The 70,625-nt window shown below is 41.3% G+C and overlaps 6 protein-coding genes across 12 annotated transcripts in view; 4 read left to right on the top strand and 2 right to left on the bottom strand.

Moving 5' to 3' along the window:
* The window catches only part of LOC306782150 (inosine-5'-monophosphate dehydrogenase 1a-like), a gene marked incomplete at its 3' end in the record, with an annotated part of 6,019 nt that extends 3,642 nt beyond the window's left edge, over positions 1-2,377 (top strand). The window contains exons 8-16 of one of the 2 annotated variants that reach the window (XM_079275359.1): positions 1-151; positions 401-491; positions 617-712; positions 863-1,006; positions 1,249-1,390; positions 1,501-1,644; positions 1,729-1,812; positions 2,113-2,129; positions 2,274-2,377. The exon at positions 1-151 is cut by the window's left edge and continues 49 nt beyond it. In XM_079275359.1, the coding sequence (XP_079131485.1) occupies positions 1-151; positions 401-491; positions 617-712; positions 863-1,006; positions 1,249-1,390; positions 1,501-1,644; positions 1,729-1,812; positions 2,113-2,129; positions 2,274-2,377 (973 nt within the window). The remainder of the gene's footprint in view (positions 152-400; positions 492-616; positions 713-862; positions 1,007-1,248; positions 1,391-1,500; positions 1,645-1,728; positions 1,813-2,112; positions 2,130-2,273) is intronic. The other variant, XM_079275360.1, reaches the window with a different exon arrangement.
* A 2,081-nt stretch (positions 2,378-4,458) lies between these two features.
* On the bottom strand, positions 4,459-8,529 carry prrt4a (proline rich transmembrane protein 4a; the record flags this gene model as incomplete). Its single annotated transcript, XM_079277915.1, has 2 exons — positions 4,459-6,557; positions 8,403-8,529. 2 exons carry the CDS (start codon positions 8,527-8,529, stop codon positions 4,459-4,461), a joined length of 2,226 nt encoding a protein of 741 aa, XP_079134041.1.
* A 14,449-nt stretch (positions 8,530-22,978) lies between these two features.
* On the top strand, positions 22,979-26,570 carry LOC306796544 (uncharacterized protein). 3 transcript variants are annotated; one of them, XR_013773061.1, is made up of 8 exons: positions 22,979-23,259; positions 23,454-23,594; positions 24,021-24,078; positions 24,200-24,390; positions 24,500-24,595; positions 24,936-25,024; positions 25,193-25,235; positions 26,275-26,570. XR_013773061.1 is itself a non-coding variant. In XM_079295538.1 (8 exons), the coding sequence occupies exons 4-8, from the start codon at positions 24,245-24,247 to the stop codon at positions 26,548-26,550; spliced, it is 588 nt and encodes a 195-aa protein (XP_079151664.1). In that variant the 5' UTR covers positions 22,979-23,259; positions 23,454-23,594; positions 24,021-24,078; positions 24,200-24,244; the 3' UTR covers positions 26,551-26,570. The 3 variants fall into 3 exon arrangements, 2 of the variants coding, with proteins under 2 accessions (XP_079151664.1, XP_079151665.1); XM_079295538.1 differs by having other exon boundaries at positions 24,200-24,328; XM_079295539.1 differs by having other exon boundaries at positions 22,979-23,594; positions 24,200-24,328.
* Positions 26,571-27,995: 1,425 nt separating this feature from the next.
* Positions 27,996-32,407, top strand: LOC306780025 (transmembrane protein 53). 2 transcript variants are annotated; one of them, XM_079272193.1, is made up of 4 exons: positions 27,996-28,202; positions 28,847-29,171; positions 30,191-30,437; positions 30,570-32,407. In XM_079272193.1, exons 2-4 carry the CDS (start codon positions 28,914-28,916, stop codon positions 30,929-30,931), a joined length of 867 nt encoding a protein of 288 aa, XP_079128319.1. In that variant the 5' UTR covers positions 27,996-28,202; positions 28,847-28,913; the 3' UTR covers positions 30,932-32,407. The 2 variants fall into 2 exon arrangements, with proteins under 2 accessions (XP_079128319.1, XP_079128318.1); XM_079272192.1 differs by having other exon boundaries at positions 27,996-28,281.
* Positions 32,408-33,148: 741 nt separating this feature from the next.
* rbm28 (RNA binding motif protein 28) lies at positions 33,149-40,087 on the top strand. 3 transcript variants are annotated; one of them, XM_079266881.1, is made up of 20 exons: positions 33,149-33,489; positions 33,652-34,007; positions 34,115-34,190; positions 34,276-34,368; positions 34,469-34,540; positions 34,680-34,782; positions 34,881-34,972; positions 35,009-35,155; positions 35,247-35,313; positions 35,448-35,557; positions 35,648-35,721; positions 35,841-35,976; positions 36,237-36,301; positions 36,444-36,602; positions 36,832-36,981; positions 37,094-37,168; positions 37,278-37,371; positions 37,624-37,762; positions 38,007-38,121; positions 39,330-40,087. In XM_079266881.1, the coding sequence occupies exons 1-20, from the start codon at positions 33,357-33,359 to the stop codon at positions 39,465-39,467; spliced, it is 2,394 nt and encodes a 797-aa protein (XP_079123007.1). In that variant the 5' UTR covers positions 33,149-33,356; the 3' UTR covers positions 39,468-40,087. The 3 variants fall into 3 exon arrangements, with proteins under 3 accessions (XP_079123007.1, XP_079123008.1, XP_079123006.1); XM_079266882.1 differs by having other exon boundaries at positions 33,652-33,804; positions 33,898-34,007; positions 34,881-35,155; positions 39,330-40,084; XM_079266880.1 differs by having other exon boundaries at positions 34,881-35,155.
* Positions 40,088-40,591: 504 nt separating this feature from the next.
* On the bottom strand, positions 40,592-41,177 carry LOC306789288 (leptin-like; the record flags this gene model as incomplete). The annotated part of the gene is made up of 2 exons (XM_079285158.1): positions 40,592-40,927; positions 41,028-41,177. 2 exons carry the CDS (start codon positions 41,175-41,177, stop codon positions 40,592-40,594), a joined length of 486 nt encoding a protein of 161 aa, XP_079141284.1.
* Between the last annotated feature and the right edge of the window lie 29,448 nt (positions 41,178-70,625).

The raw sequence follows: 70,625 nt of genomic DNA, 5'->3' as shown, positions 1-70,625 counted from the left end.
GAGGACTGACTTGAAGAAGAACAGAGATTATCCTCTGGCCTCCAAGGACTCCCGCAAACAGCTGCTGTGTGGAGCTGCAATCGGTACAAGGGAGGACGACAAGTACAGACTGGACCTACTCATGCAGGCTGGGGTGGACGTGGTAGTCCTGGTAGGTTTTAAATGGGGTCGGATTCAGCTTTTGGTTCATTTGTGATTTGATTCTGATGGCATATCCCATGCCAGTCAGAAAAGCTTGTTGATACAGATGGGATGAATGTAGTAGCTTTGGGGTTTCTTGATGATTTTGTTAAACGTGAACTGCTCTAATTTACCGATTGATTCTTTTTTTGATTTTCTTTTTTTAATCAGAGATACAGTAGGTGCTTCATCTCTCATTGAAACTGTTTGATTTTAACAGGATTCCTCCCAAGGAAACTCAGTGTATGAAATCAATATGATAAACTACATCAAACAGAAATATCCTGAACTACAGGTAGTTGGAGGAAATGGTAAGCTCTGCTCGTCTCTTTCTGCATTTGTGCCGTGTAAACACCCTGTAACCTTTTATTTGTGTAAACCTTCATACCTCTGTCTCCCACTCTGAGCTCTTATCTGTTTGTCTGTCCCCCTCTAGTGGTGACAGCTACTCAGGCCAAAAACCTCGTGGATGCTGGTGTGGATGCCCTGAGGGTGGGCATGGGGTGTGGCTCTATCTGTATCACACAGGAAGGTATGTTGAAAAGTGCAGTACTGTAAATAACAGTTGGTTTAAGATACAAACGTGTGTAGTCAAAATAGCCAACAAAACTGAAAACTTAGATTACGTGTGATAAACCTGAAATGGTTTTGTAATACACAATATTATTCTCTCGTTTCACAGTGATGGCATGTGGACGGCCCCAAGGTACATCGGTGTACAAGGTTGCAGAGTATGCCCGGCGTTTTGGAGTGCCAGTTATTGCTGATGGGGGCATTCAGACTGTTGGACATGTGGTGAAGGCTCTGTCCCTGGGAGCATCAACGGGTAGAGAAATGTTGATTCCTCCCGTGTACTACTGTTTCCTCAAGTCTTACATCATTGTGAATTACATTTGGATCACCCAGTGGACATTCGGTGTAATATTTTGAGTCAGAAGGTCTGAAGGTGCTGTCACTGTTAGTTCTTTAACCAAAAGACAGCAGTGCACTCTTTTTGTCTTTGCCTGTTGTCCTTGGCAATATGCATAACCGCATCCGATATTTTTGTCCTCATATTTCTGCCCTCAGTGATGATGGGGTCATTGCTCGCGGCAACCACTGAAGCTCCAGGAGAGTATTTCTTTTCAGATGGCGTCCATCTGAAAAAGTACAGAGGAATGGGCTCCTTGGATGCCATGGAGAAAGATAACAGTCAGAAACGTTACTTCAGGTGAGGGAGTGGGGTTACAGAGGTCCTTGGGAAAATATATACCGTACTCAAAGGATGTCACAATGACCTCTTTATCTCTTACTCTGCTTATATTCTGTTTGTGTATCCAGTGAGGGCGATAAGCTGAAGGTGGCTCAAGGCGTCTCAGGATCAGTGCAAGATAAAGGCTCCATTCACAAGTTTGTTCCCTACCTCATTGCTGGTATCCAACATGGCTGTCAGGACATAGGAGCCAAGAGTTTATCCATTTTACGGTAAGTGTGAAATGGTGTGTGTGGTGTGTGCAAGTTTGTATTGTGTAAGGGCCTTTAGATATGAGCTGCATGTCTTTGCACCAGGTCGATGATGTACTCTGGAGAGCTGAAGTTTGAGAAGAGAACCATGTCTGCTCAGATCGAGGGAGGAGTCCACGGCCTCCACTCGTACGTCTGACCTCTGACCCCTGATTCCCGGTTTCTGACTTTTCCCCCTCTGCAACCCTTCTTATTCTATGTGTCTCTTCACTGTATTCCTCCTTCTACTGTTTGAATATTTCAGTGGCAGTGGTAGTTCGGTGAAGTCTGTCATCTTGTGTTTCCTCTCTGAATATTATACTTTACGATAGTAAAGGTACAAATGATGCGTGTCGGCTTCACTTGTATTCAGAAACCTTTGTCAGAAACCTTAATTGGAATTTGTCTGACTTCTCTCTTCCTCTTTTCTTACCCATGCTGTCACATTAGATATTCTTTTGTGCCATGTAAGTACATCAATGTGGTTATCACACCTCCATCTTCTTTTGTCATTCATTCATCGCTGTCCAATATTGCTTATATAGCATGGAAATGTTACCTAAACACATGCAGGCGACTCTAACACTCTTCTTTTTCTGTTTCATGCTTAGTTACGAAAAACGACTTTACTGAGGCAGAAGGAAGAGGAAACACTCGAACAGGACCAAATGTCCCGACCCCAGCAGCTATGAGCAGATGCACCGGGCACATGTAATCAAACTACAAACAGGAAGCTGTTGTTGCTGGACAACATACACACTCTAAAACCTGAGACTGCTTTTCTGTGTTCTCCCAAATTTTTCTTGTCTATCCCGTCTCTGACCCCTTCAAAGGTGGACAAAACAACACACTTGAACTTGAATTAAAAGCTCAAACTCCACATGCAGTTACGTCCACATTTGAACTCTTTATTTGTCTTTCTTCCACTGTGGCCAAGGTGCAGTGGAGGTCATGTAATTACCTGATCCCTTTCAACCAGCAAACTGATGTAGCTTCTTTAGGACAAGCTTATCATTGCTGATCTGACGGGAGGCCCAGCTCCTGGTTGGCCTCTGAATTTGCACCTTGATACAGGCGAGTAGGCAAAACAACACAGCTTGCAGAGGTGCAGTATTAGTTTCACCACACAATGTATGTGTAGCGCAGCGTGCATACACTTTTAGACAACATTATACAGTCAGATATATTTACAGAATAAAAGACACATAATTCTGGCAATAATTGTTTACCATTTAATTTCAGAAAAAGAGTAAAGTAAACAGTAAAGTTACACAGCCACATTACAAGCTCTGCTTAATTCACATATTTTAATCAAGGAGGGTTAGGAGGGATCATGTGTAATCTCTTTCTGGATTTTCGTCCGCTCACCTTATTTGATGTAGAAAATACTCGCTAACAAAATGTTTGAGTGACAAGACAGAAGACTATACACACTTTACATTTTTGATTATCTGATTATAATTCCAAACACTGCTCATTCTATATTCATACTGCAAATAAGTCTGAGTCACATTGGCTTGACATGTTGTGATCTTCGATAATTTCATTTAGCAAAAACGCAGTATTAATTACATGGCTATTGACTGTACATAATACATAATAAAGGTAGTTATTCTCTTTTTTCAGGTTAAAAACATTAATTTGTGAGTCAATGAAATAGAGCGATAAAGTCGGTGCAGAAGGGTTGTAACAAAACAGTTGCCCAGGATAGATTAATTTCTTCATGGGGTTGTAGACAACAAATTATTATATTATATAAATATTTTCTTTCATCACCCACCGGTTTCAAGATGATGTCTATGTTAATAGCATTGCACGAATAAAGATAATTTTGACAACGGCGTTTTGATATTGTTTTATAAATTCTGTCAAGTCTCCAGAAGTCTGTATGAAGAATATTTTCAGTTTTTTTAGCTCCACTAGAGGGCGAAATATATTTAAAATGTAACCACTTCAATTTTCACAAGTATAAGATTATTGCACCTTTGACTGTAGTACGACTAACATTTCAAAGATTCCTCTCAAATGGTTGATTTAGGAGGCAGTACAAAAAAAGAAGGCTAAACGAATCCTGTGTATTCATGAAATGTCCTTGAATTTCCAAGTTTATTATACCACACTGAAATCATTTATGATAATCCTGTGAGGAAAGCATTTCATGCCAAAATGTCTTGTTCCCATGATGAAGTATGTTTGCCAACTTTGTACACAACCTAATGGCCAGCAAGGAGCTGATGTCGGCATGTCGGCAAAAAATGATGCTTCACCAAAAAGAGCTCCTTTTGGTAAATTCAATTTGGATTTGTATTGTTATTGTTTAACACTGTAGATTAAACTGTGTCCGTACAATCCCAATGGGGAAGAGTCCTTCTGAGCACGTCAAACTTTTTCCACTGTTGAAAACACAACAGCACATCAACTGTGTAGAAATAAACTTTGTTTGTCACTGTTAAATAAGGCCCTCCATTAGCTGTAAATCCCTTTACATTTCTCTCTGCAGCTTCAAATATCATAAAGCTCAAGATGTCAGTTGTACAAATATTAAAACTGAGATGAGCTGTGATGAAGACAGCCTTTAACATCAAGTTTTCAACATACATAATATCAACAGTACAGTATTTATAGAAAATAAGTTAGGTCTACATATTGTATCAATAATGTTAATTCCTTTCATTAGTTCAGGTAATTATTTTGATGTGTATAACTTTTATGATCTGATGTCATCTAACCTGTTATGAGTGCTATTTCTGTCCAAAGTCATGTGCATTTCAATCCTAACTGAACTTTTATAACTTTCTACAATTCAATGGTGTCACTGCAAACACTCAGAGTGTCAATTTGTCTGCACACGTTGACAAACTCTGCCTGCACAGCCAGATCCCATTCCAGCTGTTTGCTCTCACTCAGGTGTTTCGTACCTGCCAGCCGGCCAGATCCGCGACTGTCCTGGGAGGCTAAGCTCAGGGTTCTGTAACGCCGGTGGTATGACAGGTGTATTGCTTGGGGGAGGCTGCTCTGAGCAAAGTTTTGACCTCTGTTGGCCCAGGAATGTGAGCGCAGCTTTCCTGAGTCCTTGGGATTGCTGCACAGGCCATGTGTTGAACCACATACGCTCTCTTTCCAATCCCATTGCTCTGGTGGCACTGGTGGCTTGCTGTGAGATGTCAAAGAGCTATGTGGCTGGGAAGGTCTTGAACTGGACAGAGCGTTGTCTTGCTCCATGTCACCACAAGAAGAGGTTCGGTACAGGGCAATTTCCATAGAACTAGGCCCTTGCAGTGATGCACCCTGGCTAGGGGAGCTCAAAGAGAGGCTGGAAGAAGCATTTAAGAGTCTTGGCAAACCAAAGATACTATGAGAGAATAGGGATTCACTGAACAGAGCCTGGTCAATGCTGCGGGACAGGTCTATGGGAGACGGGGGCCGCAGGTCCCCAGTTGAGTCAGTATCCATTCCTAGGCTATCCAGTGACAATATCTGAGACTCAACTGCATTTTTAGGCTTGTGCGGTGGGCTTGGGGGTGTAGGCAGAGGTAGTACAGTGCTCTGGGTTTGGCTGAACTTGGGGACAAGCCCATTCCCAGGAGGATCCACCATTGAGAAAAGAGGAAGAGTTTCTGTCTGTCCCTTCATTATGACATCACAGACCACCAGCTGTTCTTGCTTACCCTGGGACCAAGAACAGTGAGAGGAGAGGACAGGATAATCTGCACCTCCCTGAGAGGTGAACCCTCGTAAAGGGGAACTACAGGAGAGTCGGGACCAAGATCCTGGCCGGGGATTAGTTATGGTCTTGATAGAGGAGTTGTTTTGACAGAATATAGGGTGTGAACCAATGAGAGACAAACCTAGACACACCCCAATCTCACAGAGCCTGCAGCCTACCTGGTATCCCCACCAGGGCCAGGGCTGGAACCCATAGCCATCAACCCCACCCAAACCAAGGGCATGCAGGATCCCATAAAACTGGAGGCCTCCACACCCTAACAAGCACAACGAAGCCCCTACTCCAGCTCCTGCTGCCCTACCCCAGTCCTCCACTTTGGCAAAGGGGCAACGTGCAGTTGGCATCACTGCAGGAGATCCTCCACTCTCTCCATTGTCATTCAGCCGGTAGATGTGTTTAGTGTTGAATTGCATCAAACAGTAGAAGATGAGGTAGGAGCATGAGAGAAAGATGGTGAGACATACAAACACCCCCTGAGGGAATAGCAGGATCACTGAGGGGAGGCTGTGGAAGAGCTGGAGCATGCCAACACACCCTAGAGAGACCCCAGAATACAGCATGGACATACACAGTAACAGGCAGGGTTTGGGCAAGGCTGAGAAGATGGTGGAATTAGCAAGTGGGAATGAAAGATACATGCGTGAGCGTAAGGAAAGAAGGATGAAGGAAAGGGAGAAGGCTGAAATCAAGCAGGGAAAGGGCAGTTCAGAGAGCAGCAGAGAGCCCAGAGGGGGAAGACGATCTTGATGATTGTAAGCATCGTAGAGCAAACAGAAAGCTTGGATCCCTGCAAACGCTAGAAGGAACAAGTGCAGCAGGGTGAAGTAGGGGCTACCCGGGGGACACCGCAGGGGCAGGCCTAACAGGCAGACCACAGAGATTAGGCCAAATACAGTAAAGACAGACCCCAGGCCATAGACGTGTGCTTCCCATGCAAATCCCCATGTGGCGAGGGCAGAGTTCCAGTCCGAATACAGAGGGACGAAAAGGGCAGAGCTGAGAGTCAGATCGGGGCGCAGGGACTCGTTGGGGGTAAAGTCATCTGGGTAGCTGGGAGTCCAGGACTGGTTTGATGTTTTGCAGGGTGTGGCAGGTGTGTCTGTGTTACCATCAAGCAACAGTGTGCCACTGGTTTTTGGGAGATGCGGGTCATCATCCTTGGAGTCATCTAAAAAAGCAAGTACGATGAATTGAAACATGACCAACTCATTTGTTGTGTCAACAGAGATTTTAAATGCAGACACAACTGAACGTTTTAAGTGTGAAAGTGGAGAGAGTATGCTGACGCACTAAAACAAGATGATGAACATGCTAAACTTATCCTGTGGAACATCAACACCAGCTTAGTAATTAGCATGTTAGCATGCTGATGATGATTGTAATAATGGTGACATTAATTTACAGAGTAAGCCATCATAATATGTTTCAATGAATACAGGCCAAAGTGATTATATGCACAGTATTTCTGTCCAAAAAGAGAGAAGGGGAGTATCTGCCATGTGTGAAGTTAATCCATAATAAAACAGAGCAGGCTTGGGCATCTCTAACTGGGTCACAGAGAGAGTGGGAGAATGAGGAAGTAGTGTAGAGAGAAAGATGTGTGTTGATTAGCCAGTATTGACCTCATTGATGCTCTCATTCTGTGTGGCTATTATTAAGCGTGGTCAAGAGGTGTTGGGGTGTCATTAATGTTGCATCCTTTCTCTAACAACATGCAGAGATATTCAAATTTCACATCTGACTATGATTGTGTAACCAATAAATAATGTAAGCATCTCATTCTCTTGGTCAAACAATGTTTAGAGGAAGCTGTATGCGACCAGATTCAGGGAACCTACTGGTTATAACTGCAAGACTGGTAAAATATTCAGTATTTTGTGTATAGGTTTATGGTTTGTGTGTGTAGAGTTTCAGAAATTGTGTTTTAGCAATTTCAAACCTGCAATTGCATAGGCAGCTTGAGGAAGAGTAAGTTCTCACATGGTAATGTCAAAGCCCTCCTCCCTCTATGTTTGTGGACACAACACATCATTTACTTTGACAAGTGAGTGCCATCATGTGTGTGTGTGTGTGTAGAGTAAATACTGTATGTGCACCACATTATCCAGTAACCTTTGGGTGTGGGTAATGTACTCTGACGAAATGAAATGTTTCGACATCAACAAGACAGTGGAGGACTGAGAATCTGTGATACAGTGATTGAGAAGGAGAGGGGAGAGAGGGTTTGGGAAGAGGTAGAGAGATTTTTGAGGAGGGTGAAAGTTTGGGGGAGTGAAGGGATGCAAAGCCTTCTGTGAGTGTAATGTGTCTGCCAGCAGAATACCTATCAGAGACACTGCAGTCACACATATATACTTGGAGTCTTGTAGATTTTATTTTAGGTATTTAATGAGGGCAACACTATAAATCCTACTATTAACTATAGGCCATAAGCGACAGGTGTTAACATGTGATTGGTGTCAAGTTTACTTAATGATGGATGCTCCAAATAAATTAAATTTCATTCAAGCCTTACCTTTATCTGCCTCCATGCGTACAGCTCCTCTGTGTAAAATATCCCCTGTAATATCAATTAATCCATCTCCGGCCTCTTTCAGTGGGACTGTCCCCTCCTGTGCCCCTTCCTGCATGACAAGAGAACGGCCTGTGGTCCGTCCCCAAATGGCTACTGGTGGAGTGGGCCGCTCAGGGCCGGGCCCGGGTCCAGCAGACAGCGGTGAAGTGGAGTCCGGAACAGATGGAAGTGAGCCAGCCCGAAGATAAGGAAACTGTCCATCAGTCGTCTCCTTCTGAAAGGCTGGGAAAGTTGTCTGATTCTCTCCTGTTTGTGTAGAATGCAATATGGATCGAGTATTTGTCTCAGCTGGCTGATACTTTAATGTTTGTTCCTGGGTGGCTCGAGGTGGTGCTCCTCCTGATGAAGACCTTGTTGGTTGTGTGCTCTCCTTGGAGGGCTCATCTTCTGTATCTGAAGGTCTGGATATGATAAGTCCCTTCTCATTAGAATACAAACGAGATGTCTCTGTGCTCTCCTGTAAATCAATGTATTCACCAATCACACCACTATCGGAATCCTCAGATGACGATAGGGGCCAACTCACAGGCAGACCTGGGAAGACAACATTCTCAGTCCCAAACATGGGATTCCCCGGTGCTAAACCAGATCCATGTGGTCTCTGTGGCGGCTGTGTGAGACGCCGTACTGCTGTGTCGGTGTCTGGCTGTTGTGCATCCTTGACATTTTCTCCAGCGAAGGCTATGACATGAAGTGATGGAGGCAAGGAGAGGGGGAGAAGAAGATACAGATTCCACAGAGAGTGCATGGCGAGGGTCTGCAAACTCCACCGCAAAGTCACATGCTGAAGGTTTTGACGGTTATCGTCCGGTCACAAGCTTGACAGATCTTTTAGCTCAGGTCTCTGGGGGATCTCATGCTTAACACACCGAGGGGGAGGGGGGGGAGAAAGGTAAATCTAATTCAAGACACAATCTGTGCAACCAATCACAAAAACTTGTGCATTGCTAGGATATTTGGAATAAAAAACTTGAATTTCTGCATATAGGGCGAGTGCTAAAATGCAAATATATGAAAGCGTTCAAAACCTCATACCCTTTCACCTATAAACTCCCAAAACATACACACAGTACACACGTCAGGGTGCAAATGTTCATTCATTATAACAGCACATTACTGTAAAAGACATTCAGTACACAACTGCTTTCTTCTAGATGTTTCCAGTTTAGCTTTCTTACCTCATCATTAGCCCACTCTGCTGCAGCCTCTTTACACATGTATGCTCCTTAGCGTCGCTGCATGCCTGCAGTCTCTGTCTCTCTGCGTGGCGCTCTGTGTCCTTTCATACTCACTGTGCTGTGCTCCTCTTCTCTCCATCAGTCGACACATGGGTCAGACCCCACCTCCTGGAGACAACCCCCGCTGTCCCACTCTCTGCTGCTGCACTGATCTGACAGTCAGATTGACTGTTTGCACGATCCCGTTCTCCTAAATATGAGGCATCATCCACACCACACACAGCATCATCATCTCTGACTGCTGTTTCTGTTCATCGCATCCCTCTGGTGAGAGAAGAGAAGAGAAGAGAAGAGAAGAGAAGAGAAGAGAAGAGAAGAGAAGAGAAGAGAAGAGAAGAGAAGAGAAGAGAAGAGAAGGACGGTGAAGGACAGAAAAAAGGAAAAAGTCATAAATATGTCATAGGGGCCAAAACATGCTGGTCAACCATCGGGCAGGCAGTGCCCTGAACTGACCTCACCAGTGCTACAGATCAATACCCGCTATTGACTTTAATTTACAACTGATGCTGTACCCTTCCTATTAAAGTGGCCATCACTCAATTTGTGTCACGAACATGAGTTAAATGAAGCAGGAAATTCTCTTTGAATGGCAGACATGCATAATGCATGATAGTGGTTACTTGTGTGCCTATGTACTGTAAACACAGTGCTTCTGAACCAAGAGGATGCACATTTAAACAGAGAATTGCTTCCCTAAATTCTGTAATTACCACTCGTGACCTTGTTGCCATGCCATTATTGTGGGAAGAGCTTTTGACTCGAATGATCTCTCTCTCTCTCTCTGATGATGCCACGTTACTCACGTTCTTTATTTTCCTGTTCATGTGTGTAGTTTTAACCCAGTGGGGGAAATCCAGTAGCCTCATGGCCTAATTTAATTCCCAAGGGCGGTCCTAAAATAGACAATGACCCACATACCTTTGGATGCATTTAGAGTCAGAGAGTTTAAAAGCATAGTCACACATCTGTGGCGTCTCTTTGAGGCTGGGGTAGGGAAATGAGAAGTCCTCCACTGACCATTGCTGAACTAGCAGTACACATGGTTTTTCAAGTCAGGATTATTGTTGCGTGCATTCTGCCAAAAACACATTGATTCTACTGCAATCCAAAAAATGTTTATAACTACGGATCAAACTACACCTCAAACAGATCTGCCAAATATATATTTACCACAAAACACAAAGACTAAAAGGCTGATTCTTAATGCCAGAATGGAGCCAATAATAAAGAGAGCTGTTCAGATAGATAGATAGATACTTTATTAATCCCGCAAGGGGAAATTTGTTCGCTACAGCAGCATTATGATCCAAAGTTTCATTTTGCCTCTGCAAAAAGTTCTGCTTGCAGGATGAAAACGCCTCTACTCACAACAGTGGGATTCAGATTAAAAAGAATTGAAAGGCAGTGAGGGCTTTGCTAGATCATTTAGATAGAAAGTCAGTGATGAAGATAGGAACTTCCCAAGGTGTGTGATCAACCCGCTGTCTGATGAGGACACAGGAAAGCACCAACCCAGCCGTAACTAAAGGGACTGGATAGGAACAATGACAGGCCAAACATATGAGCTCAGTGAGGGACATGGCCAAATTATTGCCGCCTCACACTTGCTATCCTAATTCATTGGACAACTGGTTTCTGTTTAGACAAGTCATACAACAAGACAAAGTCCGCAGAGATTAGGGTCCAGCTGGGAATGTGGACAGTCAGGACAAGACACGGGAACAAAGCTAACAAGCAAATAAGAAGAGGATAAAAACAAGTCATGGATAAAATAAAGTTAGATGTTGTGTATGTCCATGTGAGCAGAGAAAACCCTCTATTTGATTTGACCGTTACGCTTTGTCCCTTTTATCTTTTGCTGGACTGATGCTTTAGATCTTGACTGATTTCATTATTTAATCACAGTGTGTTACACTTCCTCTTTAATATTTCTAATCTTTGTGCATTTGTAAATGTTATTCCAAATGTACAGATTTTATAGACGTTTATTCTTTTTCAGGGTTAAGAGGTTAAATAACACAAAGACAAAATCACAACCACAGTCACAAATACACATTAATAATGATTGTGGATATAATTTGGAAGAAGGAAAATCAAATGAATATTGGGAAATTAAAGCTAATGCAACACTGAAAGAAACTAGAAAAAGCATTTCCTGCTGAAAATGCATTGGAATGCTGAAAACTGAAATGAATCGCAAAAACATTGCTGAAAATAGATATCCAATTCAAAAACAAATTGCAAAAAGCTGAATAATTCAAAAAGTTTAAAGATTACAAATATGAAAAGTCATATCACACCTCTCCTGAAAGAGCTGAACATTTTGATATTTGAACAGTTTCTGTGGCTTAAAAAAATTCATCAGTGGTGATATTTGTATTAGTATAAGTTGTAGTAGAAGTATTATTCGTAGAAGTATTAGTAGCATTAGAATAACTACTACTAGTAGTAGTAGTGATATTTGTAGTAGTAGTAGAAGTTGTAGTTGTAGTAGAAGTATTATTAGTAGTCGATGTTGGCGCTATTTATTTGATATTGTATTTTGTTATTTCATTTATAAGTAGTATTGTTTAATTATTGTAGATGTTTCATATGTTAAGATTATTTTTCTCTTTAATAGTAATTTGTTTGTTTCTATTATTTTTTGGGTAATTACTGTGGGCACCTGTTGCTATTTAAACAAGTAGAAAGGTAGGACCAGCATGCACCGGGGTGGGCGTATAGTTTTTACCAGCTACACAGGACAGGAGAGACAGCACGACAGGAGTTTGTTAATTAGTTTGTTTTCTTGTTTTATTTGCTTTATTTAATAAATACACCAAAATTGAATCCTGCTTGGACATTTGACTCTCTTCTGGCTGCGTAAAGATACCGACCACGGTGCATCAGTGGCGTTTGATTATTATTTGTTTAAGTTTGATTTAGCCGACAAATGGCCACTACATAAAGTAAAAACTACGCCCTAGGACTAAAGTAAAAGCTTAGCTCTTGGACTCAAAGGACCGATCCCACCACAGCCACAACGGGTTGGATCGTTTTTGGATTTCGTATGGATGATCAAAGAGGATTGTTTCATTCATCACTCTTGGATTCAATATCAGCGGGACAACTGCTTTGGACCGGATCAACACAGCGCTGAAACATCTCAAAAGAAACGGGTACGTGATACGACTGCCGTATAGGAAGACGGTGAAACGAGTGGAGTTTAAAAGTCTGTATTCACAGTGATGTACGTGCTTCTGGATGTTTAAGCCTGACTGCGTTGAATCGCTACAAATGGACATTGCGCAACACCCGCGCACCACTATCGGCGGCTTTCATTCATTAAAAAACCCGACTTCAGTGTGTGTGTGTGGTGAATTGGAGGAGCGGCCTGTAAGCGCCTTTGCTGTTTTTTGCTGCACTTTACCTGCATTCACGTCCGACGGATTTGATTGATGTGTGACAAGCAGTTTGGAAGAAGTGTTCAAAATGTCTGACGTTCAGGCGACGGATGTTGAAAGGCCGTCAGCAAGAAAAGACATTAAAATGACTTCTAAAGGCTTGGAGTTCTACACGGAAATGTACCAGCAAAAGAGGACCACAAAATGCAAACAAGCCAAAAAGTGTTTGAGAAACATAAGTGATTTAATGACTTCCAATAAAAATGTAAATTCAGTGAATGCTGAGCTTTTTACATTCATCAAGTGTTACCAAGATGCAAATGACATGCATACATCTTTTGTGAGCTTACCTTTACCTCAAGTTGAAGTTACAAGGCCAAATCTGTACTTCAAAGAAAAAATGACAATGTTCTATGACTTCACTGAAAAGGTAAAAGGCTGGCTGTCTGAAATGGGTTACCCATATGTGCAGCCATATAAAGATTCTCTCGACCACCAAAGTGTTGCAGATGAAATAAACCCTGAAGATAGTGCTTCTAATGTGTTAAGTGTAAAGATGAACTCTGTAAAGACACATTCCCAGCTATCACGGATTTCATCAACATCATCTGCACGCATTAGAGCTGAGGCTGACAAGGCAGCTCTGATGGAGCGCGTTGCTGCTCTAAAAAGGAAACATCTAATCGAAGCTCAGGAGGAAAAGTTGGAGAGGGAAAAAGAAAAGTTGAAGAAAGAAAAGGAACAATTGGAACTTGAAACGGAATTGGCAGCTACAAGTGCAAAGCTTCATGTCTTGGAAATAAATTCATCCCAGCGTGGCTCAAAATGTTCAGACGGAATGAACTCTTATGTTGAAAGGAACAAGTTCAAAGAAGCAAGACTATTAAATCCCCATGCCTACACCTTTGTTCCTGTTGAAAAGGATGTTATTTCTGTGTCTGATCCTATAATGCAACCACAGGTTGTTAGGCCTAAACAAAGGTCAAACACACAAATTGATGAGATGCTCGTAAAGACTGATTCTCCAGGTCAAACGACACAAACTGTGAATGAAAGTCAAGCAGGACTTGTGCAACCTCAACCCCATCAGAATGACATTGTAAATGTGATGCAAAGACAAAATGACATCGCTGCTCTGCTGGTCCAGCAAAATCTGTGCTCTGTCCTGCCTGTAAGAAACATTCCTGTGTTTGATGGAGACCCTCTTCAGTACAGGTCTTTTATCAGAGCTTTTGAAAATGGAGTGGAGGAGAAGACAACTAATTGGAGTGACTGTTTGCACTTTCTCGAACAATACACCAGGGGGCAGCCAAGAGACTTGGTGTGCAGTTGTCAACATCTACCTTCAGATCAGGGATACCACAGAGCCAAAAGTCTTCTCGCAGAGCACTTTGGAAACGAATACAAAATTGCATCTACGTATATGGAAAAGCTTCTCAGCTGGACGCCTGTTAAAAGTGAAGATCTTAAAGCATTGCAATCATTTTCCCTGTTTCTTCGAGGATGCTCAAATCTAACAGAGCAAATGATGCATATGAAGGAACTGGACCTACCATCTAATATGAGGAGCATCATCTTGAAACTTCCTTATAAGTTAAGGGAACGGTGGAGAAATGTTGCTTGTGATCTGCAAGAGCGACGTGGCCGGAGAGCACTGTTTGAGGATCTTGTTGCTTTCATTGAAAAACAAGTCAGAATTGCCTCAGATCCACTTTTTGGCAACATTCAGGACTCACAACCTACCAACTTGAAGGTCTCCAACGTTAGTTACTTGAAGCAAAGGAAAAAAGGAAGCAGCTTTGCCACCAATGTTACTGCAGTGAAAGAAGGAGTCATCACTCAGTACACAGGAAACAAGACGTCTTCCTCTCTTCACAACTGTCTGTTTTGTAAACAAAGTCGTCACTCATTGGATAAATGCTCACAGTTTAAAGTTAAAGGACATCGTGATAAAATTAACTTTATCAAAGAACAGGGTATTTGTTTTGGTTGCCTGAAAGTAGGCCACACAAGCAAAGACTGCAGGAGTCGCTTGGATTGCAATGTGTGTCACCAAAAGCACCCAGGAGTCCTTCACATAGAGTGGCAAGACAAAAGAACAACCTTTCAACAAGCCCAACAGTCTGTGAGCCCTCCAAGTGTCTCAACCACCATGTCTCAAACCTGCGGCCATATCGGGGCTGGTTATGAAGATAATTCCATCTTTTCTATTGTCGCAGTCAAAGTCAAGAGCCAGAGAGGTAACAAAACGGTGCAGACATATGCCTTCTTGGATCCAGGGAGTTCCGGCACATTCTGTACAGAGGACTTGGCAAGAAAACTGAACTTGAAGGGTAAAAGGACTAGTATTCTGCTGAGAACAATGAATCAAAAGAAGATCGTAAATGCACATATTCTGTCAGGCCTTGAAGTGTCTGGTATGAGCACAAACGATTTCATTGAGTTACCTGATGTTTTAACTCAAAGGAGCATGCCTGTTTCTGCACTCAACGTCCCACGAGAGGAGGATCTTGATCAATGGTCTTACCTCAAGGATGTTAAGCTCCACGACATTGACGCAGGTGTTGAGCTACTAATTGGAACTGATGCTCCAAAAGTGATGGAGCCTTGGGAGCTGATAAACAGCCAGGATGAAGGGCCTTATGCGGTCAGAACCAGAGTTGGTTGGGTCATTAATGGTCCACTTCGCGGCGAGAGCAGTAGGAGTAAGAGTGGCTGCCCTGCTGTAACAGCCAACCGAATCTCTGTGGAACATCTGCAAGGAATGCTGGTTAAACAGTATAACCATGACTTTAACGAGAGATCATCAGAGGAGCAGATGGAAATGTCCAGAGAAGACATCAAGTTCATGAATGTTATGAGCAACACAACAGTATTAACTGGAGACCATTACTGTATTGACTTACCTTTCAGACAGGAAAATTCTGTCTTGCCTAACAATCGCTGTGTTGCAGAACAGCGCCTCCGAAGCCTGAAAAGAAAATTTGTCAAGAATGTTCCATTTAAGGAGGAATATACCGCATTCCTAAACAACATGATAACTCAAGGATATGCTGAGATGGTACCTGCTGATCAACTCGAACAAAGTGATGGAAAGGTGTGGTATATCCCTCATCATGGAGTCTATCATCCCAGAAAAGGCAAACTAAGAGTTGTTTTTGATTGTGGAGCAACTTTTAAAGGGACATCACTGAACTGCCAGCTCTTGCAGGGACCTGATCTCACTAACACTCTTATTGGAGTCCTCGTCCGATTTAGGCAAGAGCCCGTTGCAGTAATGGCCGACATCCAAGCCATGTTTCATCAAGTTCATGTCTCAGAAAAGCACATCAACTTTCTCCGCTTCCTCTGGTGGTCTGATGGTGACACTGCGCAGTCTCCACTGGAGTATCGGATGAAAGTACATCTGTTTGGAGCTGTATCCTCACCAAGTTGTGCAAATTATGCTTTGAGGAGAACTGCAGATGATAATGTCCAACATTTCCCTCCAGAAGTGACAAATACAGTCAAACATAATTTTTATGTGGATGACTGCCTGAAATCCATGGCGTCAGAGGAGGAGGCACTGCAAATAATCAAAGATTTGAATGCGCTCTGTCATAAAGGAGGATTCAATCTTTCAAGATGGATCAGCAACAGCCGCACAGTGCTGCTGTCAATCGCTGAGGACAAAAGACCAAAAGAAATGGTGGAACTGGATTTGGATACAGACCAACTTCCAATGGAGCAAGCACAAGGACTAGAGTGGTGCATTGAAACTGACAAGTTCAAGTTCAGGACATCACTACAACAACAGCCAAACACTAGAAGAGGCATTTTGTCAGTGGTCAGCTCACTTTATGACCCTTTGGGATTTCTAGCCCCATTCAGCATGCCAGCCAAGCTGTTACTGCAGGAGCTTTGTAGGAGAAACTTGGGTTGGGATGACACTATTTCCCACTCTTTCGCTGAACAATGGTCTAATTGGCTTGAGGACCTGCAAAGGATGTCTGAGTTCAAAGTGGGCCGCTGTATTAAGCCCAGAGACTTTGGAGAACCTGCTACAGCACAACTTCACCACTTTTCTGATGCCAGTCAAGTTGGCTATGGAACTGTGTCTTACGTGAGATTGGAAACTGATGATAAAGTACATGTTGCATTTCTCTTGGGAAAGGCCAGAGTTGCCCCACTAAAGCAGACCACAATTCCTCGACTGGAACTCACAGCCGCAGTTCTTGCAGTTCGTGTGGATAAAATGCTTCGGAAGGAGTTGCAACTCAAGCTGGAGAAGTCAGTCTTCTGGACGGACAGCACAACAGTCCTTAAGTATATCTCTAGTGAAACCAGACGATTCCACACTTTTGTGGCAAACAGAACCTCTTTCATCAGAGAAGCAGCAGATGTAGATCAGTGGAGATATGTGGGTTCCAAGGATAATCCAGCAGATGAAGCATCAAGAGGAATGAGAGCTGAGGATTTCCTGAAAGGCAGGAGATGGATAAGTGGACCTGAGTTTCTCTATCAGTCAAAGAAGGAGTGGCCTAAACTTGATGGGAATCTTGATGTGATTTCTGCAGATGACCCAGAGGTCAAAAGGGACTTAATGGTAAATGCTATCATCAAGGATTTGGAAAATGCCACCAACCACCTGATCTACTATTTTTCATCTTGGACTAGACTAAAAACATCTGTGGCTTGGTTTCTGAAGGTCAAGGAACGTCTCTTGTTATTGGGACAGAAGAGAAAGGAGTTTTGTGCTTCTGCAGGCCTCAGAAAGGACGATCTGAAGAATCGGGAGCATGAAGTGGAAAGAAAAGTTCAAAGCTTTAAAGCCACACTCAAAGGACAAAGAATAACACCTGAAGATCTTGCTAAGGCAGAGCAGTCAATCATTCAATATGTACAACGACACAAGTTCAAAGCTGAAATTGCCTCACTGAAAGGATGCTTTAAAAACATCCACAAAGAAAGTCCGCTGTACAAACTAGACCCAGTAATGGATGATGAAATTATCAGAGTTGGTGGTCGGCTGAGTAAAGCAGCACTGCCAGCAGAATCCAAACATCCAGTTATTTTGTCCAAAGACCTGCATGTATCCACGCTGATTTTGCGCCATATCCATCATCAGCTGGGACATGCTGGAAGAAATCACATGCTGTCAAGGTCACGGCAAAAGTACTGGATCATCAACGCAAACTCCGCTGCCAGGAAAGTCATATCTGACTGTGTTGTTTGTAGACGCAACAGAGGAAAGCTTGGTGAACAGAAGATGGCAGACTTGCCGGAGGAGAGAGTGTTGCCTGATAAAGCTCCGTTTACAAATGTTGGAGTTGACTATTTTGGGCCCATCAATGTTAAAAGAGGAAGAAGTCTTCTGAAGAGATATGGAGTGCTTTTCACCTGTCTAACCAGTCGTGCTGTGCATTTGGAAGTGGCATATACACTAGACACAGACTCCTGTATAAATGCAGTACGAAGGTTCATCTGTAGACGAGGTGCAGTCTCCACTATCAGGTCGGATAATGGCACAAACTTTGTTGGAGCCAACCGGGAGCTGAAGGAAAGTCTGGCTGTTCTGAATCATGACAAAATTCAAAGGGCTTTGGTCCAGGATGGCATAAAATGGAACTTTAACACCCCAGCAGCTTCCCATCAAGGCGGCATCTGGGAGCGCCTGATTCGTTCAGTGAAAGGTGTTCTCACCTCAGTTCTGCAACAGCAAATTCTGGACGATGAAGGGCTCCAGACTATTTTCTGTGAGGTTGAAGCAATTCTAAATGACAGACCTATCACAAAAGTCTCAGATGACCCAGATGACCTTGAAGCTCTCACACCAAACCACATTCTAATGTTAAAGGGCAAACCAATCATGCCACCAGGACTATTCATTCAAAGTGATCTATACATCAAGAAAAGGTGGAAGCAAGTACAGTACATGGCTGAACTCTTCTGGAAGAGATGGATCTCTGAGTACCTGCCTATAATGCAAGAGAGACAAAAGTGGACAAGGCCAAGAAGAAGCCTCACTGCTGGAGACATTGTCCTTGTTGCGGACTCTACAGCTCCAAGAGGATCTTGGATGATGGGAAAAGTTTTGGAGGCAAGACCAGATACAAAGGGGCTGGTGCGGTCTGTGCGACTTCAAACCAGGACCAGCATTCTGGAGAGGCCGGTGACGAAGCTCTGTCTGCTTTTGGAAGCAGCAGACTAAAACATCATGGACTGATGTTTTCTCGACCTCTATTTTCTCTCTCTCTCTACTCTTTCTTTTTGTTGTAGGAGTCAAGAAGAAGATTAACTTTAGGTCATGTTTATTATAGGAATAGCTCGTTTGAGAATAATAATTGTGATATTATGCACAATTAGGGGCCGGAATGTTGGCGCTATTTATTTGATATTGTATTTTGTTATTTCATTTATAAGTAGTATTGTTTAATTATTGTAGATGTTTCATATGTTAAGATTATTTTTCTCTTTAATAGTAATTTGTTTGTTTCTATTATTTTTTGGGTAATTACTGTGGGCACCTGTTGCTATTTAAACAAGTAGAAAGGTAGGACCAGCATGCACCGGGGTGGGCGTATAGTTTTTACCAGCTACACAGGACAGGAGAGACAGCACGACAGGAGTTAGTTAATTAGTTTGTTTTCTTGTTTTATTTGCTTTATTTAATAAATACACCAAAATTGAATCCTGCTTGGACATTTGACTCTCTTCTGGCTGCGTAAAGATACCGACCACGGTGCATCAGTGGCGTTTGATTATTATTTGTTTAAGTTTGATTTAGCCGACAAATGGCCACTACAGTCGAAGTATTAGTAATTAGAAGAAGTAGTAGAAGACGTAGTATCAGTAGTCATAGTAATAGCTGTAGTATTGGTCGTAGTATTTAATATCACAGTAGTAGTAGTAGTAATAGTAATAGTAATGGCAGTAGAAGATGTAGCAGTAGTAGTAGTACTAGTAGCAGTCGTACTAATAGCTGTACTAGTATTACTACTTTTAGAAGCATGATTAGCAGTAGTAGTAAGAGCAGTTGTCGTATAAGTAATAGTAGTAGTGGTAGTAATAGCAGTAGTGGTAGTAATACTATTGATGGTAGCAGTAATAGCAGTAGCAGTAGTAGTAATAGCAACAGCAAAAGTTATAGTAGAAGTATTAGTAGCAGTAGTAGTAATACTATATTAGCAGCAGCAGTAGTAGTTGTCGCAGTATTAGTAAGAGCATTCATTTTTTTAACAAAAAAGCCTAATTTTGAGCTTGTTTAAATACAGTTAATCCATGGGACCTCATTTAAATCAAGATTGAAGACCTTTCTGTTTGCTGCTGCCTTTAATTGAACCACATTCAATTCATATATTCATAAATTTCCTGCATTTCACTACTGCATTTTATTTCTTACACTGTTTCTTTAATTGTTTTTGAAATCTCCTTTTCTTTTGCCTTGTGTTTTGATGCTTTTAATGGTTTTATGTGAATCACTTTGAATGACCTTGTTGTTGAAATGTGCTATACAAATAAACTTGCCTTGCCTTACTAATAATACTTCTACTTCAACTACAACTTCTACTACTATTACTACAAATATCACCACTTCTGAAATTTGTTTAAGCTACAGAAATTGTTCAAATATCAAAATGGTCAGCTCTTTCAGGAGAGGGGTGCTTTGACTTTTCATATTTGTAATCTTTAAACTTTTTGAATTAAGCTTTTTGCAATTTTCTTTTGAATGGGATCTCTATGGAGAAAATCTTCAAATCCTGTTATACTTCTTCAACTTTCAAAGCCTTCTTCTCCCTCATACTTCAGCTACAGACACCATAGTTAGACATTTCAACTGGAAGGTTTTTCAGCAGTGCAGTTTAAATGCTTTCGGGCTTCAACATTTTTCAGACTGATAGTCTCCCATTTCTTAATTTTCAGGAATTTTTTCACAATTAATTTCAGCTTTCAGCATTCCAACGCATTTTCAGCAGGAAATGCATTTTCTAGTTTCACTCCTCCTACCTTTGTAATTGTCAGCACCGCCCCTGATTGAGTCCTCCTGAGTCTACTCACCTCTCAGTGTTTTTAATACACCCTGTGTTCCTGTGTCTCTGGTGGTTCGGCTGCGATGCTTCCTGTTAGTATTGCTTATGCACATGTCCGGTTACCTGGTCCTGATTTGTGTCGTTTTGCCCGTTCTGGTTTGCCTGTTTGGACTCCCCTGCTGTGTAAGTTTTGTTTTGGATATTTTCTTGAATACAATCTCCGTGTATCATCCTTCTGCTCCCCGTGTCCATCTGCATTTGGGCCCTTCTCCCGTGGAACCGTGACCACTTGAGCTGGTTTATAGCGGATTAATACAATAAGACTAACAAACAACTATGACACTGAAACTCACTGACCGCTCTATACTACACAATACCATTCATACTGTGATATGACACATTTTTCATTCAATTAAAAATGTAAACTATAAGTAATATACTCTACTTAAATATAAGATATTGGGCTTTTTAGGACTATTTTATGGACATTTTAGGATTAGGAATACTGAAGTCTTGAGTGACCAGGACAAACAAATATCAAGAGTGGCCCTATAATATAGCTTTATTTATCCTTTTGTCCCCGTAGGTTCTCGGTGATTTTCCATTAGACAGGACAACTTGTTGTTGTGGTCGCTCTTTAACTCTCCTTTTATTTGATTCGTCGGAGAGTATTGTGGATGGATACGTAAACCTAAAGGACAACAAGTGCCCACGTCAGAGAGTAGGGATCGGTCTACACTGGTTCAACTGGACCGCCCTCTTTGAGGTTGTTTTGCCGACCACGTTATGCCCGAAGGAGGAGAAAGGGCAAGCTCAAATCGTGGCAGCGGCAGCTAGTACAGGCACTTCCGGTTGCAAGCTCAGCTGCCACGACTTTCCGTGGCAGCTGGGCCTGCAACAGGAAGTTGTCCGTGGCAGCTGGGCCTGCAACAGGAAGTGATTGCCACTGTTTGCGACTGGTACCACTAGCATCTTGTGGCAGCTGCCAGTGTTTCGGAGCGGATTCCGCCGTAGTTTAGCCTTTATTTGTCGTTATTTGACATTATGTGACAATACATTAAGGTCATTGAAGGCATGATGAAGGCATGACTGTTGGTAGTTGTAATTAGTTTATTAAAAAAAGGCCGAATTATCATGGTATGGCCACTCGTTTTTGTCAACAAGCTAATTGCGGGCTAACTTCCCTTGAAACCTGTTACCCATGGCAACGATAAACACTTTCACGCTGCAGACTAAAGGAATGCAAATTATAAATATGGATGGATATGCAATGTACTGTTTAGAGTGATAGCAATCCATATAACATGTTGACTTGGATATATATACGCAGTATATAGATATATATACAGTATGCAACAAGTTGTTGCGACAGTTAACACCGTTGTGTGGTACCTGCCACTACTTTTCGCGACAGTTTTCACTGTTTGCGACTGGTACCACTAGCATCTTGTGGCAGCTGCCACTGTTTCGGAACGGATTCCGCCGTAGTTTAGCCTTTATTTGTCGTTATTTGACATTATGTGACAATACATTAAGGTCATTGAAGGCATGATGAAGGCATGACTGTTGGTAGTTGTAATTAGTTTATTAAAAAAAGGCCGAATTATCATGGTATGGCCACTCGTTTTTGTCAACAAGCTAATTGCGGGCTAACTTCCCTTGAAACCTGTTACCCATGGCAACGATAAACACTTTCACGCTGCAGACTAAAGGAATGCAAATTATAAATATGGATGGATATGCAATGTACTGTTTAGAGTGATAGCAATCCATATAACATGTTGACTTGGATATATATACGCAGTATATATATATATATACAGTATGCAACAAGTTGTTGCGACAGTTAACACCGTTGTGTGGTACCTGCCACTACTTTTCGCGACAGTTTTCACTGTTTGCGACTGGTACCACTAGCATCTTGTGGCAGCTGCCACTGTTTCGGAACGGATTCCGCCGTAGTTTAGCCTTTATTTGTCGTTATTTGACATTATGTGACAATACATTAAGGTCATTGAAGGCATGATGAAGGCATGACTGTTGGTAGTTGTAATTAGTTTATTAAAAAAAGGCCGAATTATCATGGTATGGCCACTCGTTTTTGTCAACAAGCTAATTGCGGGCTAACTTCCCTTGAAACCTGTTACCCATGGCAACGATAAACACTTTCACGCTGCAGACTAAAGGAATGCAAATTATAAATATGGATGGATATGCAATGTACTGTTTAGAGTGATAGCAATCCATATAACATGTTGACTTGGATATATATACGCAGTATATATATATATACAGTATGCAACAAGTTGTTGCGACAGTTAACACCGTTGTGTGGTACCTGCCACTACTTTTCGCGACAGTTTTCACTGTTTGCGACTGGTACCACTAGCATCTTGTGGCAGCTGCCACTGTTTCGGAACGGATTCCGCCGTAGTTTAGCCTTTATTTGTCGTTATTTGACATTATGTGACAATACATTAAGGTCATTGAAGGCATGATGAAGGCATGACTGTTGGTAGTTGTAATTAGTTTATTAAAAAAAGGCCGAATTATCATGGTATGGCCACTCGTTTTTGTCAACAAGCTAATTGCGGGCTAACTTCAATTGGTACTTGTTGCCCAAAAAAAAGTCATGTTTGTTCCAGCGAGCAACTGGGACAACCAGGTATGTGCAACATGAGTGGCAACTCAACTCTATTTTATTTATATAGCACTTCACACACAACACAGTGAAAAGTTCAGTTTTATGTAAGTAACTTATGATTCGAGGGAAAATACATTTTGGAATATTTGCAATTGACGAACCTGATGAAATGATTGTGGAATATTGGAAGTTGTCCCACCTCTGTTTTTTCATAGGGTTTTCCATGACCACATAAAGAACTACCAATGGGTTCAATGCTCAACTTGCAAAAATTGGCTGCATTTTGAGTGTGCTGGTGTGGAAGGTGACTGGACATCAAAGGATTTCTTTTGTGGATGCAACATTGTCCAAGATGTGTAAGAATCATCTCATTCATTCGTTGATTGATATAAAAGTGACAATTGTTTTAGTTGTGTTTGATATAAATTAGGGAAGAATTTCCCTTAGTATCTCCAATAATTTTCAGTTTTATGTTCTATATTAAAGTGTCATATATTTAACATAATTCATGGATCACTGGAGTTAACACATAATAACATTGTAAAATTAACAAATAAATAAATAGACAACGTAAAAAAGACTGTTAATGACAAATAAATATACGATTACCCAAACAACATTCATAGCCTTTAGCGATTTACAGTATATACTGGCAACAAGCTAGTTATATATACAGTATAACCAATGTAAAATTTGATACATGGTAATTAAAGGTGTATGTTGTAAAACTACAACATGTAAAGATTTTCGTCAAATTCAGGCAATGCTTCTGTCTTAAACAGAGACAACATCTTGGAGTCTGTTAAAGCAGAAGAAATTCTTCAGGATGAAGAAATAAAGGTAATAACATACATTGTACATTTTCTCCAGTGAGCTGTACAAAGGTTTTTCACATAAAAATGGTATTCACTAATTATACATAACACTGAATCTACAACTACATATACATCTTATATTTCAGGACTTGGAAAGAAATCTGCAGAGTGGGCATTTTCTCTCCAACAGAATGTATCTGTGGAAACACAGAGGATTGGATGCAGCCCTGCGAAAATATCACAGTGAACATTTCACTTTATTCAGTGACATGAAGGTAGAGTGTGCTGTTTTTGTCTTATTTGTACACACAGCATTTTAGGCAGAGGAGGGGAAAAGGTAGGACTAGATTGATAGAGAAATGTTACCGTGACATTTTCTTGTTCTCCTCTTTCAGGATGGTATACAAAAAGTGTTTTATTTGTTTCTTATTTACTTGTTTTCCCAGACAGAACAGATTATCCAACGTCTGGAAAGACTACTGTCAGTGCCTGGAACTGTAGCTGAGAAGCAGCTATTCATCACAGAGGTCATTTTGCCAGAGGTGAGCTATTGAGGATGTGTACCAAATTAACAATTACCGGTAGTTTAAGAATTACGTTTACAGCAGAAGATTAGTGAGTTATTAATGGCATAGGCCTCCGAGAGATACAAGTGTCAATAGACATTTGAGAACACCATTTGGAGAATATAAACCAAAACTACAACTGGAAGAATAACTTAGTATCAATGTGCTAACTTAACTGGGTAACCTGGTACAGGTAAGTATCAATTTAAATGAAATATAAATGTATGTATGTAATGACTGACAATTAACATTTGGTAAAAACTGTCAAATTGATTTAACATACTTTATAATTATTATTATCGATACATTTTTGTAGGTTGTGATTCAGTGGTTGCAAAAGACCAGCAACATGTGCAGATACCAGGCAGAGTCTGTGCTGCTGGAGAACACATATAAAGAGAAAAGGTAGACCACATGACTTGTGTTTGAATTGTGGGTGAGCATGCATATGTGTAACATCACGAAATCCATTATGCTAATCCTGGCTAAGAGTGGTTTTGCATGTGAAGTTGACATAACTGTAATGACTGAATGTGGCAGTGGTTCATTTACAGATAATATATTTTTTTTCAGTGCTCCAGAGTTGTCAACAAGTGACAGAGAAAGCACAGAAGAGGTAAGAAATGTTAAAATCTTTGCAGTCAGAGACACAGATGCTGGTGCGTAGTTTGATTTACAGTGGCTTTATTTCTGCATTAAACAACAAAGCAGAGTATATTTGATTTACCGTAATCCACAAGACAAATTCTATTTTTTGCTGAAATAACTTTTAACGGATTCATGTGCTCAAGGGCGACACCTGATGGCGGAAACCATGCAGCACATTCACAAACATCAGAACTTCATATTATGTATTGCATGCATGTACAGGAATAACAATTAAGCTGAATATAAACCGATTAGATGAATGAAGTAGAATCCAAAAATAAGAAATAATAGATTTTGGGCTGCCTGATAAACAATAAAAAAAATGGATTAGCATGAAATACTAAAACTGTAAATATAAATGAATGTCATTTAGCCTTTCACATAAGATCCATCATGAAGGTATTGTCTGTTGCATGATCATAAGACAATATATTACATTACAGTCATTACAGCAATTTTGGGGTTAAGTGTCTTGCTCAAGGACACATTGACATGCGACTAGCAGAACCAGAGCCAGGGATTGAACCGCCGACCCTCTGATTGAAAGATGGCCCTGCTATCCCCTTAGCCACAGTCGCCCTATATAGAATCACTTCACTACTTAAATTAAGCAGCTTTTGTGAACTCACAGGATATCTAATAAGATTGGTGCTTAATTATGTGCATGGATTAAGCTCTGGCTAGAATTGGTTTGCAACTATTTATTGTCAGCATTAATTTACATAAATAAATACAGGTAAATCTTATTATATACTGCCATTCAATTTGAAAGGCTCTCGATGGAACCCATCCAGCATTACTGTTTGTTCTTTGTTGCTTATTTCTCTAAATAGAGATTTGACTTTTAGATGTTGAATGACACATATGTTGACAAAGACAACATTTGTTGTTACAAAACATCTATTTGTTAATTAGGTACTGTAAATGCTGTACAAGTTTGAAGTATTAGTTGGTTACAACACCAATATACAATAAATACTTTGAGTACACTTTATTCTTTACTGCAGGTAAATGTTCTTCTGAGAGACAGCCTGGCTGCAGCTGACTGGTGTCTCAAGACACAATTTGATGGAGGGTTTAAAGTTCCCGCTGTCCTTTCCATGGATGAAAAGGAACAACAGGAAGCCCTCCAGGAGCTGCACAACTGTGATGACCCGAGTGAAGAGTCTCCAGCAGAGCTTTTCACTTTTGTTTTTGACAAACAGAAGGACTATAACAAATTCTGCACAGACCTTATTGATGAAAACAATTTGAAAGTGTTTTCGAGGTTTGAGGAGAAATAGTTAGTCTACATGTGCTTTACAAGTATTGTAACTCACTAATCTGTCACTGTCAATGTATGTTTGTTTAAATGTCTGTATTTTGTTGTGTTATTATTGACAATACGTCAAATTGTTATTGTTTGTTCAATACATTTTTTTTTAAATAAACCATCGACCAAACAGCCGTGTCACCTTTCCCAAAACTTGTGACAACCCACACGTTATATGGATTGCGGTCAACGGAAAGGAAGTGGCAGTAGCGGGTCATTTGTAGGTCATCTAAACTGGATATAGATGTTTGGGGTCTATATCTGTGATTGGTCATCTGTGGTTTACAATAGCTGGAATGATGTAGATCAAGCTTCATGTGATCAGGTTCTTCTTACTGCCTCCCCCAAACTACTGTCCTGTTGAGACAGACAGGACAAACAGAGAAAAAAAGTTGTACACAAATTGTATTAATATATCCATACATAAAAATATATTGATATAGATACATACATACACATACTGTATATATATATCCAAGTCAATAGGTTATATGGATTGCTATCACTCTAAACAGTACAATGCATATCCATCCATATTTATAATTTGCATTCCTTTAGTCTGCAGCGTGAAAGTGTTTATCGTTGCCATGGGTAACAGGTTTCAAGGGAAGTTAGCCCGCAATTAGCTTGTTGACAAAAACGAGTGGCCATACCATGATAATTCGGCCTTTTTTTAATAAACTAATTACAACTACCAACAGTCATGCCTTCATCATGCCTTCAATGACCTTAATGTATTGTCACATAATGTCAAATAACGACAAATAAAGGCTAAACTACGGCGGAATCCGTTCCGAAACAGTGGCAGCTGCCACAAGATGCTAGTGGTACCAGTCGCAAACAGTGAAAACTGTCGCGAAAAGTAGTGGCAGGTACCACACAACGGTGTTAACTGTCGCAACAACTTGTTGCATACTGTATATATATCTATATACTGCGTATATATATCCAAGTCAACATGTTATATGGATTGCTATCACTCTAAACAGTACATTGCATATCCATCCATATTTATAATTTGCATTCCTTTAGTCTGCAGCGTGAAAGTGTTTATCGTTGCCATGGGTAACAGGTTTCAAGGGAAGTTAGCCCGCAATTAGCTTGTTGACAAAAACGAGTGGCCATACCATGATAATTCGGTCTTTTTTTAATAAACTAATTACAACTACCAACAGTCATGCCTTCAATGACCTTAATGTATTGTCATATAATGTCAAATAACGAAAAAATAAAGGCTAAACTACGGCGGAATCCGCTCCGAAATGCTGGCAGCTGCCACAAGATGCTAGTGGCAGCTGTCACATACAGTGGCAATCACTTCCTGTTGCAGGCCCAGCTGCCACGGACAACTTCCTGTTGCAGGCCCAGCTGCCACGGAAAGTCGTGGCAACTGAGCTTGCAACAGGAAGTGCCTGTACTAGCTGCCGCTGCCACGATTTGAGCCAGCTCCTACTGGGAAGGAGGGCAGCAGTCTGCTTAAACTGCGACCGACAGCCGACTGAAGACAACAACACGCATCAGACGAAGAAGTCGGAGAGGCGGGGAAGCTGGGCAACGTGCCCGGCCGGATCAAAACACTGATCACGGGGGTGTAGTGCAGCGCGAGCTGTCCTCAAACTGCGGGTAATGAGATGCGGTGGAAGAGCCCAAAACATTAGATAACGTTAGCGCATCAGCGTCTCTGGCACACAAATAGACCCAGGTTAGTAAGTTAGCCAGCAGACGGGATAAAGTCACAAACTGATATCAGGTTGACGTAAACTTAAGTCAACCAGCTAACTTGGCTAAGGCGTGTTTAGGTCTTATAAATGTAAGTGATGTTAGTACAAATATTTTCGTGAAAGGTTAACTTATTGTAACTAAACGTACGGTAGAATCTGTAAGATAACTTTCATTTGAGAAGACACAATTTAAGCTAAATTAAGAAGTTAAGCTGTCGTTAATCTCAGTGGTTTTGCTAACTCTGACGTTCATTAACGATTTCAGAGCTTCTGTTGTTCATGTGTTAATATGTCTTGTGATCAGTTTATAATAGAGGTCGTGCTATTATTGTAGCAACCCTCGATAAGGAAAGCTACTGTACGTTATCTTGCTTGTTGGACTTTATTAGTGGACATAACTGTGGTCCGTAGCCAAAAACAACAGAAAAGACTAGGCTGATGGACAGGTTTAACCACGTGTCATTAGACCTTCACTGACTTCCTGAACTCAGTAAATGCAAAAAAAAAACGTTTCCCTTTTTGTTTCCTCTTTTTTTTCTTTCTCAGAGACATACATTTTGAGTTTGTTGTGAAATGAAAACAAAGAGTTGCTGACTGACGAAGATTTCATCTGATGGGGAGCCTGGCAGCAGCTGCTATGTTGGGCAGGACAGTCCTGAGCAGAGGCATCACTGCCCATCGCCTCAGTAAGAATGTAACCTTCTACGTGAATGAATTGGCACCTGCAGTCTCAGGGTGTCAGACCAAAGCCCCTGAAGATAAACCCTTCATGCTCATGCTGCCCTGGTTGGGTTCACATCCTAAAGCTGTGGCTAAATACTGTGAAATCTACTTCCGCACCGGCTATGATGTGCTTGTAGTGGCGAGTGAGGTAAGGACAAAGCATATTGTAAATCAGTGACCAAGAGATTTACCAAATTATGCAATAAAGCTGATGCTACACTTGCTTTTATCGCAACCAAAAATAACTCCTTGTTCCAGCTGAAATTAATCAAACTTTATAGTAAACCTCTTCAACTTAAGGCTCTATTCATAGTCGCATGCATGTGAACCGCTCCTGCTCGCTTGCAGCTTTTCTTCAACAAACCCTGAGTTTTTCTTCGTGTCCTGCCGAGCCTGAAGGAGCTGTTAGACACGCCCTTTTAATTCTTTATTCATGCAGTCGATGTTCGTTTGCAGAAGTTTATGTCTGGAGAAGAACGTCAAAGTCTTGGTTGAACATCAGGTCGTTACGCAGCAACTATGTTTTTACATTACCACTTTTATGATCAGTCATCCATGTAAGGACAGAGACGCGGATGTCTAACCTCTGCTCTAGCGTTGCTCGGGGCGGGTTTACTCTCCGGCGTACGTGGAGTGGTCCCATCCAGTTGCTGCCGGTTATTTTGGTTTTGGTTTCGCTGACAACACCCACACTTCATCCCACACGCATCTACGTTGACACTACTGATGTTATTGACTTTAACTATTTCTTAATTTAGTTAAATAAACATTTTACGTTACCATCATTTGTTGTGTCTGCCGTATTTGTCATGGCCTAGGAGCCGGGTTATGACAAATTGGGGGCTCGTCCGGCTTTTTTCCCCGTTTATGCTATGATTTAGGTAAGACTTGGGAAGGGGTACTTTTGCGTTGGTGGGCATTTTTGTACCTAGCGTGCGTTTTCGGATTTGTTTTTTTGCAGCGTTTGGGTCAACTAAACGGTAAAAATATTTCTGAAGATTGGTTTTCGTCAACGTTTCTGTGTGCAGATTGATTGTTTGCTTGCTCCTTTTTTTACTTGTGCCGCCGGTAAACGTAGCTGCTCATGTGAGTATTGATTCAATGCAAAGGACAACGGGTTTGGGAGATATCTAAACCCCAACTGTTTTGTTTTTTTTTAAACTCAAGGTTAAAGAGTTCCTGTGGCCTCGCTGGGGCTTCGATCATGGAAAGCGGTTGCTGGAGTTGCTCCACAGTGAACCCTTTGTGTCCCGCCCACTGCTTGTCCATGCCTTCTCTATTGGTGGCTACACATTTGCTCAGGTGGTGGTACACATGTCCCAGGACACACAGAAATACCAGGCGCTCACACAGAGGATCAAAGGCCAGGTCTATGATAGCCTTGTGGTGGGCTCGGTGGAGACAATGGCCACAGGTCAGTTCAGTAATGACTTTATTTAAGACATTCAATTTCATTTCGTTAGTATCCATTCATTTTATTTGTACATTGAGTAGGAGTGAAGGCTTTTTAGTGGAAATGAATACTGTGTTTCTCCTCTCTGCCCAGGTCTGGCCAAGACTGTATTTCCACGATGGGAGACGGTGGTAAAAAAAGTAAGCCTGTTATACTTTGACCTGTTCAGATGCCAGACGGTCGACTACTTTAACAGGAGCTTTGATGCTTTTTGGAGCACTCCCATCACTGCTCCTGCACTGTTCTTCTTTTGCGAGAACGATGCATTGAGCGAAGCACGAGCCATGGAGGAGTTGATCGATCACTGGCGGAAGCGTGGGATAGACGTCACGGCAAAGAAGTGGGAGGACTCGACGCATGCAGGTCACCTGAAGAGGCACCAGCAAGAGTATCTGACCACCCTAGACACGTTCCTCCACTCACTCCGCGTCACCCCGCTGAAGGCCAAGATGTGAGATGATTTCAGTACAACACTAAACACATTAGCTTGACTTCGCTTGTTTCCTTTGTTTAATCTAAAATATTTACGATGTGTTGCGATGATCAATTTTATGTTTCATATTTTCTTACCGGTGAAGTCATGAGATATTATTTCAACCAACTAAGCCGAACACACATCGGTTTAAAAATATTTTGAGTGTATTGTTATGTGTATAATTACATATATGTTTGAGTTGTATGACTGACAGCAGCAGCAGCAGCAGCAGGAAGGAATGAAGGAGCTCCGGTTTCTCTACTTCACACACCACGAGGGAAGCAGCCTCTAAGAAAAGAAGCTCTTTAAATAGCCTGCATGCACAAGAACAATAGATTTCATGGGGTCATGTTTTCAATGTTCTTTTTTTGTAGTCCTTCGTTGTAGTTTCGCCATGGCAGACCTACATCACTGGCATCCGCCGGCGCATCATAATTACGTAGCTTAGTGAAAGTGGAGTCTCGAAGCACCACAGTGGTCTTTGCCTAACTCATGAATTCTCCTTCACATCTTTCCTTGACGTCAAGGAAAAGTGGTTAGGAATAGACCGTATGAGGTAACGTTTTGACTTTTTGACCGCAGCCAGAGACTTCTGTCAGAAAACTTCCGTCAGAACATTCATCCATTGACATTGAATAAACCACTTGTGCTGTCAAATTCACTTTGCTTTACTGTAGCTCTAAATCACCCTGCTTGTTCTATTGAAGTGAGAACACAGATTCTCAAACTGCAAAAAAAATCCAGTTTTAAGGCACTGCATAAACAATAGCATAAACAATTGCCAAGGTTTAAGGTGCTGGATCTCAATATCAACTATCAGCTCCATGATGTGAATTGTACGGTATAGCATACAATGAAGGATTGTGCATTTGCTGTTTCTGTGGGTGTGTCTTTGCAAGGACACTCTTGACATATCCTTGTTTGCCCTTTATTTCAAGGACACTGTGTTGTTTGTGTTGATGAATTGTTGCAACATATGTACTTTAAACTTTACTGATTGAGTGTGCGCTCGTCTCCCGAAGTAACCATACCAAATTGATGTATGGAACCTTCTCTTCAATAGTTGTTTCCAGACAACACTCGACACTCTACTTTCCCGAAGCCAAAATATAATGTTGTCACGACACAACCTCATAAATACATGAATGTTGTACCACTGCTTAGAAGAATGTATTTTTTTTCCACACCAAAAACCATGTTGGTGAGTGTTGACAGTACTGAACAAAACACCACATGGCCTTTTGACAGAGTAAGCCTCAGTTGTAAACCTGTATAAGTGACGGTGCTTTCCCAAACTACCACAGCACTAAGTGACCAGATAGAATTATTCTAACCTTTTACAAATTAATAACATGTCTGAACTGTTATTGATCATGTGCCTATAATATTCGAAGAATGTGTCTTGTAACTTGAACATTTTAACATTTCTTATTTGTGCAGTAAAAATTCTTTGTCAACTTTTTCTATGTTTCATTTTATTTGAGTTAATGTATATAATATGTCCTTTTCCTTTGTACTTGCTTCTCACCTCCCTCATTTTTTTTGTGGTTAGTTTGCAGAATCTGCAATTTCCCTTTGGTATTAAAGCTACTAGCTATGTATGGTACATACATGAATCAGAATAAAAGAATATGATCGCAACTTGTAAACATAACCGAGTAGGGATGTCAAAACGGAAAGAGTAAATAATAAGCAGGTTGAGAATTAGACATAGCAACCGTAACAGCATGCTTCTATCAGAGGAAAACATCAAAAAGATGTGTGATTTATGTCATGAGGGTCATAAAGTTAAACACATCTTTATATCATGCAGGAAATGTACACAGGAAAAACAAGAAATTGTGACAACCATAAAAGGCAGAGTTCAAGAGAGTAAGTGGATATTTGGTTGTTTTTGGACAGTAAATAACAGTACATTTTAAAAAGAATGGATACTAGGGGACAAATTATTTTTTTAATATTTTTATTTAGTTATAATAAAAATATGATTGTATTTAAATGACAATTGTCATAAAGTCATGATGTTACACACTCCGGTACAGTAAGTAGCGTCATTCACCATAAACGTTCGTTTCTAGTCCACCAATAAAGTGAAGAGAAGAAGAAGGACACGCGTGAACCTCCGGGCGGTAGGCGGCGTAAACCGCGAGAAGCGAAGGCTCGAGACCATTTCCGTTTAGATTCCAAGATGGCTGCCCACATATGTAAACATGCGATATAATCCGCTAGCTGTTAGTGTTAAAGTTTAACAGTTCTGTAGCATGTATTCATACAGCCGATTATTGTGATACCGAATGCTTGGACATTAACACCCAATGCGGGATTGTTGACTTACAGACATCCGTGTGTGAGTTATAACCGAGCCAGAAAGGCTATACTTAGCGAGCTAACAGCTAACGTTAGCCATGCAGCGGAAAGCCATGCATGCACGGACCTTATTCGTTAGCTCCCTGCCAGCTTCGGCTTCAAATGAAGGGCTAGAGCAAATATTCTCTGAAATTGGTCCGGTAAAGCAATGCTTCGTGGTCAGCGAGAAAGGTGATGTTGTCACTGTCTTTCATTCTTTACTTAATAATTTAACCAGAACGTTTACTCCAACTGGAGATACTTACCTGTTTGGGCCTGTATTTATAAAGACACGTTACTTAATAGTTGCAGTACAGTGGAAACATTAACAACCTCTTTTTATTTATCAACCAGGCACAGAAACATGTCGAGGATTTGGCTATGTCACATATTCCATGGAGGAAGATGCACAGCGAGCATTGAAAGAAGTAAAGGAATACGACGGACTAAAGCTTTCTGTGACGGTAGCGAAGAAGAAAATTAACGTTAAAGACAAAAGGAAAACAGGTGTGTATAAAGGCATGTTAAAAAAAAAACGAGCAACTGGGAGAGCTCCCACGCCATGTCTACGTGATAACCTTGTTCGTGTCTTCCATTCAGCACCTGAAGCGCCTGCTGCTGCAGCACCAAAAGAAACCGAGCAGAAAAACAAAGGCTTCAGGAAAAACAGTCTGAAAGCTCGACTCATCATAAGAAACCTGAGTTTTAAGGTACAGTGTGCTGAAGGGCTTCAACCGACGAGCGCACGCTGATTCAGTATCTGAACTTCAGTTGCACATCTGCTGGTTAACCTGTAACATATGATATTGTGTTACAGTGCTCAGAAGATGACCTGAAACACATTTTATCCAAGTTTGGAACAGTTCTTGAGGCCAAAATTCCCCTCAAACCAGGTAAAAATGTTTTTTGTTTATCCCTACTGGATCCACAGATAAGCCAAACAACATGTTGACTGGCTACATTCTTATGTTTCTGTAGATGGGAAGATGCGTGGATTTGCATTTGTCCTTTTCAAAAATGTGTCTGAGGCAGGGAAAGCGCTTACCGCTCTCAACCTCAAGGAGATAAAAGGTGAGTGAGTGAGACACTTACTTTGAGGACAACGGTTCATTTACTTTTATTCAGTTTGTGTCACGTGACTGCATTTTCATTGTCATTGTTTCATTCACAGGTCGGCAGGTCGCGATTGACTGGGCTGTGCCTAAGGACAAGTACATCGCCACACAGCCGCCACCCAGTGCAGGTACTATTCCACATTTTTCTTCTGAAAAACAAACTCCTATCATTTTATTATCCACTTCACATTAACGATGACAAAAATGTGTGTCTTAGTAGACATTATAATTAATATAGTAATGATTACCGCTGTTTTATTTACATAGTAGGAAATAAGATGACAGAAGCAACTACAAAAAAGTCGGACACAAAGAGTGACACTGAAGACGAGGACAAAGAAAAGCCACAAGCAGCACCTGAAAGGAAACGGTACGAACCTCAATGTTTTACACCAGTGTTAGTGTGATGCCAGGTGTTAGAAACGGGTTCACTTTACCGGGTCGTTGTGTTTCGAAATTTTTCCTCAGAGTCCCTTCCAAACCATCTGTGAAGCAGGTGGAAGAATCCCAATCTGATGATGATGATGATGATGATGATGATGCTAGCGAGGAACAAGACAGTGAGGAGGAGGAAGAAGAAGAAGAAGAAGAAGAAGAGGAGGAGGAGGAGGAGGAGGAGGATGAAGACGAGAAAGAGGACAAAGCTGTGTCCCAGAAAGAGGATGACGGCAGTGACGACGATAAGAGTAGCCTTGATTCAGAGGATGAAGATGAAGATGAGGACACAGAAGAAGATAAATCAGGTATCAGTTCCCTGCTTATGTTTTTCATGTAAATACAAATCGTCATATGAATGATGTTTTGACGGTGCTCGTCTGCTACTTTTATCTCCAGCTAAGAAGAAAGCCTCAAATAAACTTCTCCCTTCAGATGTGAAAGAGGGCAGAACAATTTTCATCAGGTTTACAAATCTTTTCACTTCTTCGTCTTAAACCGCCTTTCGTTTATCGTGCTCCATTCTTTTCATCCTCAAATTATCCACGCAACTCACCATGTCATCCCCATCTTTGTTCACCTTATTCCCGGCTGCTTTAGGAACCTCTCCTTTGATACAGAGGAAGACAGTCTGGAGGAAGTTCTGCTGAAGTACGGAGAGACTCACTACATTAAGATTGTTATCCACGCAGACACGGGACATTCAAAAGGTCAGCCAGCTGTGCTTGAATGAGCACTCTTCTCTTTGTTGTTTGAGAGAACAGGTTTGTTAACCTATTTTGGGTTTGTCGTCTTACCAGGTTGTGCATTTGTTCAGTTCAAGACTAAAGGGGCTGCAGACAAATGCTTATTAGCAGCAGAGGATGAGGCGGAGGTAATGCATTCTGAATAATTAACAAGAAGTATTCCCTGAATCTGCCCTCTGGCATCATCCGTTTTTTTTGCAATGATTTTTAATGCTGCCTCGTTGTAACATTGGGCTATTTGATGCAGAACGGTGGCATCCGTCTAGACGGCAGGAAGCTGTTGATCGTGGCAGCGGTGACCAGAGACGATGCTTCCAAGCTGAAAGTGGACAAGGTGAAAGTGGAAACCGGCACCAGGAACCTGTATCTGGCCAGAGAGGGATGTGAGTAAACGCATTTCATTCTCTTCTTCTTCTTCTTCTTCGCCAGCTTTGTCACTCAGCTCTACCAATGACCCTTTCACCTTATACGGTTACTTGATTCACTGTCAATATTAAAGGTATCGCTTCATGCAGATTCGATTTAAGATTAACAATGATTTTAGGAAAGCGATGTCTGTCTTGTGTATAAAAATAGGTTTCGTTGTCACATTTCTTTGCTGTTTTTATAATGCATGGTGTTCTCTTCTGACCTCCTCACCCAGTGATCCGGGCTGGAACCAAAGCTGCAGAGGGCGTCCCTGAAGCAGACATGACCAAAAGAACCAGAGTGAGTTCATGTTTCACTTACCATTCAAGGCGCTTCTTACTTGCAGAGTGAATTTCATGCACACTTGTTTATCTCGCAGGTACAATCTGTCAAATTCCTTCTATGTTGACGCATATATTTGGTGTCGTCCATTTCCTTTTAGTTTGAAGAAATAAAGAGGACCAAGCTTCGGGCCATAAATGTGTTTGTGTCAAAGACTCGCCTGTGTGTCCATAACCTGCCCAAGTCAGTGGACAATACAAAACTAAAGGCCCTCTGCCTCCAAGCAGTGGAAGGAGGCAAGGGAGTCCGCATCACAGAGGTGAGAGCCAATATGGCATTCTGGTTCATGTGGTAGTAGTGTTGTTATAGCCGGTATCATTCATGTGCAGCTTTGTAAAAACATAGTTTTGTGTGAGTAGTATTTATGAATGTTAGCTGTCATAGAACACTGTCTGTGTGCCCAGCAGGGGGGGGGGTTGTCTTATTCTTATTCTTATTCTATACTGTGTGTGTGTTTGTTTGTGTGTACCTCCTGTTTCTCCTTTTAGTGCCGGGTGATGTATGACAAGAGGCCAGAGAAGGGTCAGGTGGTGGGACAGTCGTTGGGTTATGGCTTTGTCCAGTTCCAGACCCATGAACATGCTCTCAGCACACTTCGTTACCTGAACAACAACCCTGACCTCTTCGGCTCACACAAGGTACATTGTTACAGAGTACACTAAGTGTTGAAATCCTTTGTTGCCACTGTATGTCTTTACCCTTTTAGACTTCACATTGTGGTGATTATTTTGTTATTATTTCGTCCTGCAGAGACTTATTGTTGAGTTCTCCCTGGAGGATTCAAGGAAACTCAAAATAAAAGAAATGCGTCATCAAAAAAACAAGGTGCGTTTGTACCAACTTGTGTGATAGTTACACTTTAGTGTCTTTGTTCAAACTGACGGATTGTTTCTTCTTCGAAATGTAAATGAACCCTCTGTGGATATCTTTGCAGGATCAAAAACATCTGAATTTTAAAAGAGGACCAAAGCCTCAGCCGCAGACAGCCGGAGATGGAAAAGGACCGAGGAAAGGTGGAAACGAGAGAGGTATGAAAATATTATTTCAGTTTTTCCATTCTTTTTGCCTTTTCCCAGTACAGAGAACATAGTAAGTTTGAGTGTTTAATGCAGATGAGCTCTGGTTTGCCACAGCACAGATACAGTACAGCGCACTAGTGCTGTGGAGAAACCATATTACGCTTGACACACCGAGTTAAACTCAGCTGTGGCCTTTTTACTTTTGCTCTTAACATTTCCATCTCTTTACTTCTTCACATTATTTGATTTTCTCGTCATCAGCTCCTGTTCAAACCCAGAAGCAACCCGGAGGCCATTTAGGCTTCCAGACCAACCCCGAGGTCGAGCACGTAGATCTGCAGAACGGACAGAAACGAAGGAAGACTCTAAACTTTCCCTCCCATCGGGGGCCTAAGATCAGGTACACTTCTTCTTACCTTTACTAGTCTCCTGCTACAATGCACCGTGTCACTCAGTGCTTAAGCAGCTAAATTAAGACATTTTCAGATTGTGTAAAAGAAAAACATATTAATAATATTGGAGCAATCATAAAATGAAGTGCAAAAACCGGATGGAATCATTTTCTATCATAAAAAAAAAGTCTAACAGTCATGTAAAACATTGGCCAAACATATCATAAACGTATCATATCATGTCCTTAACAGACTGCGTGACAAGGGAAAGAAACAGGCTCCGCCTCCCAAGAAAGCAAAGCCTGGATCCAACAGGAAGGACCGTCAACGACAACAGATGGAAAAGCCCACCCAGCGCGCCAACCAGGTTCATAAATATGTTGATGTATATGCTTATTTGCAGTCTTTGGTCATATTCACATCTTACAGTGAAGAAAAGCTGCTGACGTGCTGGTTTATCAGGAAGTACTGAAAACGATGTCTTTGTCACTTCTCATGTTATAACTCCTCAAGATACAGTTCAGCACCTACTTGAAAAGAAACTTGCCAAAACCAAATCAAGACGATTCTTAAAGAAAAGAAAGCTGTAACGATGTTAGGATTTAAAAACATGCATCACTTTATTTCAAACAAAACCAAATGGTGTTTTCCAATAGTTTGGTCTTTATGAAGTCAAATGCTTTGCTGCCAAGTGAAATTGTCGTAATATTATTTTACAACAGTCATTCCCAAAGACTGGGTCGGACCCACAGGTGGATCCGAGGACATTTTATCATGGTCGCCAAATACAGAATTCAGAATTTCTTCCATCCTTTAACATTTATCCGTACACTGTGGCTCGTGTTCTTTCAGCCATGCCGATGAGAGGAACATAACGAGGACCGGTGCATTCTGCCTGAATGCATTTATTTGGTCTTGTTTAAAAAGCATTTAACGTGTATGTTTACAATAACCCGTGCATGAAACCAAGTTGTGATTGATCAAACGTGCATCTCTTTGAAATGGCTTGTTGACATGTTTATAGTAATAGAAGGTGATGTGGCAGTAAAAATGGTCAGGAACACTTATTCAGGCACAGATCGGCTCTTCTCGGATTTATAGACGAGGCCTGTTGTGAATTGGATCACAATGGTTTGACTTTTTTCAAAAGTGGACTCCCAGAAAGCAGTTTGGGTAACACTGTTTTAGGACGTCACATTTTTCAGGATCTTGCACTTCAGCAAGTAGAAGATGTTTATTGTTTTGATGAACCAGGCCTTTCTCAGTGCAGACTGTTAGCTACTGGCTTCTGGTGGAAGCTAGTTAAGCTAACAAGCAAACACCGAAAAGTTTGGGGGGAAAAAGCACCAGAAGATAAAATAAGTGCTTTGCAGGAGGAGCTTTTTTTCTGGTATTGTGTTTTTGCTTTTTAAAGTTAATCTTAGCGTAATTGTGATCACACATCTTACTTTGGACACTGTTCTCGGCCAGCAGCACTATTTTCTTTCAGGTTTTGAAGCAATAGCATGCAAGTTTACTGACACTTTATCAGAGTTGTTCTGTTAACGCCTCATGACTGTGTTGTTGTTCCTGAAGGTTAAACCCACAAAGAAGAATTTCAAGAGAGGGGGCGGGGACCGTTTTGACAGCCTGGTGGAGCAGTACAAGAAGAAACTGATGGGCAACGGTGACAACAGCACCAATGTCAGAAGAAACAAGTGGTTTGATAGTTAATGCAGTTTGTTTGTGTGTGTGTGTGCGTTTGTTTGTTTGTGTAAGAGAGAGAGAGACAATGTGTTTGGATCTTAAGTGTTTAAGTCTACCACAACAGAACTCCTCTACAATTGGCATCCTGAGGTTTTAAAATAAGTACAGTGGTTCTCATAAAGTCGTTTTGTGGCTAATTGCACAGTATAAATGACGCTTCATGTGTGAAACTGTACGGTGCCCTAACGTCCTTCATCCTCCTCTTGCTTTTCTGTAATCCATGTTTTTTACGACTAAAACAAACCGAATAATTCTTGTACTTGGCTTTTTATGAAATTATATTAAAACTTATTTGATTCACAGAAGTGACCTTTCATTATGACATTTTTTTGATGCTGGTCTTAAAAAGGAGTTAATCATAAGCCGATATTTCCTGATAAACACTTCCCACTCATGAACCTTGAATACAAGTGTAGCAAGAGATGAACACCCACTAATGACATTGAATTTGAACCTGGTCGATGTGCCAATTCACTTCATTCTGATCTCTGGCATTCACTTATTACACAACACTGACAAACTTGCATATCACAATATATTTGTTGAAGATTTATTCCGTTTTAATCCAATAGAAAAAAGACGAAACATCAAAATGTCACCTACAAATATAAATAACTATTTTCGGAGGAGTGGATGGCATTGCACAGAAATGGACCCTTTGCCCTTCCTGTCCTTGTAGTTCTCATGCAAACACAGCTGCTGTTCTTGGCAAGTTTCAGCCTAGTTTTCAGGGATTAAATCACTAATTGTGACGCTTCCTTTGGCTGCACTATACAGCTCCATGTTTACTACTGAGAGCACCGTTAGTGTCATTATACAAACACTTTGTGTGCAAAGCATAGATCAGTGGTCATATACTCAAACTGCAAATATTACAAAATGTTACAAAATATATATTTTCTGAATGTACTATTTAAATAAATACAAATGTAAATAAATAAGTGCATGTTCAAGAATACGTTTCCTTCAAAAGACATTGCAAATGTTCAACATGGCCAGGTGGGAAGTCAGACATCCCCGATGCAGACCTGACAACTAGTGTCCAAAAATAAGGTGGTGAATTTACAGATATTGGTCCTACTGTCTGTCTGTCAGCAAGTCTCAAGACGATCCAGATTGTTCAGCAGCAGACTGAGGTACTCCTTCACTCTCATGAGCGCCTCGATGCCCACCGTGTGAATAAACTCCTTCCGACTCTGTAGCCTTTGCAGCGGCCCCGGCACTGAGGGCTTTGGCCGCTGCTCGCTGCAGTGCCCCTGCCGCCACTGATCCAGGTAACCAGTGAGCGAGGAGATGTCAAACTTGACCTGAGCGACCCCGTTCAGGGTGTCGCAGATCAGGCTGTTGTAGCCCTCCAAGGCCACCACGACGGAGGAAGGTCCTTCCAAATCATCAGCAGGCGGACTGAGAGTGAGACCAGCGGGGGCCTGCAGCATGAGAGAGATCACGAGTCAGTCCAAAAAAATACACAAACTTTTGTAAACACTTCAGATTTGCGTTCCCCACAAACGGAACCATCTATATTACCTGGAAGTCATTGTTCAGCCTCACCACCAGCTGTTCGGCCATCCATTTCACTTTTGATTTCATCGTCACTACTTCCACTGGCAGAGGAGCAGCCGAGCACACACTTAAAACGTGCAGCAGAGAAAACAGGAGGGCCAAAGTGTAGTCCATCTCTTTTTCTCTGGATGTACCAAGTTGAGGATAGCACCGGTATTCCTAGGAGAAAAATGTTATTCGCTTTAATGTGTATTCATTTCTCACTTGTTTCAACATTGTGTTAGCTCGCTAAGACAGCAGGCCTTTCTGTATGTATACATACACAAATGCGTCCTTCCAATAATTACTCAATATGTTTGATTATGACAGCAAATATTTGTGATCGAAACCTGTGAATTCCTGACTGTGTAACAAGTACAAAGGTCACTGCTCTTGGCTATCACTATTATTGTCAACCCCCTGATTTCTAAAGCTCGCTACAGGTTCTGAGAAGAGTAGAGAGGGGGAGGGGGGCTATGAGCTCATTAAAACCTTCAGCTACGAGACCTAATCTATAAGCAACAATTTCTCTAAAAACAACAGTTACAACTATCCCTCTTATAGAAATATGCATATTTTACAAATGTATCTATAATTCAAACACACTGTACTTCTAAAAGCTGTCAGTCAAACAAGCAGATGCTGGTAAGTTAAGTCTGGTAAGTAATGAAAGACCAAACGTGACAGTGAAACGAAGATGGAAGAGTTGAAGCCTGAGTTGACCTTACCTTGGCTGGAAGTCTGTGCTGTGCCACTGTTGGGCTCCATCAGGACATCTTATAGTGGACGGCTGTTGACTCATCTCTTACTCACGTCTCTCCCGTTCTCCCCCTCATCCACCCACTCACTTTAACCTTTCCCCATCTCATACAGGAGACTGGGGGCAAGTTTGAATATGAAAGTACAGTTTTGTGACATATTTGAGTCACTGGGCAATACATTGACAACGCTATTCATCAACATTCTGAATAGTGACACCTCAATGTTTACAAATAGAAATTACAACAGTGTTTGTAATTCTGTGACTTTGGGAGTTTGACATGCCATATCTGTTACATCCTGTGCTGACACCCTCTTATCTATCCACTGCTCTCTCGAAACATTGCCCAATGCCGCCAGTTACGTCACTATTTATTTAGGATGTTGTAACAGTGTCTAAATGCCCAGTAGCACGTAGCATACACAAGCAGAAGATAAAGAACCGAAACAATAATAAAACAACAGCAGTGATATGAATTATATTGACACAACTCATCTCCTGTTAATTCTTGGAATATATTAATGAGCTGCACTCATGGATGGAGATTGCCGGCCCGATCAGGTCATTGAATCTAAAATATACGCATGTCTTTGATGTCTTCATATCTTTATCCTTCTACATTTGTTTAATTCATTCATCATGTTTTATCATTGTACATTATTGCGTTTCATTTTAGTTTGTTCGATCCGATATTTCTTGTATTCGCAGTTTACACCGATTGTATGACTGGGTATCAAATATGAGAGAAAAACATATTTGCAAGTTGAAATACTACTCATATAATTCACATTATACCAATGTATTGTGTGCTCAGCAACACCACACAAAAGAAGTGCATGCAGTACGTCTAACGCTGTCTTAGTTACAGACATAAACGTAAGTTGATGTTTGTCTGAGCATCTGTATATTTCAAAAGTTAATCATCACGCATGATCTTTTCCAGCAACACAAAAACACCTTTTCAGCATCAGTGTTCATTTACAAAGACTTGCCTGAATTTCACCTTTGTTTTTTATTTGAGCTACGACAACCACCACCACACATCAAAATGTTATTCACAATGAACAACAATAGCATTTTTATGTCATATCAAGTATCCCAGATAGTTCTAATGTGAGCCTCCTGTCTTTATAGACGTCTCAGTCAAATTTCAAGCACATCTTTCTCTACCAGCGGATTTATTTTAATCTTTTTCTCAAATTGAATGCTCTTCTTGGAAAAGTTTTTTTTAAATCGATGTGTTTTTCCAACAGAGTGGATATTTTTGGGAAGCAGATGTTACTTGTTACTCCATGGAGGAGGAGGGGATGACTGATCAGCAACTCTCAGTTTCTTCAAAGCAAAAAGACGTCAGAGAGGCCAATACTCGCGTGTGTTAGAAGTAGGCCTGCATCCACAGGGACCCAAACCATTCTGGTAATTTCAGTTTTCTCTCAGGGTAACTTACAGTAAGTCCTGCGAACTGTTAAATGCCTCATGCAGGGCACACGCACGGACTCGCTCTCACACACAGAGGTCTCATAAGACTATAAACACATGGTCATCGTCACACTTTGAGCAGAAAAAACAGATCTGAGATATGATGTGAATGCTGTCTGGAAAAAAACACACTACGTAATAATATGTTTCTGGGAAGTAAATGGGTGACAGTATCCCACTTGTACTGTTAACATTAATAGTTTATTATGCATAAAGAAAAACATCAAGGAATGAAGTAATGCAGTTGGATAAATAGTTTCCAAATATTTTTTGAAGTTTTTACAGCGCTGTCCACTGAGGGTTTGAGGAGCTCTCTTGCAACAGAGCAGATTTTATCGCTCTGACATCTGTGATGAATAAACCCAGTGAGCACTAACCCGGATTTCAACGTTGATTTCTGGTTGAAAAAGCGTTGATATGGGGTCTGAACGTCTAAGACGTATTTTAACCGTCTTTTGAACCGGCTAAATTACGGTTACAATATCAACGTGTCACAAAACACCAATTTGTTTTAAAATATTGATGGTTTGTTCAGTTGTAGGTTGAAAGAGACGCGATTTTGGTTACTTTAAACGTATTTCTCCAAAATCATATTCCGCTGTCCGTTCATATGTGGTCTACACGAAGACGTTATTTCAACGTATTCAATGTCTCATATAAAACGTCGTAAATATAGAACTATAGACTGTGTGCTGTCCACATAATGAGAGCAGAGCACATTATGTCTGCATATGTTCACTAAAATACAACTCAGTGTTTACTGCTGGAATACGCATGCGCACGGACTCTGCATTGTTCTAACCCAGTGAGCACTAACCCGGATTTCAACGTTGATTTCTGGTTGAAAAAGCGTTGATATGGGGTCTGAACGTCTAAGACGTATTTTAACCGTCTTTTGAACCGGCTAAATTACGGTTACAATATCAACGTGTCACAAAACACCAATTTGTTTTAAAATATTGATGGTTCCCAGTGAGCATTTTTTGGTGCAAAAGACGTTTAAAAGACGTCTATGCCCGACGTTGAAAAGACGGTCAAAATTGGTTCAAAAGTGAAAGTTTTTTCACCGACTATTTGTAGACGTTGAACAGACGTTCACGCTTAGACCAGATTTAAACATGATTTGCAATACTATATCTCAGCGTGAACGTCTGTTCAACGTCTACAAATAGTCGGTGAAAAAACTTTCACTTTTGAACGTTTTTTCAACGTCGGGCATAGACGTCTTTTAAACGTCTTTTGAACCAAAAAATGCTCACTGGGAAAGCTGCCTGTTGCTAAAACTATTCTTAAACCAAGATTTCGACTTCCGATATGTTACATATCAGTAAACAGGACATGTTTTTAACATCATGTAGTTGGCCAGTACACTCAGTTATGACATCATTTATTCATTCCACCCCTCAGTGGAATATACATTAATTATATCTTGATTGCTTATCTGTGAACAAACAGGGCCGTCGTATCTGTGGCGGTACCGATTTGACCTCAAAGGGTTAATCAAAATGCCTTTTTTTGAATCAGTTGATCCAGCAAAAGAAGGCTCATAAAAGGGGTGAGTCAAAGGCATTTCCTCTTTGCCAGACAAAGTGTTATTTTATGAATCTGTTAATTTAGCCCACGGTTCTCAGCATGCTCAAATTAGTTCCAAACACCAAAGATACACATTTGTACTTTCGTGGCTACATTAGAAACCACAACTGCAGCAAACAGCTGTGTGGGTCCAGAGTGTTAACCCTTTAGGGTCAGCAGAATGGAGTAGCTACTTTAACAGTGAATGACGTGGGATAATATGCACACCAAAATGTTAAACCTGCTGACCTGCCCCATATTTAGCACTGGCTGAGCCATGGTAATATGCCTTGCACAGTATCAGATTACTTTTCCAGAAGCAGCATGGAAACCAGGAATTCCACTCGGCAGAATCTGCCTGTATGAGTCACAGGAATGACTGGAATTGAGATTCATTGATCCTGCATGTTCAGGAATATGTGCTGTTTTCATTACAGGCACTTGGGTGACGTTAACACCATAAAGCTGGTCTGAAAAGACCCGAATCAGCTTTTCATTGAGGCAGTGCTTTAGAATGAGTCGAAACCCGATGAAAGTCCAGTCACAGCAAGCAATACCTTGAACAAAATAACATGTTAGGTTATGTTACAGTTACTGTATATGTTGTAAATGCAATAAATAGACCATAACTAGTGACATGTTCTGCAAGGTCCAAGATATTTTAGGGTTCATCTGGTTGATGCCCTTTCCCACCATTTCTGTTGGCGTTGAATAATACATTTGTAGCACCTTTACAGTAATCCCTGTTCTGTTCCAGCCAGTCAGATCCCTGCAATGTAAACGTTTTAGCCAAGCGCCTGAAACAGACTACCGGAAATAAGTCATTGCTTCCTTTAGATTTTAATTTATTTATCATCACACAATACCAGGCAGATAAATCATCAGTGGAGATAATGTATATAAGAGATTATGCAAATCCTTTGCAACACTTTGAATGTGTGATGTCTGAAAAGCTTGTACTGCGCAGTAAAAATAAAAAAACACAAGAAAGTACAAGAATACTTCCATCCCTCAATATAAAATGTGTGTCCACAGACAAATGAGTCTCCATCACTGGACTGTTAGCTGTAGTGAGTGATGTGACGGTGCTTTGGCCTCAGAGGACGATTAGGAATTACAAGTAGTCCTTCATCATTACCTTTACGTAGGCAATCTATCTAAAAGTAATGGCAGGTGCACGAATGAACCCCACCATCTGTCGATGCTGTAAGACAAGTTGCCACACATCATTATCTGCTGGGTTCCTAATCTTGTTTCCAATTAAAACTGGCAGCAATCTCCGTCAAGATACGTAATTCGGTACACTCATTCTTGTCACAACCAGAATTCATCTCATATGGCTCATCATAGTTTCACTGGTACTTGAACTGATTCATCCTTCCATTACATCAAATGTGGATTGTTTCTTAACTGTGACTATGTGTTTGATGGATGAAGCCAAATCATAGGACGCAATACGTAAAAATATCTTTTGTAAAAGATCTGTAATCTGGAAAAGAAAATACTCATGCTGAAATTTTCCACAAAAACCCCCCAATGGCATTTCAGCTTCCTGTAGTGTCATACCCAAACGCAATCTCTTTCCAAATCTGACCACCGGGCAGATGGATGCCGCTGATCCCAGTGGTTGTCCCATTGCGAAATCTTGACAAAAGTACTGCAAAGTCGAATAAGTTGCATATGGTCCTTTGTTGTTGATTTTGAGGTAAAATGCCAGCACTTTTGTTTTTTTCTTTCCAAAACTCAATCGATGAACTCCTTCAAATGAGTCCTGACTGAGAATCAAGCCCATGGACGAGGGATCTGGCTTAAACAAAGAAGGTCCTGCAATTACATGTCGCATTGTTTGATTGAAATGTATTGGGAGAAAACTCTCCGTTCCTGCTTCATTGAACTGGTTCAATGTAGTTGAAGCGTTGTTTAAACCAATGAACACATTTTTCTGTTTTCAACATGTGTATTTCAAGTCTGAAAAATATCATCCATTTTTCACTTCACCTACCACTTTTCATGTCTGCTTCAGAAAGTAAGACCAATCATTTTCATCAGCAGATTTGACTGAACTTTTTTATACTTAAACTGATATTTAAGGTGAGCAGATAAACTTTCCCCCCTTCAGCAAATAAAAAAAACATCTTGAAGTGTCAAACGCTGCACATGCATCAAAAGTCCACCCTCTTTACGATATTGAAACCAGATGTTTTTCTCAAAATGTGGGACAGTGTTGGAGTCAATGGATAAGGAATGGTTTAATAAAGTGATTGCATGTGTTTCACTGAGCAAATCCGTTTCACTGGAAGCAAATCCGCATCACGGCTTTGCAGAAATGGGCCCGCAATGTTGCTGTGGAAATGAGTAATAAACAAGAAATGGCAAATTTCTGCAGAAATGGTTTATGGAGTCGAGAGGTGAGCTCATTATTCACTCCCTTCACGAATGCAATGCTGTGTGAGAGCTGCTAAAGAAGAACTTTATGGAAAAACCTGCCTACATTTTTTTAATGTATTGCACTGTATATAACCAAACATATGTCATATGGGTGCAATCATGATGAACTACAATGAATACCTTGTGGCATTAGATATTCAACACACAAATACACCACCATCAATAGCATGGATGTCATCTTAACTGCTGCTGGTGTGTCCATGAATGTATTGTGTGTGTGGATGTAAGTCAGATTTCCTCATTGTAAAAAAAAAAGAAACAGAGCCACACTGCCACCCTCTGGAGGAATTATGTGTTGCTTCAGACACATTTAGAATTGGACTAATGGGTCTCAGTTATTATACCCAGTAACAGAAACCTGCTGGTTTTAAGTGAAACCAACAAAATCAGGGAATGATTTACATCTCTTCAAACCAGTTTACGAGAGGTATGATTATTTTAATTTTCACAGTTTAAACCATAAAAGGAAAAGGAAAGTCAAATACACTCTTTCACAAATGTGTAGAGTCACACTTAACTGAAGTAACAATTGATAAATTAGGCCTTCACAATATATAAATTGAGCTCTGGGTGTCAAAACGCAATTATATGCAAATCATCCTTGATGTTAGGGCCCCTTGCAGATGCTTTTTGGGGTAAGGGCTTCCTGGATAGTCATGTGACAGCAAGCCCAGACCGCAAAAAGACCTGAAAAAAGCAAGACTTCTCAGCTGATATCATGGCCGATGATCATACGCAGTTGGTCCAGCATCTGAAACACACAGTTACAGATCTATGAGACGGAACACATTTTAGAAATAAAAGGAGTCTTGTATATATCAATTCCCTTTTGGATTTCACATTTTTTTCTGTGCCTCCGTGGACTAAAACACCTCTGATAGAGAGAAAATCTGATCCAAATGTCAAGCTTTGAAGAAGAATAGCGATAATGTTCAGCACTTGATTTTTACTATCCAAGACCTTGGCCAGTTTAGTGTGTATGGGTGAACATTCACCAAAACAAAAAAAAAGAAAAATAATTCCATTGAAGCTGGAAAAATTGACATTTACAAACATGTGAACACAATCAAAATTGCAGACATGTTCAGTGTGACCTATAGGTCTCAGTCCCGTAAACACCTGTACCATTGGCTGAATATTTTACTATGGGACATAGGACACAATAACATAAGTGTAAAATATGTAATATATTATGATATTTCAAGGCTATTTGTATTCATGAATAATCAATGAATCGCTCTTTGTTGAGGGTTATTGTTAAGAGGTCAACACCAGCTTGTACATTCAACATCTCACTGTTTGTAAAGTTAATGTTTGTTGTGCTGCCTCTTCCTTTTTAAGTCAAAATGGCTTTTGTTTGAAAAGTTGTTAATGTATTAAAACTGATGGATTAGACAAACTATAAAATTCCACATTTGAAATAAACAATTACTAATAATGCAGCATTTTCCATTGATTATGTCTGATCATATCCGAACATGAATACAGTCAGTCACTGATCATTGTAGGAGCATTATCAGTACTGATTATCACAGATTGATTAAAAATACAACAAACTGTGAATGGGAGAAGTGAATCAAAATATTGTGAGCTGCCGTACACCCGACCCAATACACATGCACACGTATCATCACCGAGCATATCAATAAAACAAACCACAAATCCCTTTAAGATGCACAGATCTAAATGCAAGGAATTATAGTTCCAAAATGTGCAAAATGTTGGTTTCTAGGCAGCTTCCTAAATTCCGCTTTGTGTTTTGCTTTCGTCACACCTTACACATCAGACACCCCAATGAGGTGTAATGTCAATTGGCACAATATAAACTGACAAAGCATTTGACATATTTTGCTTCTTTGTGAACAATGGGAATTTAGTAAAACTGGAGCACTGTGAATGACACTGAAATGTCCAGAGCATGCTGGAGCACTTTGTGATTTTCCAATTGAAAAAAAAGAGAACGACGTACTGTTTGGGAATTAGAAAAGAAGAGAAGAAAAGTCAAAATGTTGAGAGTGTGAGTACATTTTATGTAAAATAATGTTTCAAATTGTGATTCGGAACAAAGCCAGAGAGGCAAAATGTGGTTTTCAGGTGCTCAGATGTTAAATGTGGATCCAAAGGTTTGTCTAAGGTAAGATGGTGCATGAACACGAATCTTCAGAGATTTTTGAACCAACTGAATATTATACAAATTCTGTTTTCAATACACCTACCCAAATAGTGGACCGCTATTTACTATTTCACACAGGTGCCAAATTGTAAAACTGAGATGGCTGCAGGAAAGGGTAAAACATATGTCTGGGGCCTTATCATTGGTCATGAAGTGAAATATCGGTATTAGTGTTCTAGTAAAAATGACTGACAGAGATGGGCTGTTTAATGAAGTGCTATTGCCAAAAAACAAAGATGCTCTGTCAGTGCGGACAAAAGAGAGTAGACCACACTGGATGATCTTCATGTGAGCTGTCCATGGTTCTGAAAGACTCACACCAGCCCCGACGGTAAACGCCCAAACCCCCCAACACACACACACACACACGCGCACGCGCACACACACACACACACACACACACACACACACACACACACACACACGCACACACACACACACACACACTCCTCCTCTCACGACATTGTGCATGTGTGCAAGTGTGTGTATGCCTGTTTATGCGTATGTCTGTCTGAATGTGTCCGACAATGTGTGTACGTGTTTAAGCAGGATATTCTTGCTGCATGCAACATGCATCCCTCTTGTTTTGTTTTTTCTTGTAGAAAATAGGTTGAACTGTCATTTCATCCTGCCTTTACTCGCGTCACCTGGCCGCCAGCCTACTTACAACCCACTGAAAAAATACCCCTCCTCTAATGATGCGTGTGATCGCAGTCAGTGGGACACACACAGATATGGCAGCAAGAACTCTTGACAAACACTCTGAACTCCGACTGTGGGGAGATTATCCACAGGCGAATACAAAGTTTGGGAAAAGACGAAATGTCCACGCATCACCAGCGTTTGTCTGTGCGCGTCGGCAGGTCGCCGAGCTGCGAGCAACCACAACGCGCACAATCTTGAGCTACACTAAACTGACATCCCTCTTACTACAATACAAATCCTACTCAGCAATTTAAAGACAACGGCCGGCACGCGAACAACATCATGTACAATCCAAGAATAACTGGTCAACAGCTGTATTAATTCATGAGATGAGGGAGAAGGTGCTCGTTACCTCTGTGCGTCTAGATGCAAGCGCTTGGAATAGGTCGGGATTGTGTAAAGCCCTTGGGAGAAAGAAAGAGTCAGACAATGCAAATAACACAGAGCATAATCACATAGGTATGAGAGATAGACAGCACACAGCGTTACGCAGGGAAACATTACAATGCATAGAATACACACAAAGATCACAGAACAAACAGCCGGGGCTGTGTACTACATCAAATCAACACCACAACAATGTTCTCAAAAATGTTATTCCATAAGGCTAGTCACTGGCAGGTATCATCGCACAGATGCGCTGTGGACGAGGAGGAGAAAAAAAAGCATCCTTATATACACACCTCCCTTACTATCGCTGATGCTCGAAGGGTTGGGGCGACGTGATGCCACTGTGATCATTTTCACTTCTGCATTTTGATTCACCTCTATTTTCCATGCATTTTGGAGGAAATACACTTCCATTTTGTACTCGTTTCCATCCTTTCTGTAGGAAATACTGCAAAAGCCCCAAATGGAAGCCACTCAATTCCTCCAGTCTGCGATTGACCCGCATTGACGTCATTGCGTCATTAGGTCTCCCCTGGAAACACGGGGCTCCCAAAAATAGCAACACATTAATTCAGCCTGCGCTGGGGTTGGCTTGGCGGGGGTGACTATTTGTATCAATCCATAACCCCTCCTCTGATTCTAAGCAATAATACAGTCCTCCCTCTCTTTCTCTCTCTCTCTCTCTTTCTCTCTCAAGGACGAGCTGATCACGACTCACGGCTATTTTTGGAAAGAGAGAGAGAGCGCGAGAGAGCGAGAGAGAGAGAGAGCGAGGGAGAGAGAGAGAGGGAGAGAGAGAGATAGAGAGAGGTGGGTGTCCCGCACCTCTGCTCTCCTCTGGCTGACTGAAAAACAGGAACAGCACCACGGGAATAAAAATAGCAAAAGAGCGGTCAACCAGCCCAGCCAGCAGTGGGGCGTGGGAGGAGAGGCAGAACCCTAAACCTAGTTAACGGCCATCGGTCACAGTGGACGGGCCTGTCACACAGTGAGATAGCCTCCACAGCCATTCATTCATTTTACAGAAACACACGGCCATAAAGCTGTTCATTCATTCATTGCAGCCCAGTCAAGAAACCAGGGTGATATATCATCAGAGAAACTGATTTCACTGTCAGCCTCTACCTCGGCCATATTGAGTTGAATATGCCAGCTGGCCACTGAAACTTCCTCATCTTGTTTGTCCAATTAAGGCCCTGATTACTCACCCATAGAGCAGTGGGGAGGTATGACACAAAGCCACTCACATGGACTGCTTTTGAAATTGTTTTCCATTGCAATCTGTGCATTGAGTTGTCTTTGGCGTCATAAGAGTGTTTCTCACTTTTTTTCAGGCTCATGTGCTATACCAGCATTCTTTTGTTTCCCCTTGTGTGATAAGACACCTGCAATTGATATAAAATACAAACCATTCCTTTCCAATCAAAATAATGACATCACATTTTCCTTCAGCCATTGATGTTCAAATGGCAAGCCAGGTGAATGTGATTATTTTAGTCTTGATGTATTTACAATTGCATGTGTAATCTAACAGCTATTCATATACTCTATGTTAATAGCGAGTTTTGTGACCACAAGTGTTAATCTTAAACTGCTGATGCCATCTACTGGTTATTTAAGAGACCTGCATATCATAGAAACTCTTGCGTCATCCTTTACACACGCACAGGTGATAACGGCTCTCTCGCTCCCTCACCTGGTGGTGTAGTGTGGTATTACACAGATTTTTGGTAGTACAGCATTTGGAAATGGTGGTGTGGAGACATGGTCTGCTTTCTTTCTCTCTCTTGTCCCACTGAAAATGGGAAATTGATTAACGGCCAGCCTGACCCCTTTTTTTGTTGACAATTAACATGCATTATCCTCTGCTGGAGATGGATGAATGTTTGGTTTCTTCAGACAAGCAAAGATCTGCACTCAATCAGAACAGGAAAGAGATGAACCAGTCTGAGGATAAGTGACATTCAAGAAGCTGCAATGGGCTCCATAAACAGCAGATGGCAGGAGGGAACACTATCTGGAGGCAAACCTGTTGCAGCACATCCGTAAAGTACAGTGCAGCTTATGTAAGCCTCTTTTTCTAATGACTTGCCAAAGCCTCTGCAAGTTGTAAATAACTCTGTTCCTCAATATGCATGCGCACAGTAGCACTGATACCAGAGGACGTCAGACATAAAAAAGACGTTTGATTGCATGTGTAAGATAGTGATAGTCCCTTACTCCCTTACTTTGCACATCGCATCTTTAAGAGCCCACATCCTTTAGCCCAACAGTCTAATTACAACTTCTATTATCTCTGCCAGCAGGAGATGCGCGCGTCCATGAGCAAGTGAGTGGGTGTGCACCTGTGTGTCTGTCCACGGCTAATCTAGCATTTTCCTGCAGCAACCTGCATTCTATTTTGGGTGTTGTTGCTGCATGCTCAAGTACCTCTCGTTCGCTGCTCTGCGGCTCACTTTTGTTCTTTTAGACAGTGTGTTTGGGGGTGTTGTGGAATATTTCTATGAAAAGTCGGGAGAAGAGTGTTACAGTGTTAACAAATCAATGTCAAATGAAACAGAGTCTGGATGAACGATCAAAGTTGTAATAGTCAATTTATTTGCTTGCAAGCAAAGAGAACACGTCTCACAGACACATCGCCGTCATCTGTTAGAGGTGCTCTGACAACATAGTCAGATACATGGACATTTATACTGCTTCCTTTGATTGGGTCACTGTGACCCAATCAAAGAGTTCAGTCACAAGAAATACAGAGTCTGAATAAGCCTGTTTTACCATCACATATCACATATACATACAGAGGGTCATGCTCTTCAGCTGATGCTGATCAGGAAGTACCGTAATCTAGACCTGTGTGTCGCCGTCTTTGAAGACAGAAACAATGCACAGGAAAACAGATAACAAGATAACAGATAACAAAAACAAGACACCTGGATGCAAAACTGATAGAATCATCTACTCAAATAGGTTTTGTGCCTGCATTTTTAAAGACTTACATTCTTCAATCCTAAAGCATAAGACCATGACATATTTTCCCATAACATTCCACTCTTTGATTACATAGTAATCACACAATATAGTAAAATATGTTATAAGGAAATTTCAATAACAACAGAAGTATTACCCAAAAGTATGATTTGAAAATACATCACTTGAAATATCTGAAGAAAAACAGTTCTTGTGAGATAAAAGATCCCATAAATGTAGCAGGCAATATAATTCAATTAACACAAAAGAATAAAAAGACAGAAATCAAAAACTGTTTTTTAGACCTGCGCATCAAAATCATCAAAGGAATCAGTGTCGCTGTCAAAGTCGTCCGCATAGTCAGTAATAGGAAACAGGTCAAGTTGTTGGTCGTTAGTTGCCACACGACAATACATAGTCAGCTGTTTGGCGAAGAGCTGAGAGATCATGTTTCAAGTTTTTTTTTTTTTTTTACTGCGGTGCGTCTGGTACAGTTATGCGTCGTTGAGTTGTCATTGTCTGAGTCAAAAGTCGTGTTGTTGCGCTGGTCGTGGTTGCTCTTCATCTTTGTTGTGCGTTCTCCTTTTCTTGTGTTTGTTGGCATAAACACGTGTTGAGAGGGGCTCTTCCAGCCGTCTTTCTTGCGTGGCATCCACGTCGAGTTGTAGACAGTTAACACAGAACACGCACATGTCTGTCGGCTAACTGCCCATCGTGATCCCGTCCGTGAATCACTGCATCTCAGTTGTTGATGGCACCATCGTCCGTCTCTCGTCCCTCGGTGGTGCCGGTTGGCTGACACTTGGTGTAGGCGCTCGCTCACCTGAAGCTTCTCCTGGGTCTGGAACCTTTTTGCAGTGTGACGCATGAACCCAGGTTGCCATCTCAGCTACTTTGACAGCCGTCTGAGTGACGAGGAGGACCTGGAATGGACTTCCTTCTGAAGTCTTTCACCACCTCGAAATCACCAGCTTATGGAGAGGTCCTTCAGCTGGTCTCTGGAGGGCAGCTGCTACCTGTTGTCTTATGTGAGATAGAGCAAACGACAATTGTGCACAATATGTTTACATTTTATGTTCGCATAAGGCGGTTTGAGGGAAATGGTGCTCTCGGTGCTTCCGTGCCCACATGGGGAGGAAAACCAAAAGCTTTTGTCCAAGACAGACCTGTGTGTGTCAGCACAACATTTAGCTAACTTGGTCTTAAGTGTTTCATTTAATGCTTAACATTTAACATCCCCCCTTTTGACACATGGTCTAACCCATGAGTCAACTCAGCGTAGTGAGAGAAATAATGTTTAGGCAAACAAGGTTTACCGTCAGATTTTAGAAAACTGTCTGTGTTTCCATAATGCACCAAAATCATATCTGCAGTCAGTGTGAATAGTCACAGTGTTACCCTCTGCGAGTTTGCAGGCTTCCATGAGTACGATAAGCTCTGCTGTAACCTAATTTAGCGTAACAATGGAAGAGACCACATAGCAATCTATCTAAGCTAAGCCATACATAATTTTACAACAATCGAATATCCTAAGTGAGAAATATTTCCGTAGACACACCGAACCTAAAACAAAAACAAAAAAAATCGCCTTCACAACATCAGCTTCAGCATTTCCTGTTGAAATGGGATCAAAAGCGTTAGTGGGAGTGTCGGTGAGGTCAGGTCTCTGTATGCAGACCTGTTGAAGAGAAACTACATAGTTAATCAGCCTTCCATCTGCTGGAGGAGGAAAAAGAGTGTTAGGATTAAGGGTAGTATCGTTTCAAAGTAGTGTTAGGCAAATCTATTGTATTCATTTGCTCTAATCTGTAAAAAAAAAAAAAAGCATAAGGAAACGTGTCGCAATATCACGTGCAACAACATGCAGACAGAAGAGGTCCTGGTGCTGTGAGGTCTAACCTAGTAATGTAACCGTCTCTCAGGTCAACGTATTGTATGAACAGTGTGTCAAATTCAGATAGTCCAAGTGTCGGAGCTGATAGTAATGCGTCTTCTATGTCATTAAAAACAGCAGTCAAGTAATCAGTCTGGGTCAGTTCGTCTTGCGCATAAAGATATTACCATGAATCATGGAAGAGAGGAGTACCTCTCTTTCTGACTAGTTTGGGATCCACTTTCTATAATATGACGTCATTCCTAAGAAGCTCATCATTCGTTTCTTCGTTCATAATTTAGGCACAGTTTGAATTGCCTGTATTATTTTGGGAGGGAGGGTTTTTGTCCTCTGCTGTGATCACATGTCCCAGATATGAAACTTTATCGAGAGCAAATTGCAATTTGGACGGTTAGGCTTGAGCCAAAACCTAAATAGGACAACTGTAAGTCTAAATTATTCTAATTTACATGCTTCTTCTTCGGCCTGCAAATCATGATATCATCAACATATCGTAAAAAGGCTGAACCATTTGGTAAGTGTAAATTAACCAGATTGTTTCACAAGGCTTTGTTAAATACATCAGGACTTTTGGGTGGCAAAAGTCTTTCCCCTCTGGGGATTAACAAAGTTGTCCTAATCTAATCTAATCTAATCTTTCTGAATAACCCTAAGGACACCTGGGTCCAGGTAGAGACTCTTCCTTTATGAGAAAGCAAAATAAAAATTGACTGTCCTTGTGCACAGGTACAGAAAAAATAAAATAATCAAATCAAATAAAATAAAATAAAATATGCATTGGCCAAGTCGACAACGAAATAAGTCTGGAGGGATGAGTGACATAATGGTGTGTGGATTAGAAATTTGAGGTGCTCGCGGCTGCACCAAACCTGCTTACAAATGTTCGCCAAATCGTCACTCAATTGGTTCCCTCAGACCATGAATTTTCTTTACCGGTAAATTTTAGTGCGCACACTGGTGAATCATCACACTCCATTATTATACAGCCTTCAATAAAAACTCAAAAACAGGTGTAATACTTTCAATAGCCTCTCATTTGAGACAGCTCAGCCATGTTGACAGATGTGTGTGTGTGTTTTATCAAACATAAGTTGAATGACTCTTTTTACTGATAAAATTGATTTGTGTAAGTCACCTTTGTTACTGTACATTACCAGGATCCTCTATATTGCTGAAGTCAGTGAATTGAGTCTGACTTGCTGCCAGTCAGACATGTCCTTCACACCAGTCCTGGGCTTGTACCATGTGGAAACATGTGGAAACATGTGGAAACATGTGGAAACATGTGGAATCCTCCCCCTTTACAAACTCAGATTGTGTGGGACACAGACAGTTAACGTGACTTGCTGTAACTTTATAAATCCTTCAATCTCATTCGAATACATATGTGGGTGTGAGTGGTGTTTGTCTAGTTCCTAATGTGTGTATTAAATGTACAAGTTTGTCATCTAAAGAATCTGAAGTTAACTCACCCTCTGTGTTGTATTTGTGTGCGCGTCGTTGGTCCAGCTCTGGTCTCACTCCGGTCCCTGCTGCACCCCCCCCTGATGGCTGATTGTCGAGCCCTCCCACCACTCCTTGTTCATGGAGCGTGAGCATCCGTTCCTCAATGTTCAAGCTGCCACATGTATGGCACACAAAGTCTTCAGTTGGTGTGTGTCAAAGTCTCTTTCAGCTTCCTCTCATGCCCTGATCAGCTGGGCATGCTTGCATCTGTGCTGACGAAACTTCTCTGTTGTCCGTTGTTGAACTGATCCTCATGTTCAGCATGCTGCATGTCACACAACTCTCTTGTGTGATGTTCTCCAGGCTTATGGATGGCGGAAAGCCTTCTTACAAAGTTCAGTCAGGGCTGTCACCGCATGTTGATACGCTACGGCCAGTTTTCACCATTGTCGTATGCACTCACTGCAGGTTTGAATGCCGCAGACATTTTCTGTAGTTGTGAGCATTGACATGGTACCTGTAGATTTTGACGAGTCTCGTTCGTCTTCTTCATCCTCGACGTGTTGAGTGGTGGGTGTCGTTCAAGTTGTTTGTGGCTGGGGAGCATACAGCAGGAAGCGGAATCCCCAGACCAGGACCAAGGACTAAAAATCAACAAAACAAACAAAACAAAACAGCTGCCGAAAGTTCAGCAGCAAATGTTAGACAACGTTGTCTCATGTAGAGATACAATGCTTAGATCTCTGTGTTTCTGTGTGTGCGTGCTTCTGTGTGTGTGTGTGTGTGTGTGTGTGTGTGTGTGTGTGTGTGTGTGTGTGTGTGTCTCACCCCTGCATTCCTCTCTCTCTCTGCTCATATGCCTCTCTGTCTATTTTAAACAGTTACACCTATTTTTGTTTCCTCTTGGACATCAACTTATTTGTATCTGCTTCACCTCTTTCTCTGCTCCAAGCACGTTTTGAGTTAATCAAATTTTAATCATAGGCTAAAAACTGCCTCTTTCAGGGAATCCCAATTTAGTTCATTTTTCCAATTGTTTGGCAGTCTGATTGTCCTTGTCCCACATTAATTTATTATCGGAGGTAAGACCTTGGCATCGGGCTGCTCAGACTCATTCTATGACTTTTATCATTCCCAAATGTTTCACTTTTATTTCTAAGTCTTTGACTCGGTCTTTCTTCGTACATTTAATCTGTTTCAATTTACCTTCTAAATCCCCTCTTAACATTTTGAGCTTCGCGGCGCTCAATCAGCCGTTTTCAGGAAAACCAAACTCCTTTAACCAGCACGTGAGGCATTCTAAACACCAGTTTCCATCTTTCTGTCTCATCACATCCACTATCGGACCCGAGGGCTCCGCGCTCTTACTATCTTTACCACCCATCTTTCAGGCGTGGATACGTTAACGTTACCGTTACAATACGACCGTCGTCGTAAGGCTTAATTTCTTTACCAAGGAAAAATTTTGCAAAAACCTTATTTGAAGTTCACGTTTAATTATTTGTCACGGTCTTATTCTATCAGTATAGAATTCACGTATTGGCGCACGAATCTTATTCTATCAATTACTTTAGTAGAATTCACGTATTTAGCGCATAACAACGGTCTTACAACAAACCTATATCTGTAGTCAAGCGATCTGTGTCTACGATCTCAAAATGTTTTTATTCTGAGTTAAATCATCACCGTATAACACAATCCTGTCTTCTACGTAAAAGCGTGCAAATAGTGATATGCCAGAAAATGAAAAAGGGAGTTTACATGAACCATATTCGTAAAACGAAAACACGAACGTCAAAAACAATTGTCTTACCCAAATAATAAAATAAAAATGACTACTTGACCATTCATCTGTGTCTGTTAAATTATATGACCTTAGTCTAATTTTACCATTACTTTTACAATTGGAATTTTAACTTTCTTACCCGTTTGTAGAAATTAATTCTTTTTCGTTGGATTCGCGTGCCGTCAATCAGAAACTCCCTCGGGTCTGCCGGCTCTCTCTCTCTCGGCTAATGAGGTATGAGACAGGAACTTCAGTTGTGGATTCCTGGAGAGGCCTTCTCCTCCGGTCAGTCCCTCTGGAGCTCTGATAGACAGACAGCGAATCCTGCCGACAACGCCAAATTGTTGTGGAATATTTCTATGAAAAGTCGGGAGAAGAGTGTTACAGTGTTAACAAATCAATGTCAAATGAAACAGAGTCTGGATGAACGATCAAAGTTGTAATAGTCAATTTATTTGCTTGCAAGCAAAGAGAACACGTCTCACAGACACATCGCCGTCATCTGTTAGAGGTGCTCTGACAACATAGTCAGATACATGGACATTTATACTGCTTCCTTTGATTGGGTCACTGTGACCCAATCAAAGAGTTCAGTCACAAGAAATACAGAGTCTGAATAAGCCTGTTTTACCATCACATATCACATATACATACAGAGGGTCATGCTCTTCAGCTGATGCTGATCAGGAAGTACCGTAATCTAGACCTGTGTGTCGCCGTCTTTGAAGACAGAAACAATGCACAGGAAAACAGATAACAAGATAACAGATAACAAAAACAAGACACCTGGATGCAAAACTGATAGAATCATCTACTCAAATAGGTTTTGTGCCTGCATTTTTAAAGACTTACATTCTTCAATCCTAAAGCATAAGACCATGACATATTTTCCCATAACAGGGGGGGGGGGGGGGGGTTACCCAATTGTGGGTTGTAATTATTCAATCACACAATACAGCAATGGTGGCTGCAGACACACCTGGCAGGGGCTGCACTCTACTGAGTGCACCTAGTTTATATCTATTTTTTTCGATTCTGAATTTTCCAGCTTATCTCTTACTAATGATTTTTTTTATCTTCTTATCTCAGTGCGTGATCAGCATATGATAGCCACAGTAGAAGAGACAGTAGACATTTTTGCATATCACACTGGTTATTGAAACCACAATTGCCCGTCTTAGTGATACATTTCAGAGGCTTTCAGTGTGTTTTTAATTGCACCATTTTGTGCCCATATGGTTCAAATATAACACAGTAGGGTACTTTGGGAGACATCAGTGAAATTGCCTTGGGAGAAAATAACAGCAGCAATATCTATCCCCAGCCACAGAAATTAAGAGCAGACGCTGGCATCCATTACAGCTCCTGACGGTAAGCAGTTTCAGCCTGCTGTAAATCATTGCCACTGGAGACGTGTGCTCTGCACTGGCTTTATGTGTGGTTTTATCTCCACATATTCCTGATTTATCAGCCATTCCTTTTTGGCAAGGAATAAAAGTACCACAGCTTCACCTATAGCACCTCTGCACTAAAGAATGTATTGATTTATTCACCAGAGCGAGCTATTCTTTGCCTACAGTAGGAGGTTTCAGATGTTTGTCCTGCATCGAAAAGGTGTGCGTGTCTCTTTAAGAGCTTCATAAAGGCACTGCAGGGAGACATAGACTAGTTCATTTTCAATTAGCCAGAGACTCGCATTAACTGAAGATATTAAAGAGGAGAGTAATGCTGTTGTACAAGCCAATAGTCTGTGAAGGCTGGAATCTGCTGAGCCTGCATTGTGTACACACGATACACAGCTGCAAACACACACACCATCCCACAAACACACTTAACTAGTTTGAAGCTCAAAAAAACATTCCCCACTGTATATTCAGTAAGGGACACACTTGTAATGCAGTCAGAGCCATTTATGGGGGAAATGGCTTTAGAGGTGCATTTAGTGATCCATGTTTTGCTCTCTTGGCTGCTCCCTGCAGATTTCCAGGCTGCACACTGCAGATTCCATGGGGAGCGCCATCAAAACCCCCACAGCATTGATACAGTAGAAGAGCACCCAGCAGATTCACATGCCAGATACTGAAAACATAAATTCAACAGACAACCCTGTAGAGCCTGACGATCCCAACATGTTGATTAACGAGAAGGAAGTTGGGATGGTGGACGGAGGACAGCAGCAGGAGAAGCTGCAGGGAACAGTGAAGAGATGGCATTTTCAATGAGCAACCTGCTTGAAATGTCAGACTGCACTTGGTGCCCATTTGGTCAGAGATCATCTTATGCGGTGAACATAACTCGTGTCCAGCCTGAGCTTCACTATGTGGATTAAAACTTTTTGAGTCTGCACATGCCCCGCATGCGCTGTATGTAATTCATGAATCTTTAATGCATAATTCATGCATTTTCTAAATGATCTATATTCTAAGTAATCCCTGGTAGTATCTTGTTTCATGTGTCATACTTATGCATGTGTAACTACTGTAGTTCCGCCGTCCGGATGGGAATGCCACTGAGCCTTATAAAGAATTGAATGTCCCTATGTGGTCAAGTAAGATAGGGAAACCGAGAAACCCACTGAGAGGTTGATGTTATTTTTATTCCTTGTTCTTCATAGCTAACCCCATAAACAACGGATCAGCATCTGTAGCGTGCCCTGAATGTCAAGACAATTGAATTTACATGTGCATGTGAGTGTTTTTAGCCATGTTAACAACATGAGTCGATGGAAGGCAATGGCAGCACATCACTTTTGGTCCACACTGAAACAGCTCTACCATATGATGGATTTTAATGACATTTAATGACATCTTCAGAGTTTGGTGTGACACACTATTGGTCTTTATTTTGATACCACATCTATGAAGCAGCTATGAGTGGGTCAGCCCAGGACAATCTATATCAGCGCTAAGTTCCATTAATTTCGTTGAGAGAGGAGTCGAAATGAGTTGATTGTTTAGGGAGTGAATTAGCAGAAAAGCTATTGACTGGTGCAGAACGTGGAGATCTAACAGGATTGCTCCAGTAATTACGAGACACAAGCTACAGGATGGTAAAACTGAGAGAAAGCTACAGTCAGGGTTTGTCTTCCGAGTTCTACCAGAATTATTTGCATTCTTTACCTGCTGAGTAAACTGCACCCACTGAGGGAGCGTAATTCACTTCTCAGCAATTTTTAAATAATGTCATTTATCATCGCTTGTATAAGCATTTGGTGTCCCACTGTTTGGCAAATATTGATGAAGTTGCATCATTCAGAGGAAAACAAAATGAAGCTCTTTGTCAAGCAGCGAATGGAATGATTTTATACTTGCAGTGTGATGGATGATGAAATGCTGGCGTAAAAAACAAAAGTGAACAAACAAAACAAAACAGCAAACTCTGCTGGAATACCCAAAGGACAGTCATTAGAGAAGGAAATAGGAGATTGATATTCAATCAACTGAGTTTCTTTGTTTTTCTGTGAATCTATGGAGAATATGCCCACAGATACTAATAGAAGGAAAACTCTATATGAGCTGTGTTTTTCTTGAAGACATCTGTCTGTATTGCTCCTCAGAAACCAACTTTGTTTAGTGAAGATCAAATATTTGTACGTATTTGTCCTTGCTTTGGTATATGTAACATTACCATCAATACGTTAGAGTGAGCACATCATATACACACTCAAGTCTGGGAGGAATATGTCCCATATCGAGTTGCAAAGTTGGCAGACTCACAAGGCTTGGAAGTGTTTTTCCCCAGCTGTAAATTATAGCTATTTTATTTTGGGATTTTCAAATGGATACAGATTTCTTTGTATTTCTTTGAGGATATATAGTCTGTGTCTACTGTTTCAAACAGCCATTATATTTAATCCCACATGATATGAAAATCGGTTTGAAGTCAATAAACTTGCTTTAGTTCTGTAATCCATCACAGACAACATCTAATCTGCAATACCTTTTAGAAGAAACAGTTTAAGTGCAGATTTATGTGAAAAGTATGTCCTATAGTTCACAACTGTTGTGTAACTTTTGACAAACAAATAAATGCAGACTTGATTGTCAGCGTGAAGGATTACACAAAGTTTCAAGATTCGGCCAACTCACTTAGGTCCAAACACAATGGAATTGTTTGCGAACTGGTTGTAATGGTTCTGACAATAGGTGTTGAAACTCAAACGCAAGAGTCCAGAACGGAGCAGGTGAGGTTACAATGAGGTTTGGCAGCAGGCAGTCAGTGAGCAGAGTCATACAAACCCATGGAGAGAAACAAGCAAACAAGAAAAGAGGCTGAACACTATGGCTACTGGGGCCCAATAGACACTCCGGCTGAGAACTAGGGAATCGTAGCCAGGTGTTACTATGACAAGTCAAAATGTCTGCTGTGAAAAAAGGCCTATTGGCTAGAAATATTTCAACTTAATTTCTGAAAAATAAAGTTTTTCAATCAGTGTATTAGGTTGGATGGTGCTGAACACTACTGTTCATGAACCTTAGCAGTCGCTGCGCTGGAGAAGGTGGAAGCCCTTGAACCCTGCATCATTGCAATGGGGTGCAAAAAACAAAGCGCCATGTGCTGAATTGATCCCTACCAAACCGAACCCTAAGCCTGATTTTGCTAGAGTATGACGATTCCCCGACGTTTTTCAAATAGAATATGCCGGGGCTGTGAGTGCCCATCCGGATCCACCTGGATCCAAGAGGGGGAAATACACTAGCACCTTGTATCAGCCATTTGCTACCTTTCCTACTCCTTTCTTTTTACTTAGCTTCTCTTTATCTGGCTTTTCATCCACACACACACACACACACACACACACACACACCTACACACACACACACACACACACACACACACACACACACACACACACACACACACACACACACACACACACACACACACACACACACACACACACACACACACACAAAACAATACAGCAGTCACCTGGCTGGAACTGCCTGGGGAGAAAATGTCAGTGTGATCCACTCATTCTCCAACTTCTCAGCAGGGAGTCTGTGGGATGTGTGTGTGTGTGTGTGTGGGTGTGTGTGTGTGTGTTTGTGTATGTGCACGGATGGATGCATCTCTGAGTGTTCATGCATGCCGCGTGTAAGTGAAGAAGCAGCTGAGTCCTACCACTGTTATCAGCCCTCCTGAGGGACGGGGGAAGGACACTGGAGAAACTGCTTGTGTAAGATTCATTCTACATGTGTTCGATGTGCTGGAGGACACAAATCTGCCCGCAGTTGCAACCGTTGTCCTGTGTGAGGCAGCAGAGATACAGCCCTCTGTTCCTCCATCACAGCACGGCGATGACTGGCACTGCCGCAGCACTGACACACATAATAATAACATGCGCACACACATATGGGCACACACTGAGACGCTCACTGGGGCCAACATGCCGGACACAGATTTAGACTGGACACGGTACATCACTGGCGAGTCAAGTCTCTTCATTCCAAACTGACACAGATGGTGATGGTGTGTAAAGTATGTGGACAGGGAGGAGGAGTTGGTGGTGACAGACTGGGAATTGTTATAAATCTTTGTCTTGTATGGAACAAAGAGATTTCATCCCACACCAGCAGACGAAGGCTGTTTGTGACACCTTTGTACGACAGCGGGGATAGATGTGTGTGCGGTTGATTGATGGTAATATTTCGCTTGAAGAATTGGAAATAGGGCTAGGAATGCATTGAGGCAAGACAGAGTGGGCATGGAACACTCTCCTTCCTGAAACTCAATTTAAAGGATAAATACAATGCTGTCCGTGAGGAGGAAAGGGAAAGAGCTGCAAAATAGGACAGTGTCCTCATGTAATAGGGAGAATGGAAGCCATTCTGTCATACACCGAGCAATTCTTCAAAAGCACTTTTCACAGAATGATTGACTGTCGAGACATTTTCACTTCATTTTAGAGCCATTCTCTTCGGCCCCTGGGATGAGTGACAGGCCACACGCTACTATCTCATGCCCCAACAGGTGGTGCATAATGATGTGGACAAACACACACAAACTGAAGGCATGTAATCAAGAACACCTGCAGCCTTGACAGTTGACACAAAAATTATGAATATGAAATGGTAATTTGGATATGCTAAATATGCAGCATGCTAATTGCGGAAGCGGCAAATGTTTTAACAGTGAAACTCGTTGGGTTGCTGGCTTAGTATACCCATGAATAGATTCATGAGTGGCCCACTCAAGGTCTGCTGAAAAATCACTCAACGGGGAAGATGGTGTGCGGAAAAATAATGAGATCTACCTTTTGGTGATCATTAAAGGGCAGACATATTGTATATCTGCTATTTGTTTTACTTACCTCTGCCCTCTGTGTCCCTCTCCCCCACTGTCCCAGATGCTGCTAATGCTTTAGTGGAGGGGCTTGGGGAGGTCAGAGGCTGAAATAGAACTGAACCATGTGGTGTGTGTTTGCACATACGTGTGTGTGTGTGTGTGTAAATCTCACAGCCCAGCTCAATAATGAGTGGCTGATTAATGACCACAGTGTTCAGAGGGCATCGTGTTGTGCTGTGGCTTACTACAGGGGCTCGACCCAGCCAGCACACAATGTACACACACCTCTGCTCACACGTTCTCTCACCGTGTTTTCTTCTTACTTCACATTTCATCACCTGTATTAACCCTCACTGGTTTAACTTACAACCTCGAGGCCTTTTTTTTAAAACGCAGACCTTTTGACTTGTCAAAGTAGGAAAAGCTCAGGTGTGACTTATAACATTCCCTTCCCAATGTCACAGGTCAGTGACCCAGCATGCACAATACCAGGACCCTGAAACTGAGGCAGCTAAATGGAATTGAACCATTATACATTTTATTATATGCACAAGTGCTCGTCCTACTGTAAATGTCTTCAGTAAAAATGTCCGATTGTCCAAGAAAAAGCTAACCGCAGACTATTCGTTTGTGTAAATTAAGCTGCTTTTCTATTGTTCTGTGTCCTTCAAATGAAGCAACCTACTGCAATACTGACAAGATAATTGAAGTAAACATAAACAGGATTGCATTGGGTTTCAATACACCCAGAGAAACCTTTGCTAACCACTGTGACAGTCTGAAAACACAAAAAGGAGAAACATCCAGTTGGTTTGTGTGATGGAAAAGTCCCATAATCGTGCAATTACATTGTGAAAGTGGAGGTTTGCCAGATGGTTTGTATTAGTTTGTCCGTTGTGTGTATATATGTGTCTCACATGTGTGTTGAGCACTTTTAAACTGTAATGTGTGACACCACACAGCTCAACAATCAGCTCTTGGAAATCTAAATGGAGAGCCACTGGCAGCCCGCCTCATGTTCTGACTTGTGGGATGTTAAGTGGCTTACCAGCTTCCCCTTAAAATCCCATGAAAGCCCAGTCGCTGTCATCAGCAGTCTAACTTATGCTTCGAGCCTTGGGATTCAAGATGGTGACCCACTATTGTCGAAAGCAAGAGACGGATTACCAAGAAGAACACTCTCAGGGGTAGCATCTTCATCAGATATTAGCAACATGATTCCTACTTTTGCCAAGAAGGCGTTAAGGGCTGTGATTAAAGAAAGCTGTGTCAAATATGCAATAGATGCTTTAGCCCTCGAAACACTGAATAATCACCCTGGCATCCTAATTTCCACAGTGCCAATCCCCATTTGCACACACATGTGGAGTGACATTCAGTTACATGATTCATGTGTGGAGAATTAGCCTCTCACTTGACAGTTCTCGTGGGTGGGAAATTATGCACATCTTAGTAGAAAATCAAACCGTGTCAGTGTTATTTCCTCTCGAAAGAGATCTCTAATGAAATGGCTGCAGTCAGTGTACCTTGACAAAACCACAGAATCCTTTATTTTGAATGGTGAACAGAAAGAAAAGATGGCACAGCACCATTTTCTTCAGGTAAGGACAGACAACATCTTGCAAGTTCAACTGCAGAATGTAGTCTGAAACACATCCACTGAGAGACCGTTGAGCCCAGCAGCTGGAAACCAGACCAATTATAAACTACGGGGAGTTCCAAGCCTGATTGTGCAACTATATGGCCTAAAAGTATTCCAAAACAAATTCAGTGGACGTATTAGGAGATATTTGACACACGCCAGCAGACATGTTGGATTGCACCAAGAAGAGACATCCTAAGAAATAATTGGCATGTGGTCAAACGGCTGGTATGTTTTTGTAATTCAAAAATTGCGATTGTTGCCTTTGTATATCCAGAATAAATAAATATTAGATTTTTTTGAGTGAAAGAGTGAAGGAGGGTGAACCAAACTTGTTCTCCTCTAACATTGAACTCATGAACTCAAATATAACAATTCTAGTGCTGAAGCCATCACTCTAACTGTAACTGAGCGTCTCAATCATCCGCTACTGCGGTAAAAACATTCCTGATACACTGAATGTGGCTCTCTCTCTTTCTCAAAGTCTGTTAACAGGAAATTCTTGTTGAGTGTTGCCAAGACACAGTGATTGAAGCAAGTGGTCTGGCTTTGCGAGGCCTATAAGATGTATCTCATGTCATAAAACGTATTGCTACGTGGATGAGTCCTTTATGGATGGATCATTGATGTCAAGGTTAAAAAAAACTCAACATACTGTCTGCCTCAGCCCTTGCTACATTTTAAATGTTACAGCCACCGATAATACAATTTTATTTGCCAGGCAGGTCACAAATGAAAAAAAGAAATCATATTTACAAGGACAGTCTGGCATCTTGGGGAGAAAGGTGATTGCATGAGTTATTTACAGACTGACTCAAAAACTATAATTTAAAGATATGTCACTGAAATATTTATGTCTACATTAAAATACAAATGTCTCTCGAGCAATGAATCCGTCTGCTTGTGGTTGCTATTGACAGGTGCAAAATTAGATTTTTTGGGTGGCAGGCTGAGGTAAATGGAGCTTGTGCTTGTACAACAAGAGGTAGGAGAGGTCGAAGAGGACAGGCTCCATGTTCACTTTACACTTTAAACATGGGTTCAATCCATCATTTACTCGGGTACAGATTAAGGAAAGTGAATTGTGTGTGATGTGCCTTTCTTTTTATTGGATAATGATGGAGATAGGAGGTTGTCAGAACTGGTCCCTGAGAAGGAAGTTTGTGCACCATGAATACACACACACACACACACACACACACACACACACACAAAATGCAAGTACATACAGTATGCACACACAAAGACTATTACTGTATAGACACACACACACACACACACACACACACACACACACACACACACACACACACACACACACACACACATTTGTAGATCTGCAGTGTCACAGGCAAGTGAACAAAAGGAAATTGCAGTGTGCTGAGGGAACCCTGATGGGAAGGGGATGAAATTAAAGAAGGTGCTTAATTCAATGCGACACATCCAGTTACACAAAATAAATGGCTCTTACGCACGTGTACATACACTTTAAAACCCACCACAGGATATATGAGGAACCTTGTGGGTCGAGATAGAATAGAACATGTGATGTGTAGCATGTAGTCCAGGTTGCAGTCTATTCAATCCCAGAGTTATCGAGCAGAGTATAGAGGAAGTCTCACCTGATTAAAATCAAACCCCAGTCTGGCTGCGAAACATGCTTTCATAAAAATGAAAATGGCAAATTTATATTCAGTTACTCAGTTACTCACATATACAACTCTCACTGAGAATGCTTTCCCATTTCAGAGTCTGTTAATGTGTTTTGATCCCTCGCATTTCACAATGCAAATAGGAATCAGGAGCAATAAGCTCCTGGGCAGGTGATGCTGAATTCTCTGTCTTCCCACATGAGACTCCATGTGCAAAGTGAAATAGATTAAACACACACAGTACACAGTAAGCTTGCCCTAAAACACATAAAACACATAAAACACACATCATTTTGCGGGGCATGACTATTTTGGAGGGAAGGAAAAATATATATAGTTGTAATAAAATACTTCATTGTCTATGAAATTTTCAAACTACTTTTCTGTTCCCTCGCAACAACTATTGAGTTATCACACAATCTATTTCGGGCCTTCCCCCTGATGTGTGTGTTTATCCGGTCGTTGAGAGGTGTGATACACTGCCACTGCGCTTACCAAACCCTTGCATGTAGTGAAGTCACAACTTGCGACGAGTCACTGACTAAAATATATCACCATCATCTTTTGCAGATATTGAATCACACACTACTACAAAAAGGTGAACGGATGTGAACACCATAAAGTTCAAGGTATTTCCACTGTGGTCCTTGTAGTAGCAAAAACACCGGCGTCTATGCGACCAGGCGACACCATCCCAACATGGATCGTAAGCTTATACTTCAAAGTTTCCCATTAGGTTGAACACATGTTACAGACCAGCTGTTGCTCTTCCTTTAAATGTTTTCATGTAGCGTGTAAAAAGGTCAGAGTAATCATCGTTTTATTCCCACTCTATTAAAATAGTTCTTTTTTTCCAAAGGCTTGAAGGGAATAATAGAAATATGAAAATGCACACATACACACACACACACACACACACACACACACACACACACACACACACACACACACACACACACACACACACACACACACACACACACTCATCATCTTTCTAGCTCTCTCTATTTCTCTGCTTGTCTGCCCTAATCCCCTCCTGTTCAGTGCGAGGTGTTTTATTCTGTACCTGTCAGCAGTTTGAAACGTCAGGCTCATATCCGTTGATGGCATTGTGTTGTACAATTACACTGACAAATGCTTGAGTGATTTTCTTGGCTGTGTTTCATTAAAAAAAAAGAAGAAAAAAAATTCCAAAGTACAAGGAGGGAAAAGAAATAGCTGGAGAATAAAACTGTGTTTTTTCCGCTACAGGGTCCCGCTCATAAATATTGTAATTGTCCAGTGATAGAAAGAGAAAAGGCAGCCAGAGATATTTGCAGTTTTCCGGTTAGCACAGGACGCTTTAACTTGTCTGCAAGCTGAGCCTGGGAGATAATACGGGAATATCTAAACAGTATCTTCATCATTATGCTGTCCCATAAAGGGATGACAGCGTAGTGTAAAACATGCAGATTTAGCAAACGGAGCTCCACGAGGAGAATAATAATTTTGTGGTGGTTTGTGTCATATTTAATGTGAAAGCCTTCTGTGACAAACATAGAATCTACTATTTACAGGCAAAAATGTCTGTGGATGTGTGTGTGTATCTGTTGTAAGTCTCAGTTGGATACACATTTTTAATTACTCACACACAGTGACGGGGGACAGGTTGTCTAACAGGACATACAATTATTAGTGTTAATTATTTGGTTTCACTGTTGTAGCATTCAGCAATGCTTTCTGTCATTATTCCAGTTACAGTAAGGTAAGGGTTTGTGTGTGTGTGTGTGTGTGTGTGTGTGTGTGCTTGCCTGTGAGAGTGTCGGTACTGGCGGCAAATGTTATCTCTAAAATAAATGAAATGGTGAAGTGAGTTGCGAGGCAATCCTAAAGATAACACAGAGTGACAGCCAGCAGAGAGGTGCTAGGCTCCTCATCACCTTTAAATCATTTTTTTACGGTCTTGTTTCCCAGGCTGCAGGTGAACACGAGTGCAGTAGCTACACTAACACAAACAGACTCAAGCTCACACTGGCAAGAGAGCAACGAATAACACGACAATGTGCAGAGGCAATTATGATTATCCTAACATGTTATTGTGGTGCTGAACATTGAGATGCAAGGCTACATCCCACCACCGTAACATGATTAATTAAGATGCCAGTTGGCGGGTTATTGTGGGTTGAGCTGATTAGCAGGGTCAGAAGCTGCAGGCACCCTGGCTCTACTGAACTAGACGCTGTTGGCAAAGCAGCAGACCAGCAAGACACAAAGTTCAGCAACCACACACACACACACACACACACACACAAAGAACGCATGTGGTTATGAACAGAGACAGACAGATAGAGACACTAACACAGGCGGACAGGTGTGTGGACGGACAGGCTGACAGACACATA

This window comes from Melanostigma gelatinosum (genome assembly GCF_949748355.1).
Source record: "Melanostigma gelatinosum genome assembly, chromosome: 1".
Lineage (NCBI taxonomy): Eukaryota > Metazoa > Chordata > Actinopteri > Perciformes > Zoarcidae > Melanostigma > Melanostigma gelatinosum.
Note: the sequence above shows the minus strand (reverse complement) of the source record. Positions and strands in the feature narration are given on the sequence as shown.

What these genes read in the sequence shown, in the direction of transcription:
- rbm28 (XM_079266880.1), top strand. Translation starts at nt 33,357, where the DNA reads ATGCAGCGGAAAGCCATGCATGCACGGACCTTATTCGTTAGCTCCCTG. An exon ending in AGACACGGGACATTCAAAAG is followed by an intron (nt 35,558 to 35,647) that starts GTCAGCCAGCTG and finishes TCGTCTTACCAG; the next exon opens with GTTGTGCATTTGTTCAGTTC. An exon ending in AGGGAGTCCGCATCACAGAG is followed by an intron (nt 36,603 to 36,831) that starts GTGAGAGCCAAT and finishes TTCTCCTTTTAG; the next exon opens with TGCCGGGTGATGTATGACAA.
- LOC306780025 (XM_079272193.1), top strand. Translation starts at nt 28,914, where the DNA reads ATGGGGAGCCTGGCAGCAGCTGCTATGTTGGGCAGGACAGTCCTGAGC. An exon ending in TGCTTGTAGTGGCGAGTGAG is followed by an intron (nt 29,172 to 30,190) that starts GTAAGGACAAAG and finishes TTTAAACTCAAG; the next exon opens with GTTAAAGAGTTCCTGTGGCC. An exon ending in GGTGGAGACAATGGCCACAG is followed by an intron (nt 30,438 to 30,569) that starts GTCAGTTCAGTA and finishes CTCTCTGCCCAG; the next exon opens with GTCTGGCCAAGACTGTATTT.
- LOC306796544 (XM_079295538.1), top strand. Translation starts at nt 24,245, where the DNA reads ATGTATCTGTGGAAACACAGAGGATTGGATGCAGCCCTGCGAAAATAT. An exon ending in CAGAGGTCATTTTGCCAGAG is followed by an intron (nt 24,596 to 24,935) that starts GTGAGCTATTGA and finishes ACATTTTTGTAG; the next exon opens with GTTGTGATTCAGTGGTTGCA. An exon ending in ACAGAGAAAGCACAGAAGAG is followed by an intron (nt 25,236 to 26,274) that starts GTAAGAAATGTT and finishes TCTTTACTGCAG; the next exon opens with GTAAATGTTCTTCTGAGAGA.